Below are 72,089 nucleotides of genomic sequence, written 5' to 3'. Positions count from 1 at the left end.
TTCACTAGAATTTTATCCTAGATTGATGACCATCCTTCCTATCCTCCCCCTCCAACACACAAAACATTCTCAAGAATAGTTAGTAACAAAGTCAGTTAAAATATAGATGCTTGTAGATAGCAAATTACCCTCACAAATTAAGTGGCTCACTCTACTGTGTGCATTTTAAGGTTATATGAGAATAGTCAAAACATCCTAAAATGTTAATTCAGTAAATGTCAAGTGTTTCCCTCTATATGCAATAGTAGGAAAGCACTCCAGGGATAGATTATACCCAGAAGCCTTAAAGGTAATCCCTTAGAAGTTGCTGGTATGGGTTAAATTATGATCCCTTAATAATTCATGTGTTGAAGTCTTAACCTCCAGTATCTCAGAATATGACCTTACTTGGAAATAGGGTCATTGCAGTTAGAATTAGGTAAGATGAGATCATTACAGTAGGCCCTAATATGACTGGTATCCTTATAAAAAGGGGAAATTTGGACATAGAGATAGATATGCATAGAGGGAAGACAATGTGAACATATAGAGGGAGAAGACAATAATCTATGAGCCAAGAAGAGAGGCCTAGACCAGATCCTTCACTAATAGCCCTCAGAAGAACCCAACCCTGCTGACACCCTGATCCTGAATTTCTAGCCTCCAGAATTGTGACACCATACATTTCTGTTGTTCCAGCCACTCAGTTCATGGTACAACAGCTCTACCGAATTAGTATAGTTGCCTATTTGAAGTTTGAGACAAAACCCAAATACTTTAACATGTCACTTAAATAAACTTTACATTGAGTAATCAAAGATCATAAAATAGAGTCTACAGAAGTGACACCTGTTAAAACCTTTGGTGTATATGGTAGGTTTTTTAGTTTAACTAAAATCTCTAAACTGACTGAGAAATTCAGTTGAACAAAAGCTCAATTTCTTAACTAATCTGGTTTTATAATTCAAAATATATTTGCCAATCCCCTAAAAACCATACAGTAAGGATAGAGTGGTAAACAAAAATCAGCTGTGATCTCTGCTGTCATGAAGCTTATAGTCATGTTGAATATAATTCTGTGTGTGTCTGTGTGTGTGTGTGAATGTGTGTGTGTATGTATGCATGTATGGATTTTTAAATTGAAGTGACCAAGGCATGGAAAGGAACAGTATTGGAACCAAAACTTAAGTATTCACATACAAATTATTTCATTTAATTTTCACACAATTCTATGAGATATTTATTATTATCTACGTTTTACAGATGAAGAAGTTGAGGCACAGAGAAAGTAAGAAACTGAGTAGTGGAACTGAGATTCAAACCTGGATCTAACTGTAAAATTCTGTTTGTTCCATTAATTCACTCTTTAGAAAGAAAAGGAGAAAGAGAAAAGAAGAATGTATGCACCTACATAGTCCTTATGATGCTACATATGGATGTTTGGGATTACACTATCACTACATGTATACCTGAGGTAGCTATGAGGGAAAGTACTACATCTGGGAATTGGATTCAGCCCAAAGATATAATTAATATCTGAACAGTGTTCTTTTTTAAAAAAAACTTACTATCTAAAAACATTCTCACTTCTTAGCACCACATTTCTATCAATAACATACACAGATTCCATTATTTATCCAGACTTTTCATGTAGACCATATACCACTCATTAAGGTATTGATTATGTACACCTCTTCCCCTTCAAGTGTGAATAAAAGGCACTTTCCAAGATTGGTGTTGATGAATTAACAGGGTAGCCTCAGAAATTTGATTTGTCTACACCTGGAGATGAACTCTGTGACCAAGATAAACTAATATTGACTAAATTCACAAACAACAATCCAGAATGCTGAAAAATTGCTTGACAACAAAAATTACAACTCTCATAGTGGATGGAATGGTCATGTCAACATGATCAAAGTGTTCTCTCACCACTGAAAGTCCTACCAAACAAAACGGATTGCTTGAGGAGCAAGCAAGGAATGTTAGTGGGATGAAACTAATGACAAAAGCCGTGAAGGACCAATGTGTCCATTTCTGGAATAGGTATATTCCTGCTAAAGGGCCTAAAGTGCCTTAAGGCCCTGATACTCTCTCCCCTTTAGCAGTGCTAGGATGAGTATTGCTATATTACCAAGGCCTTTGCTATTCTCTTCATAAATACCTGTCTGCCATCACCCTTTCTCAAGTACCCATTCTTTCTTTAGATATGTGAATATATTTTGTTAGTTCTGCTCTAGCCTGGGACTCATTCTTTTTCTTTAGTTTGTCTTTGCCTATCTATGACACATATGCAGCATCATTCAAGAAGTCGTCTTCCACAGCAAACAATGAATATGAACAATTTCTTCTCTTAATTAATTCTTCAAATATATAACCACAAGATTAGTTTTGACTTTTTTTTTGTCCTGCACCCAATGATTAGACCTTGATTTTAGTTTTAACTCTTAGAGGATAAAACAATTTTCAAGTTACTGGAAGGTATCTTACTATTGCCTATACACATTCCCCCCTTTCTTTCATGGACTTTCTACAGCACCTCCTTATTTGCAGACACAAGTTCTCTCTTCAGTAGTTTTTGCCTTCTGTGTTTTTTTTCTGAAAACTCCCTGGCTATTTTTAAGAGTATATGATGTCACTTTAATAGAAATTTTAAAGCCCTTCAATGCTTGGAGATTTATTTTTCTAATGAACATTTCTATTTATGTGAGAGAGGAAGAAAAAAAAGACTTTCATATGGGAACTGATTTCAAGTTTAGAATAATACACGGTTAGTAAAAAGTAAAAATAAATATTAGTTATGAAATGATCAAATTTTTCCACTTTTTGCTCATATGTATATGAAGAGTATATTTTAATAACTATACATGTCTGTTCAAATTCAATATTGCTTTGTGAAATAGATGGATTTCCAGAAAGTTCATCGTAAAATGTAATGCTGAGGCAAGATGAGAGTAGAGTAGGGGGATCTCCTTTCATCTGGTCCCTTGAATTTAACCAGATAACTATCAAACCATTCTGAGCACCCATGAATTCACCCTGAGATATAAGAAAAAATATCTGGAACTCTACAAGTAGAAAAGCGACTGCTTTTTGCAAGGTAGGAGGTGTGGAGATGTGAATCTGAGGGGAGATATCAGAAGATAAATGGAGTGGAGAGGGAGCTTCCATAAGCTGGCTACCAGAAAGTGATATAGCCCTAGAGGGCAAAATCAGAACCCTTAGAAGTCTGCTCCAGTGAGAGATGTCCCTCTCTGAAAGGGGCTCAGGGGGCGAAAAGGGCAGAATTCTATGTGGGTCAGTGTGGTCTCAGGATCCCAGGAGTCACAGAACTAACAGGGGTGCCTGAACTGGTAGAGTGCCCAAGCAGTGGAGTGGGGAAACTGGTTACGGTCAGTGAGCATGGGAGGGGACTCTCAGGTTAGGTCGCCATAAACTGCCAGCCAGCTGACTGGGTGAGCTCTCTCTACCTGGACACCCAGCAGTAGACTGGAATGGGTGGACCACCTGCCATCCCCCAAGAGGGGCAGAACAGGTGTACCCTGGATCTGGCAACAGCTGTCAGGGTGGCAGCCCCATAAAGGACAGTAAGGTAACACTCAACCATTCCCCAGGAGCAACAGAGTGGGTACATAAATGAGCCTGCAAACACTCTCAGTGCCAGAGCAATACAAAGGGCAGTAATGCAGGACCCTCAGGCTCCCCCCAGGAGGATCACTGTGAGCACACATCTCAGGAGTATGTAGAGTTTGGCACACACAAAAGTGAAGACCATTTGTCCCAGACGGTTTACTGAAGAGGGGGGACCACAATCTTTCATCTCTGAGGCTGGAGATCAGGGTAGAGCCATTTTTATATTGATCTTCTAAGGAGGCATGGAAAGCCTTCGGGGAACAAAAGCCACACAGAGGACAAGCTTACACTGAGCCCAGTCCCCTGGCAAGGGGCAGTGCAACTCCACCCAGGCAAAGACACCTAAGAAGCAACACAGCCAGCCCCTCCCCCAGAAGACCAATTAGAAGAACAGGTGCACAACTAGTTTATGGATCCCACAAGAATGTAAAACTCCAGTGTTAGGGGAAAACAGTATATAAAACTTGAGGTTTTTTCTCATGATTTGTTTATCTTTCAGTCTAAAATTTTCCTTTTCTCTTTTTTCTTTTTTCCCATTGCAACTAGTTTTTTATATTATCAACTATTTGTTTTTAAGTCACTTTTTAACTTTGATTTTTTACATCTACATTTTATAGATATATGATTCATTTTTGGCCTTTTTTCACTCTATTAGATTTTATTTTTGTATAAATATGCATATATATATATATATATATATATATATATATATATATATATATTTTACTTTCTTTCCAATTTTGGGATTTAGTGTCTTCTAACACACAGAACAAAAGTCACCCAGGAACAAATGGATCACCCTGCTTTGTCTACCCTGTGAGATTATATTCTCTCCACCCCCCTTTTTTGGTTATGTTTTGTTTTTGTTTGCTTTTCTGTTTTGGTTTCTGACCTCTTCGGATTTGTCTAGTGTGTATTTTGCTTGAGTCGTGGTTCATATTTTTTATTCTGTTGACTCACTCATCCATTCTTCTCTGGGCAAAATGACTACAAGGAGGAATTCAGAAAAAAGGAAAGAAACAGAGGTACTGTTCCCTGCCACAGATCTAATCAATACAGATATAAGTAAGATCTCAGGATGGAATTCAGGATAACAATGATAAAGTTAATAGCTGGGCTTGAACAAAGCATAAAAGACACCAGAGACTCTCTTAGTGCAGAAATGAGATCTAATCATGCCAAACTTAAAAATGTTGTAACTGAGAGTCGAAATTGGTTGCTCTAACAGCTAGGGTGAATGAGGCAGAAGAGAAGTAAGTGATCAAGAAGATAGGCTGAAGGGAAGGAAGGAAGTTGAGGAAAAGAGAGAAAAACAACTAAGAGCCCATGAAGAAAGGCTTCAAGAAATTAATGAAGCAAGGAAACATACCAATGTCAGAATTATTGGGGTGGCTGAGGGTGAAGAGAGTGAGAGGGCCAGAAGGTATTTGAGCAAATAATAGCTGAGAATTTCCCTAATCTGGGGAAGGAAACAAGCATTCATCTCCAAGAGGTAGAGAGGACCCCTCCCAAAATCAATAAAAATAGAACAGAACCATGACATATAATAGTGAAGCTTGCAACTTTTAGAGAAAAAGAGAAAGATCCTGAAAATGGTTTGAGACAAGAGGCCCCTTACCTACAGAGGGAGGAACATCAGACTAACATCAGACCTACCCATAGAGACCTGGAAGGCCAGAAGGGGCTGGCATGATATGTTCGGGGTACTAAATGAGAAGAACATGCAGCCAAGAATACCTTATCCAACAAGGATGTCGTTCAGAATGGAAGAGAGAGAAAAAGCTTCCAGGACAGACAGAAACTGAAAGAATATGTGACCACCAATCCAGCCCTGCCAGAAATATTAAAGGGGATCCTGTAAGTGAAGAGAGAGCCCAAGACTAACATAGAGCAGAAAGAAACAGAGACAATCTACAGAAACAGGGACTTTACAGGCAATACAATGGCACTAAATTCGTATCTTCCAATAGTTACTCTGAATGTAAATGAGCTGAATGCTCCAATCAAAAGACACAGGATATCAGATTGGATAAAAAAGCAAGACCCATCCATATGCTGTCTACAAGAGACTCATTTTAGACCTAAAGTCACCTCCAGACTGAAGGTGAGGGGACAGAGAACTATTTATTATGCTAATGGGCCCCAAAAGAAAGCTGGGGTAGCAATCCTCATATCAGGCAAATTAGATTTTAAGCCAAAGACTGTAGTAAGAGATGAAGAGGGACACTATATCATACTTAAAGGGTCTATCCAATGAGAAGATCTAAAAATTGTCAACATTTATGCCCCCAAAATGGGAGCAGCCAATTATATCAACCAATTAATAACCAAAGTAAAGAAACACATTGATAATAATACATTCATAGGTGGGAACTTCAACACCCCACTCACAGCAATGGACAGATCATCTAAGCAGAAGATCAACAAGGAAACAAGGGCTTTGAATGACACACTGGGCCAGATGGACTTCACAGATATATACAGAACATTCCATCTTAAAACAACAGAATATTCATTTTTCTCCAGGGCATATGGAACTTTCTCCAGAATAGATCACATACTGGGTCAGAAAGCAGGTCTCAACTGATATGAAAAGACTGGGATTATTCCCAGCATATTTTCAGACCACAGTGCTTTGAAACTTGAAACTCTCAATCACAAGAGGAAATTTGGAAGGAACTCAAGCACTTGGAGGTTAGAGAGCATCCTACTAAAGAGTGAATGGGTCAACCAGGACACTAAAGAAGAATTTTAAAAATTCATGGAAACTAATGAGACTAAAAATACATCTGTTCAAAACCTTTGGGATACAGCAAAGGCTGTCCTAAGAGGGAAGTACATTGCAATACAAGCCTCTCTCAAAAAATTAGAAAAATCTCAAATACACATGCTAACCTTACACCTAAAGGAGCTGGAGAAAGAACAGCAAATAAAGCTTAAACCAAGCAGGAGAAGAGAAATAATAAAGATTAGAGCAGAAAGCAATGAAATAGAAACCAGAAGAACAGTAGAACAAATCAATGAAACTAGAAGCTGGTTCTTTGAAAGAATGAATAAGATCAATAAACCTATAGCCAGACTTATCCAAAAGAAAAGAGAAAGCACCTGAATTAATAAACTCATGAATGAAAGAGGAGAGATCATGACCAACACCAAGGAAATGCAAACAGTTTTAAGAACATATTATGACCAAGTATATGCCAACAAATTAGGCAATCTGGAAGAAATGGATGTATTCCTGGAAACTTATAAACTACCAAAACTGAAACAAGAAGAAATAGAAAATCTGAACAGATCTACAACCAGCAAGGATACTGAAGCAGTAATTAACCCCCCTCCCCCCCCCCATAAAACAAGAGTCCAGGGCCACATGGCTTCCAAGGGGAATTCTACCAATCATTTAAAGAAGAAATAATGCCTATTCTCCTGAAGCTGTTTCAAAAAATAGAAACAGAAGGAAAACTACCAAACTCATTCTATGAGGCCAGCACTACCTTGATCCCAAAACCAGACAAAGACCCCATCAAAAAGGAGAATTACAGACCAATATCCCTGATGGACATGGATGCCAAAATACTTGCCAAGATCCTAGCCAATAAGATCCAACAGTACATTAAAGAATTATTCACCAAGACCAACTGGGTTTCATTCATGGGCTGCAAGAGTGGTTCAACATTCACAGGTCAATCAACGTGATAGATCACGTCAATAAAAGAAAACTCAAGAACCATATGACCCTCTCAATTGATGTAGAAAAAGCACTTGACAAAATACATCATCCTTTCTTGATTAAAACTCTTCAAAGTGTAGGGATAGACTGAACATACCTTAATATCATAAAAGCCACCTATGAAAAGCCCACAGTGAATATCATTGTCAGTGGGGAAAAACAGAGCTTTTCCCCTGAGGTCAGGAATATGACAAGGGATGCCCACTCTCACCACTATTGTTAAACATAGTGTTAGAAGGCCTAGCCTCAGCAATCAGACAACAAAAAGAAATAAAAGGCATTCAAATTGGCAAAGAAGAAGTCAAACTCTCTCTCTTCACAGAAGACATGATACTTTACGTGGAAAACCCAAAAGACTCCACCCCAAAATTGTTGGAACACATACAGCAATTCAGCAACGTGGCAGGATACAAAATCAATGCACAGAAATCGGTTGCATTTCTATACACTAACACTGAGACAGGAGAAAGAGAAATTAAGGAATCGATCTCATTTATAATGGCACAAAATACCATAAGATTATCTAGGGATAGACCCAACTGAAGAAGTAAAGGATCTGTACTCTAAAAACTATAGAACACTTATGAAAGCAATTGAGAAAGACACAAAGAAATGGAAAAACATTCCATGATCATGGATTGGAAGAATAAATACTGCTAAACTGTCTATGCTACCCAGAACAATCCACACTTTCAATGCCATCCCTGTCAAAATACCACTGGAATTTTTCACAGAGCTGGAACAAACAATCCTAAAATTTGTATGGAACCAGAAAAGACCCCAAATAGCCAGGGGAATGTTGAAAAAGAAAACCAAAGCTTGGGGCATCACAATGTTGGACTTCATTCTATATTATAAAGATGTAATCATCAAGACAGCATGGTATTGGCACAAAAACAGATGCATAGATCAATGGAAGAGAATAGAGACCCCAGAAATGGACCCTCAACTCTATGGTCAACTAATCTTCAACAAATCAGGAAAGAATATCCAATGGAAAAAAGACTCTTCAATAAATGGTCCTGGGAAAATTGGAAGCCACATGCAGAAGAATGAAACTGGACCATATTCTTACACCACACACAAAGATAAACTCAAAATGGATGAAAGACCTAACATGAGACAGGAATCCATCAAAATCCTAGAGAACACAGACAGCAACCTCTTCGACCTCAGCTACATAACTTCTTGCTAGACACATCTCCAAAGACAAGGGAAACAAAAGCAAATATGAACATTGGGATTTCAAGATAAAAAGCTTCTGCACAGCAAAGGAAACAGTCAACAAAACTAAAGGCAACCTACGGAATGGGAGAAGACTTTTGCAAATGACATATCAGATCAAGGGCTAGTACCCAAGATCTATAAAGAACTTATCAAAGTCAACACCCAAAAAAACAAAGAATTCAGTCAAGAAATGAGAAGAAGACATGAACTGACATTTCTCCAGAGAAAACACACTAACCCACAATTAACTAAAATTAATAAGACAGGAAACAACAAATGTTGGGGAGGATGCAGAGAAAGGGGACTCTCTTACAGTCTTTTTGGGAATGCAAGGTGGTACAACCACTCTGGAAAACAGTATGGAGGTTCCTCAAGAAGTTAAAAATAGAGGGGCGCCTGGGTGGCACAGCGGTTAAGCGTCTGCCTTTGGCTCAGGGCGTGATCCCGGCGTTGTGGGATCGAGCCCCACATCAGGCTCCTCCACTATGAGCCTGCTTCTTCCTCTCCCATTCCCCCTGCTTGTGTTCCCTCTCTCGCTGGCTGTCTCTATCTCTGTCAAATAAATAAATAAAATCTTAAAAAAAAAAAAGAAGTTAAAAATAGAGCTACCCTACAGCACAGCAGTTGTACTACTAGGTTTTACCTCACATATACAAATGTAGTGATCTGTAGGGGCATATGCTTTATAGCAACAATGTTTATAGCAGCAATGTCCACAGTAGCCAAACTGTGGAAAGAGCTGAGATTTCCATAGACAGGTAAATAGATAAAGAAGATGTGGTATATATATATATATATATATATATATATATATATATATATATATATATAATGGAATATTACTCAGCCATCAGAAAGGATGAATATTTGAATATTTGCCATTACATTGATGTGGATGGAACTGGAGGGTATTATCCTGAGCAAAATAAGTCAATCAGAGAAAGACAATTATCACATGGTTTCACTCATATGTGGAATATAAGAAACAGTGCAAAGGATTATAAGGTACGGGAAGGAAGGGAAAGTCATCATAGAGAGAGATAAACCATAAGAGACTCCTAAGTATAGGAAACAAACTGAGGGTTGCTGGAGGGGAGGCAAGTGAGGGGATGGGGTAATTGGTTGATGGGCATTTGTGGCACACGTGATGTGATTACCACAGGGTGTTATATGCAAATGATAAATTATTGAACACTACATCTGAAACTAGTGATGTACTATATGTTGGCTAATTGAATTTAAATAAAAACTTGTAAATATATATATATGTATATTTATATTAACTATTGCATTTCTTCTTTAGTATATTTTTGTGTGTGTCCTTTGTAGAATTTTCAACTGGTTTTTGGTCTGTTGCTTAGTGTCCTGGAAGAACTCTTTATATATTACAGACAGAAAACTTGTGTGTCATATCTGTTGCAAATATTTTTCTTACTTTATCATTTTCTTTGATGTTTCATTTTTCTTTCTGTGTGGTTTCTAACTGCTATGTAGTCAAATTTATTGTTCTTGTTTTTTATGTTTTCTCCCTTTATAGTATAAAAGTTGTTTTCAACCAAAATTGCATAAACTGATTATTTTAATAAAGTGTGATAAACAATATAATAGAATGGTATGTTCCATACCAACAGCGTGGAGTTACAAAAAAGTGGTCAATTAAAATGAGGAAAAGGGGCCAGATCAACTTATTTTTGTCCTTTATACCCTAAGTGCCCAGAAAAGTGCCTGGCACACAATAGGCTACCAATATTCATTAAAGGATGAATAAATAAGTCATATTTTATTGTTCATACAATTTCAGTTTATGAAATAATGTAAACTATTTATACTTACAATCATTCTTTTTAGAACTAGGTAATGAGTAGAAGAGATCATACACTTTTGCATTATTCCTAATTTATCCCCTTCAAAGGATTCATGTCTGAATCCAACCAGGCTCTCAAGCAATCCTAGGAATATGCATCAGGCTTAGGGCTCATCAAGATGAAGTTGGAGACTGCCACACTTCTCCAAATCCTCTTCTCAAACCAAAATGATTTTTGTTTTTGTTTTGAAAGGAAAAGATTATCCTCCCTTCCCCTAGGTACACACACATGAACACACACATTTAAGTAAAAGGTGAAAGTTCCTCTGGCTTCCAACCCCCTTCAAAGAGGCTTGATGTATTCTTCCATTTTGTTGTATTTGTGATAGGCATGAATTTGTTTCAGACTGCTTGGGTACAATAAGTAGTATATTTTATTCCTTTTCCTTTTTAAATTAAATTTAACTTTGTTTTGTGCCCTCACATTTCTAGCTGATAGAGCATTTACTATTAGTTATTAATGGAGCTTCCTCCCCTTTCAGATCCTATAGGAATCTCAGAGCTTACTAAATCAGAGTAAAATGAGAGATGTGTCTAATCCTTAATATCTAGTGGTCACCATCATTACTGATTATTCTACTACCCAGTGATACCATTGAATTCTGGTTTTCTGCCTTCTGCCAGGTGCCAGTACTCTAGTGTGTATGGTAGGAAGCAGGATGGCAGACCTGCTTTTCAGCAATGTTTTCTCCATGTGTCCAATGACTAGCATTTACCTCAGGGCATCCTCACTGGTCCTCTCAAGGTCAGACCATGGATCTTTTTTTATTAGTCCCCAGCAGATACCTCCTCCCAACAGTAGTACTGCCATCTCCCTGACTGCATTCTCAAGAAACCTCTTCCTCTCCAGGAGTAATCACTCACCAGTTTGACAGCAAGTATAAATTTCTATCCACTTACCAACAAAGATTTTGATGGGTGTTATTGTTTGGATTTTTTTTTTAGTGGTTTTTTTTTTTTAAAGATTTTATTTTATTTATTTGACAGAAAGAGAGACAGCCAGCGAGAGAGGGAACACAAGCAGGGGGAGTGGGAGAGGAAGAAGCAGGCTCCCAGCAGAGGAACCTGATGTGGGGCTCGATCCCATAACGCGGGATCATGCCCCGAGCCAAAGGCAGACGCTCAACTGCTGTGCCACCCAGGCACCCCTTTTTTTAGTGGTTTTGATATGTGTGCTTTTTCTTTAGGAATGTCTTTCTTTAGGAATGTCCCCACTAGAAAGGAAAGAAAGAAAGAAAGAAAGAAAGAAAGAAAGAAAGAAAGAAAGAAAAAGAAATGAATAGGAAGGGGAGGAAAGGGAAGGGAAAGGAAGGGGGAAGGGAGAGAGTTAAAGAAGGTAGAAAAGATGAAAGGATAGAAGAATGAAGGGAAAGAAGAAAGAAACAGCTGTTAACTTTACTCTTCTATTTCCCATCCCCAAGAAAGAGATTGATACCTAGAAACAGGTTGGCTTTGGGCCAAGCAAGATAGATTTATGGCTCCAGGAGCTGTGCTCAATTTCAGAAAGATCCTTTTTTTTCTCTTCTTTGAGGGAAAGAACATGCATGCAGGAGAGGCAGAGGGAGAGGGAGAGAGAGAATCCCAACTAGGCTCCATGGTCAGTGTGGAGCCCAATGCAGGGCTCAATATTACCCTGAGATCACGACCTTCCCCAAAATCAAGAGTTTGAATGCCCAGCTGACTGAGCCACGCAGGCACCCCAATTTGAGAAAGATCTTAGGAAGACTGAAATAAAGAGCATCTTTAATAATTTTCATGTAACATTTTCAATATCTATTCAAAGAAAAGTGCTCAGAAGGTAGCAAAATATTTTCATCTACCCACCAGTTCCTCTGCATATAAAGCTCACTAATTTTGACAGGACATCACATCCATTTCTATCCTCCCTCACATTGGCAATGACCCAAATGCTTTTTGATTGATGAAAATAATAAGACAGTGTGACCTGCTAGGAGATTTTCAATCAAAGAAAAAAGAGCTTTAGTCACAAATGTCTGAAGTTTATCAAACACTAGAGTAGCAACGTAAGATTTTATTAGAGAAGATTTCCACTTAAAATGACAACATCAAGCTACTGTATTATTGGGAAACCATTACAAGTGAGGATGAAGCAAAGTATGGACTACTTTAGGAAAAGTGTATTTTAGAATCCTTTAGCAGTAAGTGGAAAAAGTTATAACTTCACAAAGCTTTTCTTTTCTGAAAATACTCAGAATATTGGTATAGTTTTGACCCCAAAGTATCAGTTCAATAATCACACTACCATTGAGATTGTCTACTGTTGATCCGTTGCACCAAAAGCTATGATTGGAAATGTTATAGGAAGTATTCCACCACTATAAAGGAGAAAATGGTCTGGTTTCAGGAAATTGAATCAATTACCTTATTTACCATGATTGTGTGAAAGGATTAAACATTATATATATATATATAGTCCTTATATTTCTGAAGGAGCTAAAAGAATGTCTACATACACACACACACACACACACACACACACACACACACACACGCACTTAAATACCTCTGAAGATGTACTTGCCAATAACCATACACAATCATAGCAATGTTCTTTTCTCTGTATGGGAGTGGGAACAAACCTCCTCAAGACCTATTCTTAAGGGCATCTAGTGACTCATAGATGAGCTCCCTTGCCCACTCTCTCACTAAATAATATGTTTTAGGAAGTTAATATTAGTAAGTTAATTCATTGCTCTGGATCTTCATCTCCTCATCTATAAAATGAGGATACTAATAATCTACCCTATGTATTAGTCCATGAAGCTTATGAAGAGCTGAAATGAGATGATGTATGTAACAATTATTCCCAAAATATAAAGCTACCATTTAGCCAGGAAGAGTACTAGGTGATAAGATATAAAAATGAACTCAACAAAATCACTGTTCTCATGGGTCTTATAATACAGGATGTTCAGTAAATTAACAGATCTATTTGCAGCACCTAATATTATGGTAGTCACTGTGCTAAGTGAGGGGTTATGAAGATGAAAGACAAGGTATTTACCCTCAAGAAGCACACAGTCAAAACAAGAGGCATACTTATAAACCAACAACTACAAAACCAACAACTACAACTACATGGCAGTAAATGCCATGATAGGAAAAAGTACAAAAGAGGAAAAGCTTACATGCATTTCTGTTCATTTCTAATGTACTCTGCCTATAATTAGAAGACACTAATGCTATGTCAGTGGTACTATCTTGGATATGCTCTTTTGATTTAAACAGTCATGTTCCCCATATGTGTGGTTGACTGAGAAAGAAATTAGCATACTTTCGCAATTATCCATTTTATAATTTAAAAAAAAAACCAGAAATCTTTATTAAAACAGGTTAAGCACCAACATTAGAGTAAAGCAAATAGTCATCCAAGGCAAGTTTTAAAAGGACATTAACTCCTAAGTATAATTTGTTATTTCTCTCACTAATGGTTTAGAGTCAGATCCACATTCTTTGCATGATAGTCCTCAAGACCAAAATATCTGCTTATTGTTGGAAAAACATTTAGAGTAGAATTGCTCTTATTAATTGTATAATTTAACTTACTTGAAATATTTAAGCAAAATAAATGTGAAATTCTCACCACAAACATAAGATTCACCAAAGGAATCTTCTATTCTAAACCCTTTAATGTGAGATATTGTTGTGCATGAGCTCTTTTTTTTTTTTAAATGAAGTATCAATGAAAGTAATATTTTTCATTTTAAAAATGAAGTTTTCCCAAGATAACATCCTATGGGAACTGGGAAATTTATTTTTAAAGGGTATAATTTTTTTTAATATGCTGCTATAATTCTAGGACAGCAGTCTCTGGGGAGAAAAAAAAAGACATTCAAGTGGTTGCCATCTGTATAGCCTCATTCCAAATGATAGAAGTAAGCTGGTTCAGAGGCTGAATGACAAATATTATGAATTTCAAACAAATCTAAACCTGCCATTCTTTTCAACTCTCATGCTCAAGGAATCATTTAAAACATTTGATAACCATGTCATTGAACATCTCGAGAGGTGGTTTAATTTCAGGGACTACGATTACCTGAGAAACACAGAATCATTTGCCTTGCAGTAGCTATTTAGATTTCAAGACCCCTTCATCACAGCCCTGAAACTTTATCTTACATCATCTCCCAACAAAAGCTGACTGTATTATGCTTGGAGCTGCAGTGAAAGCTGCAGCAGTACCATTACTGCAGGCTTGTTTTACTGACAGGTCTTGCAGATAGCATTAGTATGATAGGCTGTGGCATATACAGAAACTTTTGAAAAGAGAGGTTAAATTCTAGAGGGAACAGAGTTTTGGGAGCAAGTGATTTAGCAACAGGAAGAAATCAGCCAGCAAGGCAGCGAGATCAATTAGAGTAGATATTTATAGGCACTTAATATTTGAAGATGCTGATATTTAAAGAGAAAGGAAAAGGAATTCATCTTTTCTGTGTGCCACTAATTTATAAATATTTTGCATTTAAACATAAAATTGTTCACAGAAATTATATTCTTTTATTATCTTGCTTCTTTGAAGTATATTTCTTATTTGATTTATTTTCAATAATTGAACTATACTAGAGCACACCGTTTAAATGCTTCTTCAACTCCAAAGTAATTAAATCCATAATAGGCATGCATTATCAATAACTTTATCAATCAATGTCAGCATTTCAAATGTTTGAAATTGTGCAGTAATATCCAAGATAACGATTTCAGAAATATAGGGGAGGCATCATGATTCTTAATGTGTATTTTGACATTTATAAAATGTTAAGGAGAAAAAAATGAGAAAGAAAAAGAATGCTATTAAAGGCACACATGTCAATTTCATCAAGTGGTTCAAGATTAGCATTTTATTCAGGATGAGCTAATTTTATCATTATTTTATAATCCTTAGAACAATAGACTAGTCTCCATTTCAAATATGTTCAGATGACAGGTTTTCATATTTTTAAAGATTTATTTATTTATTTGAGAGAGAGAGAGAGAAAGAGTGAGTGGGGGGAGGGACAGAGGGAGAAGGAGAGAGAGAATCCTAAGCAGACTCCTCACTGAGTGCAGATCCTGACATGGGGCTCAATCCCATGACCCCAAGATCATGACCTAAGCCAAAATCAACAGTTGGTTGTCCAACTGACTGAGCCACCCAGGCACCCCTCAGGTAAGTTTTCTAATTTCAGGTTTCTCTGTTTAAAATTTACCTATCAGAAAAATGATATTTGTAACAATTACAAGTTTCATCTATTTTTACCTCACTTACCAGTAATAGCCTCAAAATATTTCCTTCAATAGCTTGATTGCTTCTTCTGACTTTAGTTATTAAATTGTTCTCTGGGATACGTAAGAATCATTAGATCATTGCCCTCAAAATTTGCATTCAATGGCAATGATTTCATTTCAAGCTTTGCAAGAAGTAAAACAGCAGTTATTTCATTAGAAATCCATTGAATATGACTTTATCAAAAATGATTTGTTTTGGGAGTAATTTTATTTTTTATTAGAAGCCTAATGAATACATTTTAAAGACCCAAAAGCATAAATCCCTTTCCAAATTCTCAAATACACTTGTAAGAAAAAAAGTCTTTTATGTTGAATTGTTTTCAACTATTAAATTCTTGTTTTAGAAAATTGTCTCTTCTGGCTTTTATATACAATTGCATATTATAAAGATGACATATACAGTCATCGTTGTATATATCTATGTATCATCTTTGTGTACATTGTGTTGGTATTATAAACTTGGGATGTCAAGGATATTTCCAGTCTTTAAGGTGTTTTGTTGATCTCTCGAATAATAAAGTGAAACAGGCTTATATTATTTTAACATCACTTCTTTTTTTATATTTCTGTACTCGGCTTAAATCATCCATCCAATAATCATTTCTGCTAAACATTGTAGATAACTCAAAAGAGTTTAAAAAGAAGATTAAAATATAGTCTTTGCCCTCAAAGACACACACACTTTCTAGGAAGTCAAGATACACATACCACTTAGGAGAAAAAAAAAATGATTAAGTGCCAACATGTATAATACAGCAGGAATTACTATAGAATTTTTAAAATGAGATTCATGTTGGCTGAAATGTATATAGAAGTTTTCAAAGAGATGATAGGACTTGAACTGGGTCTTAAGGGATATTGGATTCAGTTGAAATGGGGAGAGGAGAGTGTGTATGAGGAAGAGTAAAGAAACAAAAGAATAAACATGACTGAAGACAGTGAACGGATAATTTTTTACAGTAAGTGGAAAGGCCCTGATGGACAGCACAGAAAGATAAAATTGGAAATAAGTTGGGGTCCCATTTTGGAGAAATTCAAATAATAAAGTGGAGAATTTGGATTTGATATTATTTGGCTTGGGCTAGGCTCACAGTGGAAATGAAGTACAAAGAATGAATACAAAAGGCCTAGGGGAGGAAGAATCAACAGGGCTTTTACCAATTCATTCTAGCAAGCATTTGTTGAGTACTGTTTAGTTGTTGGAATACTATGGGGAGTGAAGAATCTAAGATGGTTTCAAAGCTTTGAGATCTCAAAACAGAGAAGTATTTTATTAACAGAAATTTTACTATACCATCTGATCCCTTTAAAAATAAGACCCTAGCCCTGAAAAGGTGCTTGAGCCATGTAAGGAGGATGGTGAAACAAATAAACCAAATTTGTGTAATTAGTTCCTAAAACGACCTTCAATTCCATTGTGCTTTCCCTTGTCTTTAAATCATTCAATTCCCAAACCTTTCTTCCTCCAGCTCCATTCCTGCATCTCTCTCCAATTAGAGTTCAGCTTATTACTGTCTTTCTAGATGTTGTTCCCTTTAGGAAGTTTGATTACCTTAGGGAAAGCCTAAAACATCTTTCCTTTTCTGGTTTGCACTGAGGAACACTGGCTTGGAGAAAAATTATGTAGTTTAGGACAGAAAACAATTGGGTAGAGGAAACATGATCAATTTGGCTATGATTCTATTGGTTTTGTAATGATAATGGAATTCACTATCATATTTATGATTGCTGAAAGACAGTTAGAAATATCAAACTGGAAATTAAGGAAGGACCCAAGTTTGGATTGCAGATTTCAGAGTCTGTACCAGTGGCAATTTAAGGTCTCCCAGAAACACTGAAGAGTGCTCCCTTTTCTTCCCCAGAATGGGCATTAGTGGCCAGGAGAGAAGTCTAAGGTATCATTCAAGAACAACTAGTATCAATGTGTTAAGTCTAATTAAGTCCTGGAAACAACTCTATGTGGTACAGAAAGCAAGACAGATTATATTTAATTTCACATTAGAATTTTTTCCTTATTTGATCAAAAACTTGATTCATACTAAAATTTATATACATAATTATCCCAGACTGATTTCTTCTAAGGTCCTACACACATTAACCAATGCTTATTTTCATGACTGTTCTAATTATTCTTAAAATTAGCTGATTCTGCTGTCTTTCCTATCAGCATGTGCAGTCTTGCTTTCCAAATAACTGTGATTAGAAAATTGCATATTTTAAAAGGAAAACCAGCTTGAGGAAATTCGGTCTATAACACACAGATCCCCTATTCAGCTAAAAATAAAGCAAATATGTAAAAGAAAGAATTGAAAAGCAAAAGGTATGTTTTTTTTTGAGGGATATGTTTTGAAACCATTGGTAACTGTGCCTAGAACAACAATAGACTGTGAAAAAAAATCTTCCTTTTTATTCTCTATATACCAATTTTCCACTGAACATACTACACTGTATTCAAGTTCTTTTTAAAAATCACTTTGTTATATATCATCAAGCAGAGCCATAAATATAAATCCCAGAGGATGGCAAAACATTCAGTAACTGTAAGGCATGGGTAGCAAATTAGAAACATAGAGGACTCTTATTCACTCCTTTGGATCATTGGGTGGTAGAATTGAAAGGAATTTGAAAACAAAAGCACTTAGGTTAGGCACCTTCATTTTAAAGAAGGAATTGCACCTCAGAAAGAATGTGAAAAGCTTGAGGTCATTTAACTAGTAAATGGTAGCGCTCAGTCTCAAATCAAGTTCTGACTTCCAGGTCAATGCGCATTCTACTGCACCACACTGCTTCTAGTAAGCCTCATACCTTGATTAAATGAATGAATCCCAAAGTAATTATTGACTTCCTGCTATGTGCTTACCAATGTGATATGTGTTGAAGGGGAAGCTAAAGTTAAAAAAAAAAAGGATTTTTAAATGTTAAGACATTGTCCCTGTTGCTAGGAGCTTTGAAATTTACATTAAGTCAACATTCAAGAAGTAGTTAACAAGTAGTATCAGAACTAATTTATAATCAAATGTTCAATGGCAGTAAGGTGTTGACTAGGGAAGAGAAATTGGAATTGGATAGGGCAGGAATAGAAAATCATCTACTATGTTCCAAAGCTACTAGACAAGCTCTGAGGAGCTATCATTTGACAAGGCCATGTGTCGCCACCAATATACCAAAAATAAAAAGTCATTCTATATTCACCTTCATCACAGGGAAAATATAGAAAAGTTGATGAGATTTAGAGTTAGATAAAGAATTTTAAATCCCTCCCCCCAAAATAAGCTGTATTCACTCCTACTGTGAAATTATTAAATTTCCTACCAAAGCATTAAAAAGTACTTTCCTTGACATTAAGATATTAGATCTCACTAACATATGATACATATTGTAGTTTTCTTTCTATGGAAAACAGCACATAACTACAGAAAAAATGCAGAGTAAGCTTGAACAGAAGTCCTTGTTGAGGTAGAAGCATTCAGTACCACAAATTGCTTTAAATTAATAGTCACTACAAAAGCTTAAGACAAAAACATTTACTTAGCAAATGATTTGAGGCAACCAAAAGAAAAAAAGGAAAAATGGGCAAGAAATATTACTCTTTGACATTACTATTTGAAATAAAATTAGTATACTGCGGATATTAAATCCACAAATGTATATAACCTGTTTCAGGAAAAAAATTACATCATCTATTGAGGAATTTTTAAAAGCATTTTTCATTGCCACTGAATCTGTTTTTAGTATAAGTATACCTCTTTTTTTGCTTTTTTTTTTTTTGGTATGTTTTGTTTACTTTTTTCCCCCCAGGGCCTATAAATATGCTGGCACATAGTAGGAACTCAATAAATATTTATTCAATTTTTCTAGGTCAGGCCTTTTTCTCTCTCTAAATGTATCAACATTTAATCTTGATTGCTGCTTAGACCACAAGGGCTACACAAAGAGACTCATGGCAATTGAAAACATTCTTTCAAAGTCATAGCATAAACAATGCTAAAATTAGATATAGTCCTGTGACAAAAAGCTATTTCTCTTCTTCCTGTGAAAAAATTAAGAATTAAAACTGGCAAGAACTTTCAGAGCCTCAGTGTGAGTGAGACTAACCCCCAAAAGAGAAAAAGAAAGAATTAAAAAGAAAGTCAGCATGACATAGAACAAGAAGATCAAGAACTAATTTTATCACTAACCACTACCCAAAAAGTGAATAAACAGAGCAAAATAGAGTAAATACTATTACCCAAGAACATAAAACTGAAATTGTATGAGGCTGCTGCCAGCAGCTATTCCTTATCTACTTGGCTTAAAACAAATTAGAGGCAAAGGAATTGAGTTAGGAGTGTTGGTTTGGGGGTCAGTTAAACCAGGATATGCCTTCCAGTACTGTACCTTAACAGATGTGAGACTTTCAGGGTCCCTGTGACATTAGAAACAATATCAATAAATAGCAGCTATCAATAAATATAGCCTTTTCAGCTTAAGTTATAATTAATATTTAGATTGTAGACAACCATGTTGTATTTAGTCCTAATAAGGCTATTTTTCTGCCTAAGACAAATACTCACAACATAGGTGCTATGAGCATGCCAGTAAAATCTTGTTAGAACATCTTTAAGCAAAACTTTTATCACACTAATAATATTCAAGTCAGTACAAACAAAAATCACTGAAAAGTCCAGTAAATTGTTCAAAAAATAAACATGAAAAAGTGCCAATTATTTGCCAAATGCTTTGTAAGGCACTGAGGGAACCACAATGAGTAAAGTTTAATCCTTGCCCTTAAGGAACTAATTGTTCAGTGGGAAAAGACTCTTAAGAACATTTATGCAAGGGTAATGAGGTGGTCCATTGTTTTAAACTCAATGTGTCATTTGGCAGAAGAAAACGTGGGATCAGGAATGGGTCTAACTAACCTTGGTCCCACTTCCCATGGTCCTGTTAACCATAAGTGAAGATGTCAAGTAGGTCACCACTAAAATGCAGGCCATCTAAACTCACTGAAAACAATCACATTTAGAAAGCAGATCAGAGCAGATAGATCCAAATAATAAAAACAATCACTTTTTTTAAATTTAGGTTTGTTTTATTTAAGTTTAATGTTAATTCCATGCTGTGTTTCAGTAAGAACAATACAGATTCTGTATCTGTGGCTCCAGTCAGATATCCAGTAGCACAAATTAGCTTCAAGTTACACATACTGAACAAAAAAGGTAGAGCGAACAAAGGAGGGAAGAGGGGGCCCGGGGGAAAGGGAAGGAGAAGAAACAAAGAATTGAACACACATGCAGGCTTTTCCATACCACCTTCAATGCTAACCTGCTTTAGAGGGAGAGTAAAAGTAGGCAAGAATGAGCAGCCACAGATTGTTGAACTGTTACCAGCACCATGCTTTTCAGCAACATTTCAGCTGAGTTTGAAACACTTTTTACAGCAAAACCATTACAACGCTCCAATCTTTAACCACTTCAAGCTAACATCCAATTAATTTTAAACATTGGTATAAAATTAGATTTAAACAATTAGAAAAAGGAAAAATGATACGACAATGCCTCTATAGTGTGATTAACCTCTCTCTTAGATGCTTGCATCACCTACAAGTATAATGGCTTTCAAATGTAATTTCCATTTCTAATGGTGATCTTGCCCCATCTGGCAGGAGACAATACAGTAATGCTGAAAAAGCCTCTATGCAGTCCTGTTAGTGTCTTAAAGAACCTAAAAGCTGGGACCAGTAAAAGCCACAGAAATTCACTCCTACCTTTAAGAACTTTTAAAAACTGTTAAAAACAAACAAACGAACAAATAAACCAGGCAGGAACCTAAATTCTGAGACCAAATGTAAAAGTCAGATTTGGTGGCTCTCAGTGACAATGGGGGAATTTCCAATGGGAGTGGGATGGAAAGGAATGGGGTAGTCAGAGATGGTTTCTCTTGTTAGCTTTTGTGTCTCACTGATTTTCATCTTCCACATCCTGCAGCGCTTCTTTATTCTGCTCTTCACCATCGCCCTGCATGTCTGAAGTCCATAATGTCAGATTATCGTGTAACAACTGCATGATAAGCGTAGAGTCCTCATAGCTTTCTTAACTCAGCGTATCCAGTTCTGCAACTGCGTCACCGAAAGCTGCTTTTGCCAACCTGCAGGCACGGTCGGGGGAATTAAGAATTTCATAGTAGAATACGGAAAAGTTGAGAGCAAGACCTAAGCAAATTGGATGCGTGGGTGGAAGTTCTGTCATTGCAATATCACTAGCAGCTTTATAAGCCACTAGGCTGTTCTGTGGAGAAAACAATCACTCTTTAAAAAATAAAACTTGGCTGTGCAGAAGCTTTTTATCTTGATGAAGTCCCAAAAGTTCATTTTTTCTTTTGTTTCCCTTGCCTTTGGAGACATGTCTTGCAAAAAGTTGCCGTGGCCAATGTCGAAAAGGTGAATGCCTATGTTCTCCTCTAGGATTTTGATGGATTCCTGTCTCACGTTTAGGTCTTTCATCCATTTTGAGTCTATTTTTGGGTATGGTGTAAGAGAATGGTCTAATTTCATTCTTTTGCATGTAGCTGTCCAATTTTCCCAGCACCATTTATTGAAAAGACAGTCTTTTTTCCTCTGGATATTTTTTCCTGCTTTGTCAAAGATTAGTTGCCCGAAGAGCCGAGGGTCCATTTCTGGGTTCTCTCTTCTGTTCCATTGGTCTATGTGTCTGTTTTTGTGCCAGTACCATGCTGTCTTTGTGATCACAGCTTTGTAGTACAGCTTGAAATCTGGCAATGTGATGCCCCCAGCTTTGTTTTTCCTTTTCAACAATTCCTTGGCGATTCGTGGTCTTTTCTGGTTCCACACAAATTTAAGTGCTATTTGTTCCAGTTCTTTGAAAAATGTCATTGGTATTTTGATCGGGATGGCATTGAAAGTGTAGATTGCTCTGGATAGCATAGAAATTTTAACTATGTTTCTTCTTCCAATCCATGAGCATGGAATATTTTTCCACCTTTTTCTGTCTTCTCCAATGTCTTTCAAGAGTGATTTGCAGTTTCTAGAATATAGATCTTTTATGTCTCTGGTTAAGTTAATTCCGAGATAACAGATGATTTTTGGTGCTATTGTAAATGGAATGGATTCCCTAATTTCTCTTTCTTCAGTCTCATTGTTCGTGTATAGAAATGCAACTGATTTCTGAGCATTGATTTTGTATCCTGCCACATGACTGAGTTGCTCTATAACTTCTAGTAGTTTGGGGGTGGATTCTTTCGGGTTTTCCATATAGAGTATCATGTCATCTGCGAAGAGAGACAGTTTGACTTCTTCTTTGCCCATTTGGATACCTTTTATCCCTTTTTGTGGTCTGATTGCTGTTGCAAGGACTTCTAGTACTATGTTGAATAATAATGGCGACAGTGGGCATCCTTGTTGTGTTCCTGATCCTAAGGGAAAGGCTTTCAGCTTTTCCCCATTGGGAATGATATTTGCTGTGGGCTTTTCATAGATGGTTTTCTTGAAATTGAGGAATGTACCCTCTATCCCTACACTCTGAAGGGTTGTAATCAGGAAAGGACGCTATATTTTGTCAAATGCTTTTTCTGAATCTATTGAGAGGATCAAATGGTTCTTGACTTTTTCTTGTTGATATAACCTATCACACTGATAGATTTGCGAATGTTGAACCACCCTTGCATCCCAGGGATAAATCCCACTTGGTCATGATGGATAATCCTTTTAATGTACTGTTGGATCCTATTAGCTAGGATCTTGTTGAGAATTTTGGTGTCTATATTCATCAGGAATATCGGTCTGTAATTCTCTTTTTTGATGGGGTCTTTGCCTGGTTTGGGGATCAAGGTAATATTGGCCTCATAGAATGAGTTTGGTAGTTTTTCTTCTGTTTCTATTTTTTGAAACAGCTTCGGGAGAATAGGTATTATTTCTTCTTTGAATGTTTGGTAGAACTCCCTGGGGAATCCATCAGGCCCTGGAGTCTTGTTTTTTGGAAGGTTTTTAATCACTGCTTCAATCTCTTCACAGTTAATTGGTCTGTTTAAAAAATCAATTTCTTCCTGTTTAAATCTTGGTAGTTTTTAGGTTTCCAGGAAGGCATCCATTTCTTCCAGGTTGTTTAATTTATTGGCATAAAGCTGTTGATAGAAGTTTCTAATGATCCTTCCTATTTCATTGGTGTTGGTTGTGACCTCTTCCTTTTCATCCTTTTCATTCATAATTTTATTAATTTGGGTCCTTTCTCTATTCTTTTGAATATGTCTGGCTTATCAATCTTATTTATTCTTTCAAGGAACCAGCTTCTAGTTCTGTTGATCTGCTCTACTGTGCTCCTGGTTTCTAATTCATTGATCTCTGCTCTAATCTTGATCACCTGCCTTCTCGTGCGTGGGTTACGCCTGTTCTTCTGTTCCAGCTCCAGCTTCTTGAGGTGAGAATATAAAAACTGCATTTTAGATTTTTCTATTCTTTTGAGTGAGACTTGGATGGCTATGTATTTCCCCTTAGGACTGCCTTTGCAGTGTCCCATAGGTTTTGGACCATTGTGTTTTCATTCTTGTTGGTCTCCATAAATTGTTTAAATTGATTTTCGATTTCCTGGTTTACCGAATCATTCTTGAGCAGGATGGTTCTTAGTTTCCAAGTGTTTTAGTTAAGAGCTAACATAAAATTAACATATTATAGAGTATACAATTTACAAAGCACTTTATGTAATCTTCTTTGATCCTCATAAACCCATGAGTTGAGCGCAATTATTTGTCACATTTTAGAGGTAAGGAAACTGAGGTTTCAAAAAGTGAAGTGAGGAGATTGAATCAATATGAGACATTGGGAAATAAGAACAGATGCTCTCAAGGATTGGAAAAAGAAATGCCCAAAAGCTAGAAGTCAGATGGGAAAGGAAGCAAGGAAGGAAGGAAGGAAGGAAGGAAGGAAGGAAGGAAGGAAGGAAAGAAAGAAGGAAGGAAAGAAGGAAAGGGAGGAAGGAAGGGGAGGGAGGAAGGAAGGCAGGGGAGGGAGGAAGGAAGGAAAGAAGGAATAAAAGGGGGAAGGAAGGAAGGGGAAGGAAGAAAGAAAGAGAAAGAATGAAAAAAAGAAAGAAAAAGAGAGAGAAAGAGAAAGAAAGAAAGGACAAGCTACAGTCCAAAGGTGCACAAGGGGGCTCCTGAAAACTGAGCAGAGTTTCAGAAATTTTTTTTCCAGAGGTTTATCAATCTTATTAATTCTTTCGAAGAACCAGCTTCTAGTTTTGTTTATCTGTTCTACTGTTTTTCTGGTTTCTATTTCATTGATTTCTGCTCTAATTATTATTTCTCTTCTCCTGCTTGGTTTAGGCTTTATTTACTGTTCATTCTCCAGCTCCTTTAGCTTTAAGGTTAGCCTGTGCATTTGGGATTTTTCTACTTTTTCAAGAGAGGGTTGGATGGCTATGTATTTCCCCCTTAGGACCACCTTTGCAGTATCCCATAGGTTTTGGACCAAGGTGTTTTCATTCTCATTAGTTTCCATGCATTGTTTACATTCTTCTCTAATTTTCTGGTTGACCCAATCACTCTTTAGCAGGATGCTCTTTAGCTTCTAAGTTTTTGAATTCCTTCTTGTGGTTGAGTTCCAGTTTCAAAGCATTGTGGTCTGATTACATGCAGGGAATAATCTCAATTTTTTGGTATTGGTTGAGACCTAATTTGTGACCCAGTAGGTGTTCTATTCTAGAAAACATTCCATGTGCACTCAAGAAGGATGAATAGTCTGTTGTTTTGGGATGGAACGTTCTGTATACATCTGTGAGGTCCATCTGCTTCAATGTGTCATTCATAGCTATTGTTTCCTTGTTGATCTTCTGCTTAGATGATCCATCCATCGCTGTGAGTGATGTGTTAAGGTTTTCTACTATTAATGTATTATTATCAATATGTTTCTTTATTTTGGTTATTAATTGGTTTATATAATTGGCTGCTCCCATATTGGGGGGCATAGATATTTATAATTGTTAGATCTTCTTGTTGATAGACCCTTTAAGTATAATACTGTGTCCCTCTACATCTCTTATTATGTCTTTGGTTTAAAATCTAATTTGTGTGATATGAGGATTGCTACCCCAGTTTTCTTTTGATGTCCATTAGCATGGTAAATTGTTCTTCCTCCCTTCACTTTCAATCTGGATGTGTCTTTAGATTCAACATGAGTCTCTTGTAGACAGCATATGGATGGGTCTTGCTTTTTTATCCAATCTGAAACCCTGTGTCTTTTCATGGAAGTATTCAGCCTGCTTACATTTAGAGTAAGTATTGAAAGATATGAATTAAGGGCTATTGTATTGCCTATAAAGTCCCTGTTTCTATAGATTTTCTGTTTCTTTCTGGTCTATGTGACTCTTGGCATCTCTCTTAGTTCATAGAATCCCCTTTCATATTTCTTAGAGGGCTGGCTTGATGGTCACATATTCTTTCAGTTTCTGCCTGTCCTGAACGCTCTTTATCTTTCCATCCATCTGAATGACAGCCTTGCTGGATAATGTATTCTTGGCTGCATGTTCTTTTCATTTAGTACCCTGAATATGTCTTGCCAGCCCTTTCTGGCTTGCCAGGTTTCTCTGGACAGGTCTGATGTTATCCTGATGTTCCTCCCTCCATGTGTAAGGAGCCTCCTCTCCCTGCCTATTCTCAGGATTGTTTCCTTGTCTGTAAAATTTGCAAGTTTCACTATTGTATGTTCGTGTGTTGATCCATTTTTATTGATTTTGGGAGGGGTCCCCTCTACCTCTTGGAAAAGAATGCTTGTTTCCTTCCCCAGATTAGGGAAGTTCTCAGCTATGATTTGCGCAAATATACCTTCTAGCCCTCTGTCTCTCACTTTACCCCCTCGGGGATGCCAATAATTCTGACATAGGAACATTTCATGGCATCATTAATCTCTGCAATCCTTTTTTCATGTGCTACTAGCAACCTATCTCCGTTTTCTGCCACTTCCTTCTTTTCATTACCTTAACTTCCAGATCACTAATTCTCTCTTCTGCCTCATTTATCCTGGCTGTTAGAGTATCCAGTTTAGACTGCATCTCATTCATAGCATTTTTTAGTTTTGCCTAATTAGATCTCTTTTCTGCTCTTAGACATTCTATATTGTCACTAATGCTTTTTTAAAGCTTAGCTATTGACTTCATGATTGCTATCCTAAATTCTCTCTCTGACATCTTGCTTATACCCATATCTGTTAATTCTGTGGCAGATGAAATTTTCTCTGCTTCTTTTCTTTTTTGAGAATTCCTCCTCCTAGTCATTCTGTCAAGGGATGGTTGAGTGAATGAGGAGAGTCCAAAATATCAACCACGACCCAAGCAAGATGCATCCTCATCCCTGGTTGTTAGGAGCCCTGGGGCCATTTTCCTGGTCAGCTGAGTGCTCTTCCTAGAGAAGAGTCAAGTTGCAGTGCAGAGCACAAGCATGCAAAGATGAGCACCAGGGACCAATGACTTCAGCGGGCCTTAAAAGTGCACACATCTTATGACCCAGCAACTCTTTCTCACCAAATCTGGAGAAATAACCATACTCAAATATATCCTACAGTATTCTATATAGCAGAAAAAAGGAAATAAGCTAAATGTCCATCATCTGGGAAATGGATAAAGAACATATTGCCATCCATACTTCTGAATACTATGCAACAGTTAAATAGAATTAGGTAGATCTCCATGAAGCAATAACTAGGACAGATTGCTAAACAACCAAATCACATTACAGAATATACATTCTTATATAAAACACACACACAAACATAAAAAACAGAGGCTCATATTTTTACCTCTCACCAGCTTGAACACACCTGATACTTAACTTCATTACTATTTTTCTGATTTGTATAATTTGAATAGATTGCAGGAAGGGTTAAGTGGATTAATACTTGTGAAGTTCTTAAAGCAATGCCTGGTACAAAGTAATTGCACTCAATATTAGCTATTATTAGTCTTAGTTCAATTCAACAAATGTTCATTAAATAGACACCATTTATCAGGCACTCCATTAGTCATTGGTAATACGGAGATAACTAAGAATCAGTTCTCATCACTGAAAAAGCTTACACAATGTGGAACAAGTAGCTACATATGCCCACATTGGCAATACAATGATAAACACTTTGAAGGAATAATTGTAGGGTGCTCTGAGCATACAAGGGAGGCTCACTCAGCACAGAATTGGGGAGGAAGGGGTGTAAAAGTGGGACACTTTGGAAATGGAAAATTCTAGTAACAACTTTCTCTTCATTTCCTTTCCTCATTAAAGGAGAGAAAGTCCTTGGTAAATTATTTATGCCCTTCCAAACCTAAAAATGACCTATGAAAATTTATGTTGGCACAAGGTTTTCTGATTACCACTCAAGCTTGGCAACTGAGAGTAACCATTATGAGATATAACAGGGTTGTTTCACAGGACAAATTGGGAAACAACTATGAACTGTGTTGCAAACCTCGTGGGGTATCTACTTTATTCCACAGAGTGCCAGTCTTTCATAACATAGTTTCCACATTCGGAGACCATTTTATGGTAAGTTTCCAAAGATTGTGTTTTGCAACAAATATCTAAATCCCCTGCCAAAGACTTAAGATTGTATAAACTTAAACATGAATCAGCACCACATTTCTATTTTAAAAAAGACATGACAATGGCTTGTGTTAACTAGAGTATATTATCTAGGAACTATTAGGCAATTTTCTATTTATAGGTCACAATATTACAAGATTCAGACTAAATATTCAGGAAAGGGATAAAAAATCTGATGTTGCTTAAAAGAGCAGCCTATAAATCTGCAGTGAGTTAAAGGAATAAGGAATGCTTTCCAACTAATTCAGTAAGAACTATACAAACAAAACTAAGAGATTTCCTGCCTATAGAGCTCATGGTCTAGTCAGAAAAACAGAGCACACACACAGAAATTAGAATGATATCAAGTCTTTTACATAATGAACTTTAAGTAAAAGCTTGAACAAGTGGGAAACCTATCCAATGAGGTAAAATATCTATCGGTAAAAGATCTATACTCTGAAAACTATAAAACACTGATGACAGAAATTGAAGACAACACAAAGAAATGGAAAAACATTCCATGTTCATGGATTAGAAGAACAAATATTGTTAAAATGTCTATACTACCCAAAGCAATCTACACATCTAATACAATCCCTACCAAAATACCAACAGATTTTTTCACAGAGCTAAGACAAACAATCCTAAAATTTGGATGGAACCACAAAAGACCCCAAATTGCCAAACGTCTTGTAAAAGAAAAACAAAGCTGGAGGCATCACAATTCTGGGCTTTAAGTTATATTACAAATCTGTAGTGATCAAGACAATATAGTACTGGCACAAAAACAGACACAGAGATCAATGGAACAGAATAGAAAACCCAGAAATGGACCCACAACTATATGGTTAACTAATCTTTAATAAGGCAGGAAAGAATATCCAAAGGAAAAAAGAAAGCCTCTTCAACAAATGGTGTTGGGAAAACTGGACAACAACATGCAGAAGATTTTAGCTAGATTTTTAATAAAGTTTATACATCCTTTATGAAAAATTTGTAACGGTTTCTCATTGTCAACAGGATAAATCTGTTTTTCTCACCTTATCCCACACACTGTATCTCAAAGTTAATCCACTGGTCCAGCTAAAATGGCTTAAGTTGTATGCCTCAGTTTTCCCATCTGAAATACTTTCTGCAAATCCTAGGCACGGGTAGCCATATTAATCCCATCTCTTCCAGTGAATTTTCACAGCTACAGCACCTAATGTCCTCTTCCCTCACAGAATACTCTTACCACTTATTTACAGTTTACAGTCTGATATCTCTTGGCAAGGTCCACCTCTACTAGAAGAGCTTGGTCATAAATGAGGAAATTTTACAAAACAGATCAGAACAGAAACATGCAAAGTCACTTACATAGACAGAATGACTCACAGGCCTCCAACACTTGACTACATCCTAATTGAATTGGTGTGTGTCTCAAGGATTGAGCAAAAAAGGGATAACAAATCTCAAAAGCTAGAGCTGGTTTTATACAAACAGTATCTTCTGAGGAGAGAGCGTTGGGTGCTGGACTTAAATATTTCTATTCCCTAAGGCAAAGCATACTTCATGTGAAGAGAGTGCAGGTACTTCCAGCCAATAGAAGTCATATACAACCTCACTAGTGCCAGCATGCCCTTCCCACTGAACAAAAAACTCCGGTGGTGGATGCCTTATGATCTGCATTTTTTAAAGTTAATTTTTTTTCCAGAATAACTTATATAGTGTACAAATAACCCCCTTTAGAGGCATAGTTCTATGAGTTTTGACAAACGCAAGGATGTATAACCACAACCACAATCAAGATATAGAATATATGATTTAACTTCTTATGTAGATTTGTTGACTAGGGGAAAAATGTGTTGTTCATGGAGACATGCTTGGAAAAATTATTTTTCAGTAAAAAATAATACTGTCATATTAGCTTGACTAGAATAAGTCCATTCTTAATATACTGACAAACTCGTGAAAGTAAGAGATACAAAATTGTCATCTCAGACCAAACTACATCAACACAATGTATCAGATCATAATTACAAAAAGTTACCTTAAAGAGACAGACTATATCACAGACCTGCAAGTCTTGTTGACTATAACCTGACTACAAATTTTGCATTAACCTAGTGTGTAAAACAAAACAGGGGCTGGTTTAGTTACACATTTTTTAGACAAGTGTTACTCAAACTATGATACTTAAACTGGTACCCATATGCAAACTGTTTGTTATGGGGCCATGATAAGAGAAGTACCAAAATTAAGAGGTAAGCAATTAGAAACTTTTATTGCAATTTGACAGATTAATTTTATATTGATTTAATCTACTACTAAAAAATTCGGGCTTGTATTTTGTATGTCTTGGTTACATTTTTCTACTGATTTATTTTTATTGTATTTTAAGGGTATCAGTTCATTATAGATTGGATTGCGGGGGGGAGTGTCTTTCCTCACATAGGTTAAGAAGCACTATTCTAGTGCATGCTTCTACCACTTCCTGCTTGTACCTACTAAATCTTGACCACTCAGTTAGCCCTTAATCATTTACTACCTTAGTCATGGATTAGCAATCTTTTTCCATGAGGGGTCAGAAATCGTTTTGGCCTTGCAAGCCATACAGTTTCAGTCACCATTCTTCTACTCTGTTGTTGTAAGCCAAAAGTAGCCATAGACAATATGCAAATAAATGAGTTTGGCTGTATCCCAATAAAACTTTATTATGAAAACTGGAAACAGGCTGATTTGATCCATGGGCTGAAGTTTGTCAATCCCTGCCTTATATTATCATTTAATTTTGTTATATTAAATTGCAAACTCTTCATCAAGATCAGAACTGGGGCCTATCTTTTTTTTTTTTTCATATCAAGCAGTGACTTCAAATTCCAATAACTACCCTTAGAATGAATGAAGAAACAGTGAGTAACAAAACTGGAAGGATGGGAGAGAGTATTCCAGATAGTGGGGACAGGAAAAGCAGAGGCATAGGGTTAGGAATACAAGTGAAGATAATTTAACCAAAGCCAAGAAGACTGAGAATAATTTCAGTGCTTCCATCAATGATATAAAGCATTGTTTAAAAAAAAAAATTCCTGGTCTATTTCTTTTCTATCTTCACTGAAGATAGAAAATAGGAAACAAGTTGTCATTTTCCCAAAAAGGTTTTAGATGGCACATAAACAAGAACTTCTAGTAAACTTTAGATTGGGTTACTAAAGAAACTTGCTCAGCAAGAGAAATCTCTCAAAGTAATATTAATACAAATTGTCCTGAACTATTTGAAAAAATTAGTGTGGGTGTCCAAGAAATGTCCTGGACAATTCCTCAAGATTGCTTTCATTTTCAAGCCTGTAAATTCAGCAGATGACCCATTTCCCACCCCCCACCCCCAGAGTCTCCATGCCTCTAAAATAGAAGTTCTAAAAAGGAAGCATAATATTTTGTTTAAAGGTTATTGAGATTTCAAATTATATTATATTATATTATATTATATTATATTATATTATATTATATATACTAATTATATATTTTTGTGCCCAGTAAAGGCATACTGTCTAAAATAAAGATTTTCAGAAAATTACTTGCTATAATGGATGACTAAGATTTAATCTAAATTTGATGGTTTTAGCCTTCAGTCATATAAATTTCCATTTGAGCATTAATACTTAAAGAGTTAGAGGAAGAATAGGTTATAAATATTGTGGAGGTGGAATATGAAGAATGTTAAATAAGTGAATTTCCAGTCTTCATCATACTAGCAAAACTGTTATGTAAAGCCACATTCATTTAGTCAATATTTAATGAGTACCAGTTGTGTGCCAAGAATTATGATGCACAGAATGAACCAAACATAACCCCTGCCTTCAAGGAGCTTATTTATAATCTAGGGAGAGTGCAAAACATGATGAATAATATACTACAACAGATGAGTCATATTTTACTGCAATTTGACAGACTATATTGTGTTTTCCAAGAGCTATCAAATGTGTCTTTCAAAAATTACTCAAGTAACTTTATTTACACATTTTACTGTTACTATATCTCCCCATGGTAGAAGAGCTGTTGTCTTTCCCACAGAAAAAAAAGAGCCTTTCTTGGAATCAACAGAAAGTTAATTAGGTTAATATGATTGCCTAAAAAGCATGGTTAGTGAAAGAAAAGTAGCAGAGAGCAAAATGAAAAAGTTTCAGACCTAAGAAACACATTCTAACATGTTCTGATCTATACTAATGTAGAATCAGTCCACAGTTATTTAAAAAATCGTTTAAAATTTATAAAAGTCACACTACTCATTGCAAAATTCTTGGGAGTTGAAATATTTACAAATGTAAAGAGAGTGTTCTGAAAAACCTATCTGCAGCTTCCTTAATTAAATCAATTGTACATTGATTTACACATTAAAGCTAAAATGTAAGGTACATAAAGTCACTCCTTTTGGATACTTAATGGTTTTATTAACCATGAAAATTGCCATTAAAATAAGCTTTTAAAGGCCAATCTAATATGACAATTTTGATTTTTTTGACCACATATTGTATCATGCTCTGTTTTCACGAATAGGAGCACTTTGGTCTGATCCTTACATAGAAATGCTGAATGCAAATGTGGTTAATCTAGTGTAGTGTACATTTGCAAATGCCAGATCTCTGGATCTAACTCAGAATCACTGAGATTTTCTGTCTGACTTATTGCTTGTCATGTGAGAAGCCCAGAAGCCAGGCATAGTACATTTTTTGCATATCCCCACTCAAGAGCTAGTCTATTACTTGACTTCTCACCTACACCACAGGGCCTGAACTGATTCAACAACAGCCTCCCCGCCTTGTCTCTGTGTTTTGGTACTCACAATCTCAATCGTGCCCAGATTACATTTTTCTCTGGTTAATGATTTTTGCTTTTGTCCATGTCCCTATTATATTAATCCCATCACCTGGGCCTTAATCATGACCACATTGTATTCTTTTCTGCCTTGTCTTCCCTGATACTTTGATTCTAGAAAATTACTGCTTTTCCCTAACCTAAACCTCAGTGTTTGAGTTACATATGTTCCAATTTCTGCCTTATGGTATACTGGTCAGAATCTTAATGATAAAGTTTATACCCATTTGTTTATTTAACTGTGCAAAGCACTCTCTTAGGTTATGTGATACAGAAATGAATGAGATAAAATCCTTGTCTTCAAGGAGCTTGCAGTCTAGTGAAGTATACAGAGAAATTAATCAACAATTGTAATAAAATATGTTATAAAAGTATTATGTTAAAGGAGTCGTGCAAACATGAAGGATATTAAAGATGGCTTCCTGGAGGAGGTGATAACTTAAGCTATTTTGAAGGCCAGATAGGAGTTAGCAAGGCAGAAAAAATGGATAAATAAGAGGGCATAAAGAGTATTGCAAGAGGAGAGAACAATATATGTAAGCAAGAGACAGCATGGCAGATTAGATGGACTACAAGTAGTTTAGTATGACTGAAACATATTTGCAGTGAAGTGGTGAAATGTGAGGCTGGTTAGAGCCATATCATGAAAAGCCTTATTGAACTATATTCTGTCTAGTGAGCAATAGGGACATACTGAAGGGGATTAACCAGAAGAGTGTTTCCGATTACTCTCCATGGTTATGGAAGATGGATTAGAAATGGGTGAAAGAGGGTGAACAGAGAGGGGACTTACAATAATCCTAATAATATGTAAAGATGGACTAAAATTAGATGGTTGCAAAAGGAATGGAAAGGAGAGGATGAAAGTAAGAACAAGAGATTCGGTATTTGGTCATACAGAACCTGATAAATCATTTGGTACAGGATTTGAAAAGTCTAAACAAACCCCGTGATTACACATTTGAGGTATTAAGAGAAGAAATAATTTGTAGTTAAAAGTTTGATGCAGAAGACAATGACTTGTTTAATGAAGCTGAGTGTGCAGTGCACATAAGCATCCAAATGGAGATAATCCACAGGTAGGTAAAAAGTCCCTGTGTAGCTCCAGATAAAAGTTATAGTTATGATAGATATGAGGGTTATCTGCATAGAAGCAATAGCTTATAAGAATGAGTATATAAAGAAAATCTGGAAAGGTTTTCAAAGGAAAAATGAAATTCTAGATTAGGCTAGAGTTTCCAGTAGGTTTTGCATTGTTGATATACAACATGTACAGTGTCAGAAAAAAAGTCATTATCTTACCTCTTCCTTTCTAAAAAGTTTCAATTTATTCTTCTTAAAGTACTTCCTCTTACCCAGTTTAACGTGACACTCTTCACAAGTGCCCTTTGAGTTGGATAGGTGAAGTATTATCCCCTTTATAAGAACTTCTTGGTAATCTTAGCACCTCTGTCCCTTCCCCAGGGCACACTCCCAATCCCAGCTAAACACAAAGAACTTTGCCCTACTGGCACCCATGCTCTAGCATGGCACTCAATTCATAGGTGGAAGGGCCAGAGCACTAAGAGTTCAAATGTTGCCAAAGGCCACACAGCAAACTAGCATAAGAAGAAAATGACACAGAAAGACCACAGGACTGTTGACTTCTGGTCTAGGGCTGCTTGCACTACATTTTATTTTTTTATTTAAATTCAATTAGCCAACATATTAGTCTCTTATGGTTTATCTCTATGATGACTTTCCCTTCCTTCCCGTACCTTATAATCCTTTGCACTGTTTCTTATATTCCACATATGAGTGAAACCATGTGATAATTGTCTTTCTCTGATTGACTTATTTTGCTCAGGATAATACCCTCCAGTTCCATCCACATCGATGTAATGGCAAATATTCAAATATTCATCCTTTCTGATGGCTGAGTAATATTCCATTATATATATACCACATCTTCTTTATCTATTTACCTGTCTATGGAAATCTCAGCTCTTTCCACAGTTTGGCTACTGTGGACATTGCTGCTATAAACATTGTTGCTATAAAGCATATGCCCCTACAGATCACTACATTTGTATATGTGAGGTAAAACCTAGTAGTACAACTGCTGTGCTGTAGGGTAGCTCTATTTTTAACTTCTTTTTTTTTTTTAAGATTTTATTTATTTATTTGACAGAGATAGAGACAGCCAGCGAGAGAGGGAACACAAGCAGGGGGAATGGGAGAGGAAGAAGCAGGCTCATAGTGGAGGAGCCTGATGTGGGGCTCGATCCCACAACGCCGGGATCACGCCCTGAGCCAAAGGCAGACGCTTAATCGCTGTGCCACCCAGGCGCCCCTCTATTTTTAACTTCTTGAGGAACCTCCATACTGTTTTCCAGAGTGGTTGTACCACCTTGCATTCCCAAAAAGACTGTAAGAGAGTCCCCTTTCTCTGCATCCTCCCCAACATTTGTTGTTTCCTGTCTTATTAATTTTAGTTAATTGTGGGTTAGTGTGTTTTCTCTGGAGAAATGTCAGTTCATGTCTTCTTCTCATTTCTTGACTGAATTCTTTGTTTTTTTGGGTGTTGACTTTGATAAGTTCTTTATAGATCTTGGGTACTAGCCCTTGATCTGATATGTCATTTGCAAAAGTCTTCTCCCATTCCATAGGTTGCCTTTAGTTTTGTTGACTGTTTCCTTTGCTGTGCAGAAGCTTTTTATCTTGAAATCCCAATGTTCATATTTGCTTTTGTTTCCCTTGTCTTTGGAGATGTGTCTAGCAAGAAGTTATGTAGCTGAGGTCGAAGAGGTTGCTGTCTGTGTTCTCTAGGATTTTGATGGATTCCTGTCTCATGTTAGGTCTTTCATCCATTTTGAGTTTATCTTTGTGTGTGGTGTAAGAATATGGTCCAGTTTCATTCTTCTGCATGTGGCTTCCAATTTTCCCAGGACCATTTATTGAAGAGTCTTTTTTCCATTGGATATTCTTTCCTGATTTGTTGAAGATTAGTTGACCATAGAGTTGAGGGTCCATTTCTGGGGTCTCTATTCTCTTCCATTGATCTATGCATCTGTTTTTGTGCCAATACCATGCTGTCTTGATGATTACATCTTTATAATATAGAATGAAGTCCAACATTGTGATGCCCCAAGCTTTGGTTTTCTTTTTCAACATTCCCCTGGCTATTTGGGGTCTTTTCTGGTTCCATACAAATTTTAGGATTGTTTGTTCCAGCTCTGTGAAAAATTCCAGTGGTATTTTGACAGGGATGGCATTGAAAGTGTGGATTGTTCTGGGTAGCATAGACAGTTTAGCAGTATTTATTCTTCCAATCCATGATCATGGAATGTTTTTCCATTTCTTTGTGTCTTTCTCAATTGCTTTCATAAGTGTTCTATAGTTTTTAGAGTACAGATCCTTTACTTCTTCAGTTGGGTCTATCCCTAGATAATCTTATGGTATTTTGTGCCATTATAAATGAGATCGATTCCTTAATTTCTCTTTCTCCTGTCTCAGTGTTAGTGTATAGAAATGCAACCGATTTCTGTGCATTGATTTTGTATCCTGCCACGTTGCTGAATTGCTGTATGTGTTCCAACAATTTTGGGGTGGAGTCTTTTGGGTTTTCCACGTAAAGTATCATGTCTTCTGTGAAGAGAGAGAGTTTGACTTCTTCTTTGCCAATTTGAATGCCTTTTATTTCTTTTTGTTGTCTGATTGCTGAGGCTAGGCCTTCTAACACTATGTTTAACAATAGTGGTGAGAGTGGGCATCCCTTGTCATATTCCTGACCTCAGGGGAAAAGCTCTGTTTTTCCCCACTGACAATGATATTCACTGTGGGCTTTTCATAGGTGGCTTTTATGATATTAAGGTATGTTCAGTCTATCCCTACACTTTGAAGAGTTTTAATCAAGAAAGGATGATGTATTTTGTCAAGTGCTTTTTCTACATCAATTGAGAGGGTCATATGGTTCTTGAGTTTTCTTTTATTGACGTGATCTATCACGTTGATTGACCTGTGAATGTTGAACCACTCTTGCAGCCCATGAATGAAACCCAGTTGGTCTTGGTGAATAATTCTTTAATGTACTGTTGGATCTTATTGGCTAGGATCTTGGCAAGTATTTTGGCATCCATGTCCATCAGGGATATTGGTCTGTAATTCTCCTTTTTGATGGGGTCTTTGTCTGGTTTTGGGATCAAGGTAGTGCTGGCCTCATAGAATGAGTTTGGTAGTTTTCCTTCTGTTTCTATTTTTTGAAACAGCTTCAGGAGAATAGGCATTATTTCTTCTTTAAATGATTGGTAGAATTCCCCTTGGAAGCCATGTGGCCCTGGACTCTTGTTTTATGGGGGGGGGGGAGGGGGGTTAATTACTGCTTCAGTATCCTTGCTGGTTGTAGATCTGTTCAGATTTTCTATTTCTTCTTGTTTCAGTTTTGGTAGTTTATAAGTTTCCAGGAATACATCCATTTCTTCCAGATTGCCTAATTTGTTGGCATATACTTGGTCATAATATGTTCTTAAAACTGTTTGCATTTCCTTGGTGTTGGTCATGATCTCTCCTCTTTCATTCATGAGTTTATTAATTCAGGTGCTTTCTCTTTTCTTTTGGATAAGTCTGGCTATAGGTTTATTGATCTTATTCATTCTTTCAAAGAACCAGCTTCTAGTTTCATTGATTTGTTCTACTGTTCTTCTGGTTTCTATTTCATTGCTTTCTGCTCTAATCTTTATTATTTCTCTTCTCCTGCTTGGTTTAAGCTTTATTTGCTGTTCTTTCTCCAGCTCCTTTAGGTGTAAGGTTAGCATGTGTATTTGAGATTTTTCTAATTTTTTGAGAGAGGCTTGTATTGCAATGTACTTCCCTCTTAGGACAGCCTTTGCTGTATCCCAAAGGTTTTGAACAGATGTATTTTTAGTCTCATTAGTTTCCATGAATTTTTAAAATTCTTCTTTAGTGTCCTGGTTGACCCATTCACTCTTTAGTAGGATGCTCTCTAACCTCCAAGTGCTTGAGTTCCTTCCAAATTTCCTCTTGTGATTGAGAGTTTCAAGTTTCAAAGCACTGTGGTCTGAAAATATGCTGGGAATAATCCCAGTCTTTTCATATCAGTTGAGACCTGCTTTCTGACCCAGTATGTGATCTATTCTGGAGAAAGTTCCATATGCCCTGGAGAAAAATGAATATTCTGTTGTTTTAAGATGGAATGTTCTGTATATATCTGTGAAGTCCATCTGGCCCAGTGTGTCATTCAAAGCCCTTGTTTCCTTGTTGATCTTCTGCTTAGATGATCTGTCCATTGCTGTGAGTGGGGTGTTGAAGTTCCCACCTATGAATGTATTATTATCAATGTGTTTCTTTACTTTGGTTATTAATTGGTTGATATAATTGGCTGCTCCCATTTTGGGGGCATAAATGTTGACAATTTTTAGATCTTCTCATTGGATAGACCCTTTAAGTATGATATAGTGTCCCTCTTCATCTCTTACTACAGTCTTTGGCTTAAAATCTAATTTGCCTGATATGAGGATTGCTACCCCAGCTTTCTTTTGGGGCCCATTAGCATAATAAATAGTTCTCTGTCCCCTCACCTTCAGTCTGGAGGTGACTTTAGGTCTAAAATGAGTCTCTTGTAGACAGCATATGGATGGGTCTTGCTTTTTTATCCAATCTGATATCCTGTGTCTTTTGATTGGAGCATTCAGCTCATTTACATTCAGAGTAACTATTGGAAGATACGAATTTAGTGCCATTGTATTGCCTGTAAAGTCCCTGTTTCTGTAGATTGTCTCTGTTTCTTTCTGCTCTATGTTAGTCTTGGGCTCTCTCTTCACTTACAGGATCCCCTTTAATATTTCTGGCAGGGCTGGATTGGTGGTCACATATTCTTTCAGTTTCTGTCTGTCCTGGAAGCTTTTTCTCTCTCTTCCATTCTGAACGACATCCTTGTTGGATAAGGTATTCTTGGCTGCATGTTCTTCTCATTTAGTACCCCGAACATATCATGCCAGCCCCTTCTGGCCTTCCAGGTCTCTATGGGTAGGTCTGATGTTAGTCTGATGTTCCTCCCTCTGTAGGTAAGGGGCCTCTTGTCTCAAACCATTTTCAGGATCTTTCTCTTTTTCTCTAAAAGTTGCAAGCTTCACTATTATATGTCATGGTTCTGTTCTATTTTTATTGATTTTGGGAGGGGTCCTCTCTACCTCTTGGAGATGAATGCTTGTTTCCTTCCCCAGATTAGGGAAATTCTCAGCTATTATTTGCTCAAATACCTTCTGGCCCTCTCACTCTCTTCACCCTCAGCCACCCCAATAATTTTGATGTTGTTTCATTTTTATGGCATCACCAATTCTCAAAGTCTCGTCCCATGGTCTATTAGTTGTTTTTCTCTCTTTTCCTCACCTCCTTCATTTCTGTTAACTTGTCTTTTATGTCACTCCCCTCTTCTCTGTCAGTTACCCTAGCTGTTAGTGCATCCAATTTAGACTGCATATCAGCTAGAGTGTTTTTAATTTTGGCTGCTTAGATCTCATTTATGCACTAAGAGATTCCCCGGATGGCTTTTTTTTTTTTTTTTGCAATTCCAGCGAGTTACTATGTAATTATCATCCTGAAGTCCAGCTCTGATATTTCACTAATAATTATATGAGTTAGATCTGGTGCGAAGGTATTACCTCTGGTTCTGTGTTTTGTTGTGAATTCCTTCTTGCAGTCATTTTGCCCAGAGAAGAATGGATGAGTGAGTGAGCAGAATAAAAAATATGATCCATGACCCAAGGAAAATACACACTAGAGAAATCTGAGGAGGTTAGAAACCAAAAAAAAAAAAAAAAAGGAAAAAGCAAAAGAAAAAAAAGAGGAGGTGGTGGGGGAGAAGAGAGAATATAATCTCATAGGTGGACAAAAGTGAGTATATAATCTTATAGGGTGGACAGTGTGATCCAGTTGATCCTGAATGTATTTTGGTCTCTGTGTTAGAAGACCCTAATCACAAAATAAGGAAACAAAACTTATATATAAAAAATAAATTGAATAGAGTGAAAGGATGCCAAAAATGAAAAATGTATCTATAAAATGCAAATGTAATGTAATGAAAGTTAAATATACACTTAAAAACAAAGAGTTGATAAAATAAAAAACTAGATGAAAAGGGATGGAAATTTTTAAACTGGAAGATGAACGAATCATGAGGAAAAAACCCTCAAATTCTGTATACTATTTTCCACTAGTGGTGGAGTTTTATACTCTTGTGTGGTCTGTAAACTTGCTGTGCACCTGTTCTTCCAGTTGGTCTTCAGGGGGAGGGGCCTGCTGGGCAGTTTCTCAGGTGCCTTTGCCTAGGTGGAGTTGTACCACCTTTTGCCATGAGGCAGCACCCAGTATAAACTAGTCCTCTGTGTGGATTTTGTTTCCTAAAGGCTTTCCACACCTCTTTAGAGGATCAAAATAAAAATGGCTACATGATCTCCAGCCCTAGATTTGAAGGACCGTGGTCCCCTCTCTTCTGCAAACCCTCAGGGATAAATGGTCTTTACTTTGGTGTATGCCAAACTCTGCAGACTCCTACAATTCTCACCCACACCAATCCTCCCAGGGGATGGAGAGGGTCCCACGTTACTGCAATTTGTAGGGCCCTGGAATGGAGTGAGGTCGCTGAATGGTGCTTGCACCTGCTCTGTCCCTCCCTCCACAGTTTATCTTCTGATATATCCCCTCACATTCATTTCTCTACACCTCCTACCTTTCAGACAGTGGTTGCTTTTCTACTTGTAGAGTTCCAGATATTCTTTTCTTAACATCTCAGGTTGAATTCATGGGTGTTCAGAATGATTTGATAGTTATCTAGCTAAATTCAAGGGACCAGATGAAACTAAGTCCCTTACTCTTCCAACATCTTCCCTAGAAACTGTCTTTAACAGTTAATATATTTAAATGTTTAAGCTCATTAGAAATCAAGAAAATGTAAATTAAACCAAGAAGATACCATCTATGGTTATCAAATTAGCAAAGACTAAAAATTTAAAATCTCCAATTCTAATTCAACACAGAGCTTCTCAACCTTGGCATTTTTGACATTTTGGGGAGGATAATTCTTTGATGTGGGGGGCAGTCCTGTGTATTGTAGGCTGTTTAGTAGCATTCCTGGCCTCTACCCACTAGATGCCAGTAGCATTCCTTTCCTGTTGTGTTAACCAAACATGTTTCTAGGCATTGCTAAAAATCCTGTAAGAGGAAAAATTATTCTGAATTGAGAACCACTCGGCATTCTTGCAATTCATGATGGCTCTTACTTTCAGATATTTGCATATTCTTACTCCTGTGCATTACCTTTACTACTTTTATCATCCTTCCTGTTGCTCCTGGGGCTTTTGAGAAACTTTACATGACTCTTCAAAATGGGTTCTCATAGCACCCTGCATTTACCCTTATCTCATCACTTTTTACACTGCATTAGATTTAATTATTTGCCAGTATTTTTGTCACATTTTTATTGAAATTTCAGTTAGTTAATATACAGTGTAATGTTAGTTTCAGGTGTAGAATTTAGTGATTCATCACTTACATACAACACCCAGTGATCATCACAAGAGCCCTCCTTAATTCCCATCACCCATTTAACCTATCCCCCCATCCACTTCCTCTCCAATAATCCTGTTTGCTCTCTGTAATTAAGAGTCTCTTTCTTCATTTGTCCCTCCTTTCTTTTTTTCCCTATGTTTATTGTTTTGTTTCTTAAATTACACATATGAGCAAAATCATATTTTCTTTGTCTTTGAATTGTTTGCTTAGTATAATACTCTCTAGCTCCATCCATGTCATTGCAAATGGCAAGATTTCATTCATTTTGATGGGTGGGATATATATATATATTCTTTATATTCTAATTCTTTATACATCACTAATTCTTTATACATCAGTCAATGGACATTTGGGCCCTTTCCACAGTTTAGCTATTGTTGATAATGCTGCTGTACACACCAGGGTGCATGTATCCTTTTAAAAGAGTATTTTTGTATCTTTTGGGCAAATACCTAGTAGTACAATTGCTGAATCATAGGATAGTTCTATTTTTAACTTTCTGAGGAAAATCCATATTGTTTTCCAGAGTGGCTGCTCCAGTTTGCATTCCCACCAACAGTGTAAGAGGCTTCCCTTTTCTTCACATCCTCCCCAACACCTCTTGTTTCCTGTTGTTATTTTTACCCATTTGACTGGTTTGAGGTGATATCTCATTGTAGTTTTGATTTGTATTTACCTGATGATGACTGATGTTGAGTATCTTTTCATATGTCTGTTGGCAGTCTGTATGTCTTCTTGGGAAAAATGTCTATTCATGTCTTCTTTCCATTTTTTACCTGGATTATTTGTTTTTTGGGTGTTGAATTTGTTAAGTTCTTTATAGATTTTGAATACTAACCCTTTATCAGATATACCATTTGCAAATATTTTCTCCCATTCCATAGGCTGCCTTTTAGTTTTGTTGATTGTTTCCTTCACTGTGCAGGAGTCTTTTCTTGATGAAGCCCCAATAAATTATTTTTGTTTTTGTTTCTCTTGCCTCAGTTTCATTCCTTTGCATGTTGCTGTCCACTTTTCCCGACAGCATGTATTGAAGAGACCATCCATTTTCCTTTGAATATTTTCTCCTGCTTTGTTGAAGATTAATTAACCATATAATTTTGAGTACATTACTTTCTTTTCTATTCTGTTCCATTGATTTATGTGTCTGTATTTGTACCAGTATGATACTGTCTTGATCAGTAGAGCCTTGAATATAACTTGAAGTCCAGAACTGTGAAGTCTCTAGCTTTGCTTTTCTTTTTCAAGACAGTTTTGGCTATTTGGTGTCTTTTGTGGTTCCATATAATTTTAAGATTGATTGTACTACCTTGGTGAAAATAACCGGTATTTTGATGGGGATTGCATTATATGTGAAGATTAAATTGGGTATTATGGAAATTTTAAAATGATAAGGACAGATACTACATTTGAATTTAGCCAAAAGGCCGAGAAGTGATAAACTGGGTAGTATAGACATTTTAACAATGTTTGTTCTTACAATCCATGAGCATGGAATGTTTTCCATTTCATTGTGTCCTCTTCAATTTCTTTTATAAGTGTTCTGTAGTTTTCAGAATATATATCATTTACCTCTTTAGTTAGGTTTATTCCTAGATATTTTTAAAAATATTTTCTTATGTTAGTCACCATACAGTACATCATTAGTTTTTGATGTAGTGTTCCATGATTTATTGTTTGCATATAACACCGAGTGCTCCTTGCAATACGTGCCCTCCTTAATCACCAGCCTAGCCCAATCCCCCACCCCCCTCCCCTCTGAAATCCTCAGTTTGTTTCCCAGAGTCTGTACTCTCTCATGGCTCATTCCCTCTTCTGTTTACCCCCCCATTCTTCCCTTCCTTCTCCTACCGATCTCTCTGCTATTCCTTATGTTCCACAAATAAGTGAAACCATATGATAAGTGTCTTTCTCTGCTTGACTTAATTCACTTAACATAATCTCCTCCAGTCCCGTCCATGTTGCTGCAAATGTTAGGTAATCGTTCTTTCTGATGGCTGAGTAATATTCCATTGTATGTATGGACCACATCTTTTTTATCCATTCACCTGTTGAAGGACATCTTGGCTTCTTCCACAGTTTGGTTATTGTGGACACTGGTGCTATGAACTTTGGGGTGCATATGGCCCTTCTCTACATTACATCTATATCTTTGGGGTAAATACCCAGTAGAGCAATTGTTGGGTCCTAGGGTAGCTCTATTTTTAACTTTTTGAGGGACCTGCACATTGTTTTCCAAAGTGGCTGTAACAACTTGCATTCCCACCAACAGTGTAAGAGGGTTCCCCTTTCTCCACATCCTCTCCAACATGTGTTGTTTCTTGCCTTGTCAATTTTTGCCATTCTAATTGGTACAAGGTGGTATCTCAAGGTGGTTTTAATTTGAATGTCCCTGATGGCTAATGATGTTGAACATTTCTTCATGTGTCTGTTAGCCATTTGTATGTCTTCATTGGAAAAGTGTCTGTTCATATCTTCTGCCCATTTTTTGATATGATTATTTGTTTCTCATGCATTGAGTTTGAGAAGTTCTTGTAGATCTTGGATACTAATCTTTTATCTGTAGTGTCATTTGCAAATATCTTCTCCCATTCCGTGGGCTGCCTCTTAGTTTTTTTTAACTGTTTCCTTGGCTGTGCAGAAGCTTTTTATCTGGATAAAGTCCCATAAGTTCATTTTCGCTTTTGTTTCTCTTGCCTTGGAGATGTGTCATGAAAGAAGTTGCTGTGGCCGATGTAAAAGAGGTTGCAGCCTATGTTCTTCTGTATGATTTTGATGGATTCCTGTCTCACATTGAGGTTTTTCATCCATTTGGAGTTTATCTTTGTGTATGGTGTGAGAGAGTGGTCAAGTTTCATTTTTTTGCATATAGCTTTCCAATTTTCCCAGCACGATTTATTGAAGAGACTGTCTTTTTTCCACTGGTGGTTTTTTCCTGCTTTGGCAAAGATTAGCTGCCCACAGAGCCGAGGATCCATTCTGGAGTCTCTATTCTGTTCCATTGGTCTCTGTGTCTGTTTTTGTATCACCATCATGCTGTCTTGGTGATCACAGCTTTGTAGTATAGCTTGAAATCCGGCAACGTGTTGCCCCCAGCTGTGTTTTTCCTTTTCAACATTTCCTTGGTGATTTGGGGACTTTTCTGGTTTCACACAAGTTTAAGGGCTGTTTGTTCCAGCTCTTTGAAAAATGTCATTGGTATTTTGATCAGGATGGCAGAGAAAGTGTAGACTGCTCCGGGTAGCATAGACATTTTAACTATGTTTCTTCTTCTGATCCATGAGCATGGAATATTTTTCCATCTTTTTGTGTCTTCTTCAGAGTCTTTCAACAATGAGCTGTAGTTTCTAGAATATAGATCCTTTACGTCTCTGGTTAAGTTAATTCCGAAATATCGTGTGATTTTTGGTGCTATTGTAAATGGAATGGATTTCCTAATTTCTCTTTCTTCAGTCTCATTGTTCGTGTATAGAAATGCAACTGATTTCTGAGCATTGATTTTGTATCCTGCCACATTAATGAATTGCTTTATAACTTCTATTAGTTTGGGGGTGGATTCTTTTGGGTTTTCCATATAGAGTATCATGTCATCTGTGAAGAGAGACAGTTTGACTTCTTCTTTACCGATTTGGATACCTATTATCCCTTTTTGTGGTCTGATTGCTGTTGCAAGGACTTCTAGTACTATGTTGAATAATAATGGTGACAGTGGGCATCCTTGTCGTGTTCCTGATCTTAAGGGAAAGGCTTCCAGCTTTTCCCCATTGAGAATGATATTTGCAGTAGGCTTGTTACAGATGATTTTTATGAACTTGAGGAAGGTACCCTCTATCCCTACACTCTGAAGTGTTTTAATCAGGAAAGGATGCTGCATTTTGTCAAATGCTTTTTCTGCATCAATTGAGAGGATCATATGGTTCTTGACTCTTTTCTTGTTGATGTGCTCTATCACACTGATTGATTTGCGAATCTTGAACCACCCTTGCATCCCAGGGATGAATCCCACTTGTTTGTGATGGATAAGTATTTTAATTTACATTTGGATCCTATTAGCTAGGATCTTGTTGAGAATTTTGGCGTCCATATTCATCAGGGATATTGGTCTGTAATTCTCCTTTTTGGGTCTTTGCCTGGTTTTGGGATCAAGGTAATGCTGGCCTCATAGAATGATTGATAGTTTTCCTTCTGTTTCTATTTTTTGAAACAGCTTTAGGAGAATAGGCATTATTTCTTCTTTGAATGTTTGGTAGAATTCCCCGGGGAATCTGTCAGGCCCTGGACTCTTGTTTTTGGGAAGGTTTTTGATCACTGCTTCAATCTCTTCATAATTAATCAGTCTCTTTAAATAATCAATTTCTTCCTGCTTCAGTCTTGGTAGTTTATAGGTTTCCAGGAATGCATCCATTTCTTCCAGGTTGTTTAATTTATTGGCATTTAGTTGTCGATAATAGTTTCTAATGATCCTTCTTATTTCTTTAGTGTTGGTCGTGATCTCTCCCCTTTCATTCATAATTTTATTAATTTGGGTCCTTTCTCTCTTCTTCTGGTTAAGTCTGGCCAGTAGCCTATCTATTTTTTTCATTCTTTCAAAGAACCAGCTTCTAGTTTTGTTGATCTTCTCTACTGTGCTTCTGGTTTCTAATTCATTGATCTATACTCTAATCTTGATCAACTGCCTTCTCGTGCATGGGTTAGGCCTGTTCTTCTGTTCCAGCTCCAGCTTCTTGAGGTGAGAATATAAAAAGTACATTTTAGATTTTTCTGGTCTTTTGAGTAAGGCTTGGATGGCTATGTATTTTCCCCTTAGGACTGCCTTTGCAGTGTCCCATAGGTTTTGGACCTATGTATTTTCATTCTCATTGGTCTCCATAAATTGTTTAAATTGATTTTTGATTTCCTGGTTTACCCAATCATTCTTGAGCAGGATGGTTCTTAGTTTACAAGTGTTTGAGTTTCTTCCAAATTTTTCCTTGTGATTGAGTTCCAATTTCAAAGCATTGTATTCTGAGAATATGCAGGGAATAATTTCAGTCTTTTGATATCGGTTGAGACCTGTTTTGTGACCCAGAGCATGGTCTATTCTGGAGAAAGTTCCCTGTGCATTCGAAAAGAATGAGTATTCTGTTGTTCGGGGGTGTAGTGTTCTGTACATATCTATGAGGTCCATCTGGTCTAGTATGGCATTCGAAGCTCTTTTTTCCTTGTTGATTTTCTGCTTAGGTGATCTGTCTGTTGCTGATAGTGGAGTGTTGAGGTCCACTACTATTAGCGTATTATTATCTATACATCTCTTTATTCTGGTTAAGAGTTGGCTTGTGTATATAGCTGCTCCCCTGTTGGGGGCATAGATATTTATAATTGTCATATCCACTTGTTGGATACATCCTTTAAGAATAATATAGTGCCCTTCTGTATCTCTAACTACAGTCTTTAGTGTAAAATCTAATCTGTCTGATGTGAGAATTGCCACCCCAGCTTTCTTTTGAGGTCCATTGGCATGAAAGATGGTTTTCCATCCCTTTACATTCAGTCTGGATGTATCTTTAGGTTCAAGATGAGTCTCTTGTAGACAGCAAATGAATGGGTCATGTCTTTTTATCCAATCTGCAACCCTGTGGCATTTTATGGGACCATTTAGGCCATTCACTTTAAGAGTGATTAGTGAGAGATATGATTTTAATGATGTCATGTTGCCTGTGAAGTCTTTGTTTCTATAGATTGTAAATTTCTGTTCTATATCACTCTTGGGGCCTTTTTACTTTTATTGAACCACCCTTAATATCTACTGTAGTGCTGGATTCGTGGTTACAAATTCGGTCAGTTTCTTCTGATCCTGGAAGGTCCTAATCTCTTCATCAATTCTGAATTGATAGCCTTGCTGGATAAAGGATCCTTTGCTGCATTTTATTCTGGGATAGAGCTTTGAAAATATGCTGCCACCTCTTCCTATCCTGCCATGTCCATGTAGACAGGTCTGACGTTATTCTGATATTTTTTCCTGTGTACGTGAGAAATCTTTTTGCCCTGGCCACTTTCAATACTGTATCCTTGGATCTAATATTTGCGAATTACGCTATGACGTGATGTGGTGTACATTTGTTGAGGTCGACCTTGGGAGGGGTCCTCTCTGCCTCTTGGATACAAATGTTTTTTTCCTTTGCTAGATTAAGGAAGTTTTCAGCTACAATTTGTTCAAATATCTCTTCTAGACTTCTTTCTTTCTCCACCCCCTTGGGGATGGTGATGATTCTGACATTGGAATGTTTCATTGAGTCAGTAATCTCCCATAATCTACATTCTTGAGATTGGATTTTTTTGAGCCAAGTTTCTGTTTTAACTTTCTCTTCTACCATCCCATCCTTCAATTCACGAATTCATTCTTCTGCCTCATTTACCCTGGCCATCAGAGCATCTAGTTCTGACTGCATTTGATTCACAGCTTTTTAAATTTCTGCCAGATTTGCTCTCATTTCTGCCCTTAGAGATTCTATATTCTCATTAATATTTTCGTTACTATTTTTTTCAAGCCTACACATCATCTTAACCATTGTTACTCTGAACTCCATTTCTGACAATTTGGTTATATCCATATCCATCAGTTCTGTGGCAGAGGCCACAGACCCATTTTCTTTTCTTTGCTTAGGGAGATTTCTCCTCCTCGTCATTCTGATGTGGAGAGGTTGCAGGGTTGCCTAGAGCCCAAATTATTGACCAGGACCCAGGCAGTGTGCACTTGTTTTATAGGGACCTTAGGGATGTGGGCTTCTTGGATTTTTCAGCCTGCATTCTGGGGGAGGGGCCTGCTGTGCTGATATTCAGGCAACCCTGTTTGGGTAGAGTTGCCCTGTCTACTGTGAGGGGGAATGGGGATGGGCCCAATGTGAGCTGGTATTTCCAGGCGTTTGTTCTCTGTCGGCTTTCCCTGGCGGTTTTCTGTGACTCTTCTGAGAGTCAGAGCAGCAATGGCCGTATCCTAGCCTCCTTCTCAGAACAGAGAGATCGCCATCAGCTTTCCACTGAGCTCTCTTGGCCTCTTTAACTCTTTTTCTGTAGGTGCTGCCAAAAACCTTGTGGTGTCCCGGGTTGTTCGCCCCACAGCTGCTTTCTCAGCCCTCACTTACAAGGCCGGCACATCTCTGTCCTTTGTGCTTCTAACACCGCCAGCTGCCCCCGGTTCCCATGCACGCACTCCTGAGCTCCCTGTTTCAGTGTGGTTCACTCCTGCTCCGGAGCTCTGGTTTTCAGTCTGGACGCACGCCCGCTCCCGAGCTCCCGGTATCAGACCGGCTCCAGTGAGAGCTCCGGAGCTCTGGTTTTCAGTATGGTTGCGCGCGTTCCCGGCTCACGGTCTCAGTCTGCTCTCTTGCGGGTGCCGTTCTGGTCTGCGAGTCCGCCCACTCCCCAGTGTAGGTGGCTACCGCTTCCCAGTGCCTGAACACAGTGGCTCCCTCCCCCTTCCGTTTATCTTCCGATATATGTGCACGGATTCATGGCTCTCTGCTTTGTACCTCAATATTCCGCACTGGAGATGTTCGTTTGTAGATATCCAGATGTATCTTCCTGCATCTCAGGCTGATCCGTGGGTTTTCATGATGGTCTGGTACATATGCAGCTCGACTCAGGGGACCAGCTGAAAAAGGGGTCCCCTACTCCTCCACCATCTTTTTTTCTCTCCCTGACTGCAACGTTTTCATTCTCATTTGTTTGCACATAATTTTTTATTTCTTCTTTAATTTCCTGGTTGACCTGTTCATTCTTTAGTATCATGTTATTTAAATTCCATGTATATGTGGTCTTTCCAAATTTTTTTTGTGGTTGACTTCAGGTTTCATAGAGTTGTGTTCAGAAAAGATGCTTGGCATAATCCCAATCTTTTTGTACTTTTCGAGGTCTGATTTGTGACCTAGTGTGTGATCTATTCTGGAAAATGTCCCATGTGCACTTTCAAGTGTGTGTGTATTCTGCTGCTTTAGGATGAATTGCCTGAATACATCTGTGAAGTTCATCTGGTCCAGTGTGTTATTCAAAGCCATTATTTTTTCCTTGTTGATTTTCTGCTTAGATGATCTGTCCATTGATTTATTTGGGATGTTAAAGTCCCCTACTGTTATTGTATTATTATCAAGTAGTTCCTGTATGTTTGTTATTGTTTTATATATTTGTGTGCTCCCAAGTTGGAGGTTTAAATATTTGCAGTTGTTATATATTCTTGTTGGATAGACCCTTTATTATGATATAGTGCCCTCTTCGTCTCTTGTTACAGTCTATGGTTTAAGAATTTAGTTTGATATATGTATTACGATTCTGGTTTTCTTTTTACAACCATTTGCATGATAAATGTTTCTCCATCTACTCACTTTCAATCTGCAGGTGTTTTTAGATCTAAAATGAGTCCCTTGTAGGCAGCACATAGATGGGTCTTGTGTTTTTATCCATTCTGACACCCTATGTGTCTTGATTGGCGTGTTTAGGCCATTTACATTCGTAGTAATTACTGACAGAAATGTCTTAAGTGCCATTTTGTTACTTTATTTGTCATTGTTTCTGGAGACTTTCTCTGTTTCTTTTGTCAAACTTGGTCTTCCCTTCCCACTCACAGAGTCCCCTTTAATATTTCTTGCAGGACTGAATTAGTATTTATGAACTTCTTTAGTCATTGTTTCTGGGAAACATTTTATCTCCCTCGTATTCTGCATCATAGTCTTGCTGGATAGGGAACTCTTGGCTGCATATTTTTCCCTTTGAGCATTGTTGAATATATCATGCTACTCTCTTCTGGTTGCCAAGTTTCTTTTGAGATAAGTGTCGCTAGCCTTTTTTGTCTTTCTTTATAAATTAGGGATTTCTTTTGTCTTGCCGTTTTTGGGATTTTTTTCTTCATCACTATATTTTGTAAATTTAACTACAATATGTTTTGGTGTTGGTCTGCTTTTGCTGATTTTGATGGCAGTTTTCTGTGCCTCCTGGATTTGGATGTCAGTTTCCTTCCTCAGATTAGGAAATTTTTCAGCTATTATTTTCTCAAATAAACCTTCTGCCCTTCTGCCCCTTTTTCTCTTCTTTTTCTGACAGTCCTATGATATGAATTTTATTATATTTGATGGAGTCACTGAGATCCCTAACTCTATTCTTGTGATCCATCATTCTTCTTTCTCTCTTTTTTCAGTTTCATTATTTTCCATAATTCTATCTTTTATATCACTATTCATTCCTTTGCTTCTTCCATTTTGTGTTCATTACATCCAATCAGTTTCAAATCTCAGTTATTGCATTTTTCATTTCTGACTGATTTTTTTTTAGCATTTTTATCTTTGTGGTAAGGATCTCTCTGATGTCTTCCATGCTTTTCTCAAGCTTAGCCAGTATCTTCATGATTGTTTTTTAAATTCTCCATCAGTTATGTTACTTATGTCTGTTTTGCTTAAATTTCTGGCTGTGACCTTTCTTGTTTTTTCTTTTGGGATGATTTCCTTCATCTTGGTATTTTGTCTAGGCCTCTGTATTCTGTGTATTAGAAAATCCTGTTATGTTTCTTTCTCCTGAAAGTCATGGCTTGATAAAGAAGAGGTCATATAGCATCCAGGGCCTGGTGCTTCAGATGGTGTCTCTGGTGTGTGCTGTGTGCACTCGATGTTGTGTTTTGGCTGTTCTATCCCTAGGTCAGTCATATGCAGAGTTTCTCCTTGCCTGCAGTGGGGAATGTTTGGACCTTGGGTGGTTTGGTCTGCTTTTAAATGAGACATGATGTCACTTCCACTATAACTGAAGCCTTTCAGAATGCTGTGGTCAGTAAACGTGGTACATGTGTGGGTTTCTGCTGGTCTTCCAGGGATGGGGCCTGATGTACTTGTCCTTAGGCACACTTGCTTGAGAAAAGCAGTATTAGCAGAAGCAGAATCAGCAGAGTGCAGGTTGGTGATACTTGGTGTAAACAGGTTAGGCAGCCAGTGTTGACATTGTGCTCTTTACTGAAGTTGGTATATGATGAATGGTTGGGTGGGAAATGATGCCAGCCAGCTCCTTTGTACCCAGAGAAGGGACTCTGTGCTTCTGCTCTCAGGGAAGTACTCCCAGGAGAGAGAATAATTTCCTTTCATGTATTCCAGGCATTTCTCAGACTGCTGTTTTCACACTGTCTGTCTCTTTGTTGCTTGCCTGCCTGGAGCAGTATAGTGTACTTTGGCTGTATCTCAGCCATGCCTGCTGACTTTTAAAACTCCAAACTTTACACCTTGGTGTGGCAGGGACCTATGCTGGTCTTCTGGGAGATAGTCTTACCATGCTGCAACTGATGCAGTTTTGATTGAGAAGGGCAGTTGCACCAGAGCACAGGGGTGTGGGATTTGGCGCAAGGCCAGCTAAACAGCCAGCGTCTTATTTAGCTGCCCTCAGCATGTATGTCCATGTTTATCCTGAGGGGCAGGGGAGGAAAATGGCCTCTGTTCCAGCTCTTTTGTCTCCAGAGAGGTGACTCTGAGAATGCCTCCCTTCACAGATGCACTCCAAGAAGAGCGAACAATCTCCCCCTTTGTACTTCAGGCAATCCTCAGATCATACCGTCTGCCCAGAGTTCCTTGCTGGCCTTCTCTCCAGGAGTAGGGCAGCACCCTCAGATCTTTATCCCAGCCAAGCCTGCCAACCTCTGAAACTCCAGTCTTTGAGCTCCACTGGTTGTAAAAACTCAAGAAAAGCAGCCCCTCTCATTTTCCCAGCCAATGACTTTGGGGAAGTATTCTCCTTTTATATTCTCCTGTACACTCCCCTCTCTCTCACCTTTCTTCATGACCAGGGCTCCCTCCCCACCACAGTACCCCGATCCCTTTCTCCCCCAAACACAGCTCCTCACTTCCTAACTTCCTTGACGTGGCCTCTTCTCTTCCTCTAGTTGCACAGTTTGTTCCCTCAGTCCTCAGGGTGATTTCTTGGGTTTTTAGAATTAGTTGATAGTTATCTAGCTGTGTTCAAGGGATGAGGCAAGCCTAGGGTCCTCCTATTATGCTGCCTTCTTAGTTCCCCTATATGCCAGTGTTTTCTTATACAGTGTGAATTCTACAGACATGCTTTATGACTTTGATGAACCCTAGCAATTTTTGCTTTCATGGATTTATTTCTTCATAAAAATACTAGAAAATTATATTTTATGGCCACATTGATATTAATACAGTCAAGTCAGGATTATATTTTTTTCTTCTCATTTTAAAAGATATTAAAACATGGACCCTTAAAGAATATTGTGGGCCTAGGCACTGTGTTTACCATGCCTAATGAGTATGTTGGCCCTGGCTTCAAAGAGACAGGGACAGTGCCTGTCTTGGCCACCACTGTATGCTCAATATCAAGTATTGAGTAGATGTTTAATAATAGTTCTTGAATAAATAGATTAAAATTTTGCTAAACAAGAAGTATTTTTAAAAATTTGAGCCACAAAAGACTTTAAAATAATTTTAACTGAGTCAAGATATACTTATTTCATTAAATTTCTTCATTGTTATTTGTACTTTAGTTTTGATGTACTTGAAAAATATTCTACATTCTCTCATCATATTTATTATTTAAATATTACTGATATGATTTTAAAAAATAGATCCTTGACCACTTAGCCTTCTACTTCATTCTGGTATCCAATACTTGTGATCAAACTGAAGATATAGCTTCATGGTATATATCATAACATTTCATTGTTTTCTTCCAGTAATTTCCTACTGGGTTTCTTTTATTTTGGAAAATAAGGACACAATAGGTAAATTTGCAGGTCTAGCAGGATGTGTAAGAGTTCACTGACAATTTAGAGTCAGTTTTCCTTTGCTGGTACTTAAGATTATGATTTGGACAATGTTTTGAGTTTGCAATTTTGCCGCTTTGCCTAAGGAGTCATCAAGCACTGCTGTATTGATCTATGCTAACCGCATAGTTAGAAGTCCTTGCCTTCAAGGAGTTCAAAGATTAGTGCTATCCTTAAAACAATTTCTTTTCTGGGATTAAGATCTATGATTATATTAGTAACAAAAAAGCTATATGGTAATTAGGGAATAAGAGCAAAATAATTGGTAGTCTTGGGAGAAGAGTCCATCTTAATCATGTTTGAGCTAAGCAAACTACTCCTGTTCTACTCCATAGTACACCTTTCTTTTTTGTGTGTGTTTGTTTCAAATTTTTATTTAAATTGCAGTTGTTTAACACATAGTGTAATATTGGTGTCAGGACTAAAATTTAATGATTCATCACTTACGTAAAACACCCAGTGCTCATCACAACACCTGCTCTCCTTAATACCCATCATCCATTTATCCTGTCCCCTGCCCACCACCCCTCCATCAACCCTCAGTATGTTATAGAATATTTATATCCTTCTGCTCCTTTAGGCACTGTTCAAAATGTTATTTTCTACAACTAAGACTCATGACATTATTCTTCTTGAATTAAATATTTTATCCTTTTGTATCATGTTGCAATTCTCATGAAACCAGATATTATTCACTTATAACATTTTAGGTTGCATGATTCAAGATGACATGGCCAAAAGCTCTTTTGTTTCATGAATAACATTTCTCCATTTGTAGGATGCATAATCTCTGAGCAGGTTTCCCAACATATATTATCCAGCTAAAGAATGTATATTATTGTTTGATTCCACAAAAGATGTAGCTTAATTTGGTTTCAAATTGGAGTCAAGTCTCACCTCAGTTAAGCCTCCCTTAATGCTTGTTGGTCAGAATCAATCGCTTCTTTCCCTGAGCTCTTCCAATGCAGCATTTCTGTCTCTATTTAGTACTTACTTATTCTGCTTTGGTTATTTGCCTAGTTTTCTTATCTTTTTTAGGAGAAAGTAGGAATCACTCTACTCATCTTTGTGCTCCCCTAAGCACCTAGCATATACCTTGCACATAGTAGGTCTCTGCATTAAGAATAATTTCAATGAATTTGTAATGTCCATGATATCCTCAGGCCTTCATGCATGTTTTTAGAAGGTATACATATTAACAGTGTATATGTGTGAGTGTATTTGATGAAACTCTTAATGTGAAATCTGCTTAGATTTTTTTTTTCAAATTGGATTTTCATCAGCCTGACAGCTTTTAGTGTTTGCAACCTTATCACTACCAGCAGTAAATTTCTTTGAAAATGCCAAGTGAGGGTCATCAAGCTAATGGGTTTTTCCACTATGATATTCTAGGAAATTATGCCATCCAACTTGCCAGAAGTTGCTTCAAGGTCAAACACTGAAATATATAAGTAGAGTACAAGAGTGCCTAGAAGATTCTTTTTTGAAAGACTTTCCTGTTTGTGTGTCTGTATTTCCAATTATGATTACATATTTCTACTGTCCAATATTAAGATGTCCTTTACCACTTTTCAAATTTACAATTAGGATCCAGCATTTATTTGAATTCTCAGCTCACTGGATATTTCAGATAATGTGACCCTGTTAGCAAGCATTTCTTTGACTCTAAGGAACAAGGAATAAAATCAGGAAGATGAAATAGTAACACTTCATCTGGAAATGGCTTTCTATAGAGCAAGTCAACTCTGATCAAGAATTAGAATATTATCACACAGGTCCACTGAATGGGCTGAACAACCTCTCTTCTCACTTATTAATGTGTAATGTTTGGAAGATATTGGATATCTTGATAGACAATAAGAACATAGAGCTCCCCCTCAGTCAGACTTTCTGAAAACATTATTCCTCCCTGGCCACTTCTTGTCCAGTTATTCACTCAAGACAGGTCTTCAATCACCTGGCCAATTATAAAACACAACACTTGCTCCCTGGTTACTCTCTGGTTTCCTGTTTACTTTGACACATCTCTAATCATTGGATTCATTAAAATAAAAAATACCATCCTGAAAAGGCATTAAGTATATGACAGGGGCCCCAGCTTGAGCCTAAGCTGTGCTCAGGTATATTTCAAAATGCCCCAATAGACAGTGTGTATATATTCCTTGAAGGCAGGGACCATCTCTCTTATATTTTCTGAGCTGCACTTCTGTCTTCATTGTTCCTTTTGAGCTGCTGGTTTGACATTTTTCCTGTTTGATTTTTTAATTTCACATCTGATTTTGGCTTGGTTTGATTCCACCTGCCCTCCTTGACCATGTCAGTGACACTTAAGGGAATCAAGGACGAGTGCTATATAGAAGGGTGGGAGGATAGAGGGCTGCAAAATGGGGGAAAAAGATCAGCAGGTTTCAGACATATGATGATAAGGGAATTGAGAAATAAGGGGGCCATATTTTGGGATGAGATTTCACCTCTCCAGTCACCAACCTTCACCCCAGGAATCCTTAGATTTTAGGAAAGGTATTGGACTTCTCATTGTGTAAGTAATGTGATTTACATAATTTTACAGTTGGATATTATGTGAAACCATGATTTCAGAAGACTGGAGGACTTGGCAACATTTGGGTATTGCAGCAATGTGATATATGTGTGTGTGTGTGTGTGTGTGTGTGTGTGTATATATATATATATATATATATATATATACAGCTATCTTTGTTAAAAATCCTGGGTTGGATTTTTAACCTGCATGAAGAGCAAGATCAAAGAGGATGGCAGGGAAATCTTCCTTTACCTCTGTGCCAAGGGAGTATATGAGAATTTTAACTCAAGGTGTAACAGTGGATATGATTCAGGAAAATACCAGAGAAGACTCTAATTGAGCTCCTATAAAGAAATAAGTTCTTTAATTCAATGTCATTTTTTATTAACCACAAAGAACATGTCAAAGCAATGTGCCAATAAAGTAGATTTCTATTATGCCTACCTTGAAGTGCTTTTTGTAATGAAGTCATTGGCAAGCTCTATTTTTAAAGGCAAGCAAGAGAAAAATAGTAAAACTCAAATTTCTACATTTCTATTGATCACAGAATGGAAATGTTATTTATTGTCTCTTTATCTGTCAAGAAATGGGAATATATAGATTAAAAAATGTTAAAACTTTGATTTAGTTTTCTTCTCTTCCTCTCCAGTAGTTCTCTGAGTATTTTAAATGGTAAAAAGACTAAAAAACTTGTCCTTTGATATCTGGTGTCTGGACACTGTTTGATTAGAATCATAGCAAACCTTTTGATTTTGAGGAAGTAAAACAGAATATTATGTCAATGCTAGGATAAAGTATACAATGCAAATAAGAAAATGTTAAATAGTCTTCAGACACTAATACTTTGAATTTGTAATAAGTTTTCATTAAACACATTTCTTGGGTTAAGTGATAAATTATAAGAAATAGATTTGATTGTGACCTGTAACATGTTCAACAACAAAATAAATATGCTTATAAAATTAAATGGTTTAATTCTGTATAATTTCTCAGTATGTTACATTTATATGTATTTCTGTGTAGGAAGAAGTGTTACAGCAAAACACAATGTTAGTAAACTAAATATGAGAAATCCTAAAACTTTTATGTCAATATATTCTTTATTTTCAAAGTGAAAGGGATGCTGCACCTCTTACTTGGTAAGTTTTGGTCCTTGCTTCTTGTTTTATGTGTGGGGGATCGGTTATAATAAAGCTTGCTTTGGGAACTGGAAGAAACAAAGATGCCTGAGTATATACTGTTAAGTCATTACATTTTTTTTCTCAGCTAGTTTTTTTTTTCTGTATAATTGAAGTATAATTAACATACAATGTTATATTAGTTTCAGGTGTACAATATAATGATGCAACATTTCTATACATTATTAAGTGCTCATCACAATTATATTCTTAACCCCCTTTATCTTTTTTAGGCATTTCCTCACCCACTTCCCTTCTGGTAACCACTAGTTTGTTCTCTGTATTTAAGGGTCTGGGGTTTTTTATTTATCTCTTTTTTTCTTTGTATGTTCATTTGTTTTGTTTCTTAAATTCCATATATAAGTAAAATCATATGATATTTGTCTATCTCTGACTTATTTCACTTAGCATTATATCCCATAGGTCCATCCATATTTTTGCAAATGGCAAGATCTCATTATTTTTCATGGCTGATTAATAATCCATTATTCTATTATATATGTTCCATTATCTATTCATCTATCAATGGACAGCTGTGTTTCTTCCATATCTTGGCTATTGTAAATAAGGCTCCAATAAACATAGGGGTGCATATATCTTTTTGAATTAGTAGTTTCATTTCCTCTGAGTAAATACCCAGTAGTGGAATTACTGGATCATATTGTAATTTTCTTTTTAATTTTTTGAGGAAACTCCACACTGTTTTCCACAGTTGCACCAATTTGCATTCCCAACAGTGCACAAAGGTTCCTTTTCCACATCCTTGCCAAAATTTATATTTCTTGTCTTTTTGATTCTAGCCGTTCTGACAGGTGTAAGGTGATATCTTTTATTTTTTATTTATTTATTTTATGATATGGTATTATTTGATATGATATGATATTATTTATTTTTTGTAGGGCGATAGCTAATTGTGATTTTGATTTGTATTTCCCTGATGATTAGTGATGTTGAGCATCTTTTCATGTGGTTGTTAGCCATCTGCATGTATTCTTCAGAAGAATGTCTATTCAGGTCTTCTGCCCAATTTTTAAATCGATTATTTGAGGGGGTTTTGGTGTTGAGTTGTATAAGTTCTTTATACGCTTTGGATATAATCCTCTCAATGGATATATAATTTGCAGAGATGTCTCCCATTCATTAGGTTGTCTTTTTGCTTTGTGGATGGTTTCTTTCACTGTGCAAAAGCTTTTTATGTTGGTGTAGACTCAATAGTTTAATTTTCCTTTTGTTTCCTTTAACTGAGGAGACACACCTAGAAAAATATTTGTATTATTTATGTTAAAGAAATTACTGCCTATATTTTCTTCTAGAAGTTTTATGGTTTCAGATCTCACATTTAGGTCTTTAAACTATTTTGAGTTTATTTTTGTGTATGATATAATAAAGTAGTCCATTTTCATTCTTTGCATGTATCTGTCCAGTTTTCCCAGCACCAAGTTGAAGAGACTGTCTTTTCCCCATTGTATATTTTTGCCTTCTTCATCATAGTCATAAATTAGTTGACCATATAAATGTGGATTTATTTCTGAAATTTTTATTCTGTTCTATTGGTCTATGTGTCTAGTTTTCTGCTTTCACCATACTGTTATGATTACTACAGCTTTGTAGAGTATTTTTATTTCTGAGATAGTGATATATCCAGCTTCTTTTTTTTTTTTTTCTTAACATGGCTTTGGTTATTCGGGGTCTTTTGTGGTTCCATACAAATTTTAGTATTACTTATTCTAGTTCTGTGAAAAATGTTGTTTGTATTTTCATAGGGATTGAATTAAATCTTTAGACTGCTTTGTGTAGTATGGACATTTTACCAATATTGGTTCTTCCACTCCATGAGCATGGAATATCTTTCCATTTGTTTGTGTCATCTTCAATTTCTTTCATCAGTGTTTTAAATCTTTCAGAGTACAGGTCTTTCAGCTCCTTGGTTAACTTTATTCCTCGGTATTTTATTATTTTTGGTGCAGTTATCAATGTGATTATTTTCTTAATTTCTCTTTCTTCTACTTCATTATTAGTGTATAGAAATGAAAAAACTATCTGTATATTAATTTTGTATCCTGTGACTTAACTGCATTCATTTATCAGTTCTAGTAGTGTCTTGGTGGGGTCTTTTGGGTTTTCTGTATATAGTAACATGTCATCTGCGAATAGTGAGAGTTTTACATCTTCCTCACCAATCTGGATGTCTTTTATTCTTTTTTCTTGTCTGATTGCTGTAGCTAGGACTTCTAGTCCTATGTTGAATAAAGATGGTGAGAGTGGACATTCTTGTCTTCATGATCTGAGGGGAAAAGCTCTTGGTTTTTCCCCATAGAGGATGATGATAGCTATGGGGTTTTCATATATGGCTTTTATTATGTTGAGTATGTTCCTTCTTAGCCTACTTTGTTAAGGGTTTCTATCATGAATGGATGTTGTATTTTTTCAAATGCTTTTTCTGCATCTAATAAAATTATCATCTGATTTTTACCTTTTCTCTTATTAATATGATGTGTCACATTGATTGATTTGCAAATATTGAACCACCTTTGTATCCCTGGAATAAATCCCACTTGATTATGGTGAATGATTTTTTAAAATGTATTATTAGAATTGGTTTGCTAATATTTTGTTGAGGATTTTTGCATCTATTTTCATCAGAGATATTGGCCTGTGGTTTCCTTTTTCTTTCTTTCTTTCTTTCTTTCTTTCTTTCTTTCTTTCTTTCTTTCTTGTGCCTTTATCTGATTTTAGTATTAGGGTAATGTTGGCCTTGTAAAATGAATTAGAAAGCTCTCCCTCCTCTTATATTTTTTGGAGTAATTTGAGAAGAATGGCTTTTAACTCTTCTTTAAATGTTGGGTAGAATTTCTCTTTGAAGACAAGTGGCCCTGGTGTTTTGTTTGTTGGGAATTTTTTGATTACTGATTTAATTTCATGGTTGGTAATCTATCTCTTCAAATTTTCTATTTTTTCCTGATTCAGTTTGGAAGGTTATATGTTTCTAGGAATTTATTCATTTCTTCTAGCTTGTCTGAACTCTTTTTCATATAATTTTTCATAATATTCTCTTATAATCTTTTGTGTTTCTTTTTTATTGTTGTTGTTAAATTCAATTAGCCAACATATAGACTATCATTAGTTTCAGATGTAGAGTTCAGTAATTCATCAGTTGCATATACTACCCAGTGCTCATCACATCATGTGCCCTCATTAATGCCCATCACCTAGTTACCCCATCACCCCACACATCTCCCCTCCAGCAACCCTGTTTCTTTCCCATAGTTAAGAGTCTCTCACGGTTTTTCTCCCTCTCTGATGTCTTCCTATTCAGGTTTTCCCTCCCTTCCCCCACAATCCTCTGTGCAGTTTCTTATATTCCTCATGTGGGTAAAACCATATCATAATGGTCTTTCTCTGATTGACTTATTTCACTTAGTTTCACCTGCATAAATGTAAATGGTAAGATTTCATCCTTTCTGCTGGCTGAATAATATTCTATTCATTAGAATAAAATAATATTCTATTCTAAAATAATATATTACTCTAATACAGCACATCTTTATCCATTCATCTGTTGATGGACATCTCGGCTCTTTCCACAGTTTGGTTATTGTGGACATTGCTGCTATAAACATTGGGGTACCTGTGCCCTTTCAGAACACTACATTTGTGTCTTTGGGGTAAATCCCTAGTAGTGTAATTTCTGGGTTGTAGAGTAGCTCCATTTTTAGCTACTTGAGGAACCTCTATACTGTTTTCCAGAGTGGCTGTACCAGCTTGCATTCCCACCAACAGTGTAAGAGGGTTCCCCTTTCTCCACATCATTGACAACATCTGTTGTTTCCTGACTTGTTAATTTTAGCCATTCTGACTGGTGTGAGGTGGTATCTCATTGTGGTTTTGATTTATATTTCCCAGATGCCGAATGATGCTGAACATTTTTTGATGTGTCTGTTGGCCATTTGTATGTCTTTGAAGCAATGTATGTTCATGTCTTCTCCCCATTTCTTGACTGGATTCTTTGTTTTTTGGGTGTTGAATTTGAGAAGTTCTTTATAGATCTTGAATACTAACCCTTTATCTGAAATACCATTTGCAAATATCTTCTTCCACCCATAGATTGCCTTTAGTTTTTTTGACTGTTTCCTTTGCTGTGCAGAAGCTTTTTATCTTGATGAAGTCCCAATAGTTCATTTTTGCCCTTGCTTCCCTTGCCTTTGGCGATGTGTCTAGGAAGAAGTTGCTTTGGCTGAGGTCGAAGAGATTGCTGTCTTTCTCGTCAAGGATTTTGATGGATTCCTGTCTCACATTTAAGTCTTCCATCCATTTTGAGTTTATTTTTGTGTATGGTGTAAGGAAATAGTCCAGTTTCATTCTTCTGCATGTGGTGTCCAATTTTCCCAACACCAGTTGGGGAAGAGACTGTCTTTTTTCCGTGGGATATTCTTTCCTGCTTTGTCAAAGATTAGTCGACCATAGACTTGAGGGTCCATTTCTGGGTTCTCTATTCTGTTCCATTGGTCTATGTGTCTGTTTTGGGGCCAACACCATGCTGTCTTGATGCTTACATCTTTGTAATATAGCACGAAGTCCAGCATTGTGATGCCACCAGCTTTGGTTTTCTATTTCAACATTCTCCTAGCTATTCGGAGTCTTTTCTAGTTACATACAAATTTTAGGATTGTTTGTTCCAGCTCTATGAAAAATGTCAATGGTATTTTGATAGGGATTGCATTGAATGCATAGATTGCTCTGGGTAGCATAGACATTTTAATATTTATTCTTTCAGTCCATGAGCATGGAATATTTTTCCATTTCTTTGTGTCTTTCTCAATTTCTTTCATAAGTATTGTGTAGTTTTTAGAATACAGATCCTTTATCTCTTTGGTTGGGTATATCCTTACTGTCTTATGCTTTTTGGTACAATTATAAATGGAATGATTCCTTAATTTCTCTGTCTTCTGTCTTGTTGTTAGTGTATAAAAATGCAACTGATTTCTGTGCATTGATTTTATATACTGCCATGTTGCTGAATTGCTGTATGAGCTCTGGCAATTTGGGGGTGGAGTCTTTTCTGTTTTCCACATAAAGTATCATGTCTTCTGTAAAGAGAGAGAGTTTGACTTTTTCTTTCCCAATTTGAATGCCTTTTATTTCTTTTTGTTGTCTGATTGCTGAGGCTAGGACTTTCAGTATTATGTTGAATGATTGTGTTGAGAGTGAACTGACCTTAAGGGAAAAGTTCTGTTTTTCCCCATTGAAAGTGACATTTGGTGTGGGCTTTTCATGGATGGCTTTTATGATATTGAGGTATGTTCCCTATATCTCCACACTGTGGAGAGTTTTAATAAAGAAAGGATGCTATATTTTGTTAAATGCTTTTTCTGTATTAATTGAGAGGATCATATGTTTCTTGTCTTTTCTTTTGTTAATGTAATGTATCACGTTGATTGATTTGTGGATGTTGAAGCTCCCTTGCAACCTGGGAATAAATCCCACTGGTTGCTGTTAATAATCCATTTAATATATTGTTGGATCTTATTGGCTAGAATCTTGGCAAGAATTTTGGCATCCATGTTCATCAGGGATATTGGCATTTAATTCTCTTTTTTGATGGGGTCTTTGTCTGGTTTTGAGATCAATGTACTGCTGGCCTCATAGAAAGAGTTTGGAAGTTTTCCTTCCATTTCTATTTTTTGAAACAGCTTCAGAAGAACAGATATTAGTTCTTCTCTAGATATTTGGTAGAACTCCCCTGGGAAGCCATCTGGTCCTGGACTCTGCATTGTTGGGAATATTTTTAAAGATGTTATATATATATATATATATATATATATATATATATATATATATATATATATATAACTTTCTTTACAATTTTGGGATCTATTGTCTTCTAACAAATAGACCAAAATACACCCAGGACAAAGAGTATCACCCTGTTTTGTCCACCTGTTAGATTATATTCTCTCTTCTTTCCCTTTTCTTTCTTTTTTGGTTTCTGATCTCTTCCCATTTGTCTAGTGTATACCTTGCTGGGATTGTGGTTGATATTTTTAATTTTGTTCTCTCATTCATCTATTCTTCTCTGAACAAAAGTACTAGGAAAAATTCACACCAAAAGAAAGGACAGGAGGTTGTACTAACTGCCATAGATTTAATTGATAGAGATAAGTAAGATGTTGGATGTAAAATTTAAAAAAACGATTATAAAGATACTAGCAGGACTTGAAAAAAGCATAAAAGACACTGAAGAATCCCTTAGTGCAGATATAAAAGTACTAAAATCTAATTAGGCCAAAATTAAAAATGTTTTAACTGAGATGCAGTCTAAACTGGACACTCTAATGGACAGGGTAAATGAGGCAGAAGATAGAATCAGTGACATAGAAGACAAAATTATGGAAAGATAAGAAGATGAGCAAAAGATAGAAAAACAACTACTGGATCATGAGCAGAGGCTTCGAGAAATCAGTGATATGATAAAGCAAAACATATGTTTCCTGCCGTATGTTCCTTGTGCACTTGAAAAGAATGCGTATTCTGTTATTTTAGGATGGAATGTTCTGTATATTTCTGTTATATCCATCTGGTCTAATGTGTCATTCAAAGCCACTGTTTTCTTCTTGGTTTTCTGTCTGGATGATCTATCCATTGATGTAAGTGGGGTGTTAAAGTCCTCTACTATTACTGTATTACTGTGAATTTCTTCCAATATGTCTGTTATGTTAATTGTTGCTTTGTGTATTTGAGTGTTCCCATGTTTCATGCGTAGATATTTACAAATATCATGAAACGCTTTTCATAGATGATTTTTATGAGATTGAAGAATGTACCCTCTATCCCTACACTCTGAAGGGTTGTAATCAGGAAAGGATGCTATATCTTCTTGTTAGATTGTTCCCTTTATCTCTATGTAGAGTTCCACTTTGTCTCTTATTACAGTCTTTGTTTTAAAGTCTATTTTGTTCTTTTTTTTTTAAGTTTTTATTTAAATACTAGTTAGTTAACATACAGAGCAATATTGGTTTCAGGTTTAGAATTTAGTGATTCATCACTTACATATAGCACCCAGTGCCCATCACAAGTGCCCACCTTAATACCCATCACCTATTTAATCCATCACCCCACCCACCTCCCCTACAGTAACCTTCAATGTGTTTTTTTTAATGTTATTTTATTATATGTTAGTCATCATACAGTACATCCCTGGTTTCTGATGTAAAGCTCGATGCTTCATTAGTTGCGTATAACACACAGTGCACCATGCAACACATGCCCTCCTCACTACCCATCACCAGTCCATCCCATTCCCCCACCCCCCGCCCCTCTGAAGCCCTCAGTTTGTTTCCCAGAGTCCATAGTCTCTCATGCTTCATTCTCCCTTCTGATTACCCCCCTTTCTTTATCCCTATCTTCCCCTACTGATCTTCTTGTTCTTATGTTCCATAGATGAGAGATATCATATGATAATTGTCTTTCTCTGCTTGACTTATTTCACTTAGCATTATCTCCTCCAGTGCTGTCCATGTTGCAGCAAATGTTGAGAACTCGTTCTTTCTGATAGCTGAGTAATATTCCATTGTATATATGGACCACATCTTCTTAATCCAGTCATCTGTTGAAGGGCATCTCGGTTCCTTCCACGATTTGGCTATTGTGGACATTGCTGCTATGAACATTGGGGTGCATATGGCCCTTCTCTTCACTACATCTGTATCTTTGGGGTAAATACCCAGTAGTGCAATGGCTGGGTCATAGCGTAGCTCAATTTTTATCTTTTTAAGGGACCTCCACACTGTTTTCCAGAGTGGCTATACCAACTTGCATTCCCATCAACAATGTAGGAGGGGTCCCCTTTCTCCACATCCTCTCCAGCAATTGTTGTTTCATGCCTTGTCAATTTTTGCCATTCTCACTGGTGTAAGGTGATATCTTAGTGTGGTTTTGATTTGAATTTCCCTGATGGCTAATGATTTTGAACATTTTTTCATGTGTCTGTTAACCATTTGTATGTCATCATTGCAAAAGTGTCTGTTCATATCTTCTGCCCATTTTATGATTTATTTGTTTCTCGCGTATTGAGTTTGAGAAGTTCTTTGTAGATCTTGGATACCAGTCTTTTATCTGTAGCGTTATTTGCAAATATCTTCTCCCATTCCATGGGCTGCCTCTTCATTTTTTTGACTGTTTCCTTGGCTCTGCAGAAGCTTTTTATCTTGATGAACTCTCACAATTTCATTTTATCTTCTGTTTCTCTTGCCTTTGGAGATGTATCATGAAAAAGGTTGCTTTGGCTGATGTTGTAGAGGTTGCTGCCTATGTTCTCCTCTAGAATTTTGATGGATTCCTGTCTCACATCGAGGTCTTTCATCCATTTGGAGTTTTTCTTTGTGTATGGTGTGAGAGAGTGGTCATGTTTCATTCTTTTGCATGTAGCTGTCCAATTTTCCCAGCACCATTTATTGAAGAGACTGTCTTTTTTCCATCGGATGTTTTTTCCTGCTTTATCATAGATTAGTTACCCAAAGAACCGAGGGTCCATTTCTGGGTTCTCTATTCTGTTCCATTGGTCTATGTGTCTGTTTTTGTGCCAGTACCATGCTGTCTTGGTGATCACAGCTTTGTAGTACAGCTTGAAAACCGGCATTGTGATGCCCCAGCTTTGTTTTTCCTTTTCAACACTTCCTTAGTGATTCGAGGCCTTTTCTCTTTCCATACAAATTTAAGGACTATTTGTTCCAGTTCTTTGAAAAATGTCCTCGGTATTTTGATCGGGATAGCATTGAAAGTGTAGATTGCTCTGGGTAGCATGGACATTTTAACTATGTTAATTCTTCCAATCCATGAGCATGGAATATTTTTCCATCTTTTTGTGTCTTCCTCAATGTCTTTCAAGAGTGATTTATAGTTTCTAGAATATAGGTCCTTTACATCTCTGGTTAAGTTAATTCCAAGGTAACGTATGGTTTTTGGTGCTATGTAAATGGGATGAATTCCCTAATTTCTCTTTTTTCAGTCTCATTGTCTGTGTATAGAAATGCAACTGATTTCTGAGCATTGATTTTGTATCCCAACACATTACTGAATTGCTCTATAACTTCTAACAGTTTGGGAGTGGCTTCTTTTGGGTTTTCCATATAGAGTATCATGTCATCTGCAAGGAGAGACATTTTGACTTCTTCTTTGCTGAGTTGGATACTTTTTGTCCCTTTTTGTGGTCTGATTGCTGTTGCAAGGACTTCTAGTACTATGTTGAATAATAGTGGCGAGAGTGGGCATCCTTGTCGTGTTCCTGATCTTAAGGGAAACGCTTCCAGCTTTTCCCCATTGAGAATGATATTTGCTGTAAGCTTTTCATAGATGATTTTTATGAGATTGAAGAATGTACCCTCTATCCCTACACTCTGAAGGGTTGTAATCAGGAAAGGATGCTGTATTTTGTCAAATGCTTTTTCTGCATCAATTGAGAGGATCATATGGTTCCTGAGTCTTTTCTTGTTGATATGATGTATCACGATGATAGATTTGTGAATGCTGAACCACGCTTGCATCCCAGGGATGAATCCCACTTGGTCATGATGGATAATCCTTTTAATGTACTGTTGGATTCTATTAGCCAGCATCTTGTTGAGGATTTTGACGTCCATGTTCATTAGGAAAATCGGTCTGTAATTCTCCTTTTTGATGGGGTCTTTGCCTGGTTTGGGGATCAAGGTAATACTGGCCTCATAGAATGAATTTGGTAGTTTTCTTTCTGTTTCTATTTTTTGAAATAGCATTAGGAGAATAGGTATCATTTCTTCTTTGAACGTTTGGTAGAATTCCCCAGGAAAACCGTCTGGGCCTGGAGTTTTGTTATTTGGAAGGTTTTTAATCACTGCTTCAATCTCTTCATAATTAATTGGTCTGTTTAAAAAATCAATTTCTTCCTGTTTCAGTCTGGGTAGTTTATAGGTTTCCAGGAAGGCCTCCATCTCATCCAGATTGCTTAATTTATTGGCATAATGCTGTTGATTAACGTTTCTAATAATCCTTCCAATTTCATTGATGTTGGTTGTGACCTCTCCCTTTTCATTCAAATTTTATTAATTTGGGTCCTTTCTCTATTTTTTTGGATAAGTTTTGCCAGCAGTCTGTCAATTTTATTGATTCTCGCAAAGAACCAGCTTCTAGTTCTGTTGATCTACTCTACTGTACTCCTGGTTTCTAATTCACTGATTTCTGGTCTAATCGTGGTCAGCTGCTTCCTCGTGCGTGGATTAGGCCTGTCCCTCTGTTGCTGCTCTAGCTTCTTGAGGTGAGAATATAAAAACTGTATTTTAATTTTTCTTTTCTTTTGAGTGAGGCTTGTGTGGCTGTGTATTTCCCTCTTAGGACTGCCTTTGCAGTATCCCATAGGTTTTGGACCATTGTGTTCTCATTCTCGTTGGTCTCCATAAATTTTTTAAATTGATTTTTGATTTCCTGGTTTATCGAGTCATTCCTGAGCAGGATGGTTCTTAGTCTTCAAGAGTTTGAGTTTCTTCCAAATTTTTCCTTGTGGTTGAGTTCCAATTTCAGAGCGTTGTGGTCTGAGAATATGCAGTGAATGATTTCAGTCTTTTGGTATCGGTTGAGACCTGTTTTGTGACCCAGAACATGGTCTATTCTTGAGAATGTTCCATGGGCATTAGAATAGAATGAGTATTCTTTGGTTTTGGGGTGTAGTGTTCTATATATATGTATGAAGTCCAACTTGTCGAGTATGGCATTCAAAGCTCTTGTTTCTTTGCTGATTTCTTGCTTAGGTGATCTGTCTATTGCTGATAGTGGAGTGTTGAGGTCTCCTACTATTAGTGTATTTTTATCTCTATGTCTCTTTATTGTGGCTAAGAGTTGGCTTGTGTATCTTCCTGCTCCCTTGTTGGGGGCATAGCTATTTATAATTGTCATACCCACTTGTTGGATACATCCTTTAATAATAATTTAGTGCCCTTCTGTGTCTCTAACTATAGTCTTTAGTTTAAAATCCTATCTGTCTGCTATGAGAATTGCTACCCCAGCTTTCTTTTGAGGTCCATTGGCGTGAAGGATGGTATTCCATCCCTTTACTTTCAGTCTGGATGTATGTTTAGGTTCAAAATGAGTGTCTTGTAGACAGCAAATGGATGGGTCATGTCTTTTTATCCAATCTGCAACCCTGTGGCATTTTATGAGAGCATTTAGGCCATTTACATTGAGACTGATTATTGAGAGATATCATTTTTATGATGCCATGTTGCCAGTAAAGTCTTTGTTTCTATAGATTGTGACTTGCTGTTCTGTATCACTCTTGGGGCCTTTTTACTTTTATAGAACCCCCCGTAATATCTCCTGTAGGGTTGGTTTCATGGTTACAAAATTGGTCAATGACTGGCGATTCTGGAAGGTCTTTATTTCTCCATCAATTCTGAATGACAGCCTTGCTGGATAAAGGATCCTTGGCTGCATGTTTTTCTCTGAAAGAGCTTTAAAAATGCCCCCCAACCCTTTCTCTCATTTCAGGTCTTTGTAGACAGGCCTGACATAATTCTGATACCTTTGCCTTGGTACGTGAGAAATTTTTTTGCCCTGGCCGCTTTCAATACTGTATCCTTGGATCTAATATTTTTTTTTTATTAATAATGATTTTTTATTATATTATGTTTCCTTGGATCTAATATTTGCGAAATGCACTATGACGTGACGTGGTGTAGGTTTGTCGTGGTTGAGCTTGGGAGGGGTCCTCTCTGCCTCTTTGACACGAATGTTTATTTCCTTTGCTAGATTAGGGAAGTTTTCAGCTACAATTTTTTCAAATATGTCTTTAGCACCTCTGTTTTTCTCCACACGCTCGGGGATGCCGATGATTCTGACATTGGAACGTTTCACTGAGTCAGTAATCTCCTGTAACCTACATTCCTGAGTGTGGATTTTTTTTGAGTCCAGATTCTATTTTACTTTTTCTTCTACTAACCCATCCTCCAATTCACTGATACGTTCTTCTGCCTCACTCACCCTGGCCGTCAGAGCCTCTAGTTTTGACTGCATTTGGCTTATAGAATTTTTAATTCTGCCAGATTCGCTCTCATTTCCGCCCTTAGAGATTTGATATTCTCATTAATATTTTCGTTAATACTTTTTTTCAATTCTACACATCATCTTGACCATTGTTACTCTGAATTCCATTTCTAATAATTTGGTTATATCCACATCCATTAGTTCTGTGGCAGAGGCCAAAGACTCATTGTCTTTTCTTTGCTGGGAGGGATTTCTCCTTCTCGTCACTCTGATGAGGAGAGGTTGTGGGGTTGTCCAGAGCCCAAATTATTGACCAGGACCCAGGCCGTGCACCCTTGTTTTATAGGGAGCTTAGGGATGTGGGCTTCTTCTTTTTTTTTTTTTTAAAGATTTTATCTATTCATGTGACAGAGAGACAGCCAGCGAGAGAGGGAACACAAGCAGCGGAGTGGGAGAGGAAGAAGCAGGCACCCAGCAAAGAAGTCCGATGCGGGACTCGATTCGGAAACTCCAGGATCACGCCCTGAGCCAAAGACAGACGCTTAAGGACTGCACCACCCAGGCGCCCCAGAATGTGGGCTTCTTGATTTTTCAGCCTGCCTTCTGGGGGAGGGGCCTGCCACGCCGATTCTCAGGCAACCCTGTTTGGGTAGAGTCTCCGCGTCCCCTGCGAGGAGGGATGGGGATGGGCACACTGTGAGCCGGTATTTCCAGGCTTTTGTTCTCTGGCGGCTTTCCCTGGCGGTTTGCTGTGCCTCTTCTGATAGTCAGAGCAGCAGCGGCCGAATCTCAGCCTCTGTCTCAGAACCGCAGGAGTGCAGACCATTCTCCACTGATGTTCTGGCCACTTTAAGTCCGTTATTGTTGGTGCTGCTCAATCCTGCAGCATCCGGGGATGTGCGCCCCACACCTGGCGTCCCAGCCCTTACTTCCAGGGCTGTTGCGTCTCTGTCCTTTGTGTTTGTAACACCGCCAGCTGCCCCCGCGCTCCCAGAGCTCCCCATCTCAGTCTGGTTCCAGTGAGCACACCAGAGTTCTGTGAGAAGTCTGGTCTCGCGCATTCCCAGCTCAAGGTCTCAGTCTGCTGTCTCGTGGGTGCCGTCAGCGAGTCCGCCCAGTCCCCCGTGCAGGTGGCTACCGCTTCCCGGCGCCCGAATGTGGCGGCTCCCTCCCCCTTCCGTCTATCTTCCCATATCTGTGCGTGGTTTCATGGCTCCCCGCTTCGTACCTCAATGCTCAGCGCTGGAGATGTTCATTTGTAGAGATCCAGATGTATCTTACTGCGTCTCAGGCTGATTCCGTGGATATTCAGGCTAGTCTGGTACCTATCCAGCTCGACTCAGGGGACCAGCTGAAAAAGGGGTCCCCTGCTACTCGGCCATCTTAACTCCTCCCCTCAAGTCTATTTTGTTCTATATAAGTTTTGCTATTTCATCTCTCTCCTTTTATTTGCATGGTAAATTTTTTCCGTCCCTTCACTTTTGATCTGAATGTATCTTTAGGTCTGAAGTGATTGTCATGTAGGCAGCATAAATGGGTCTTGCTTTTTTTCTCCATTCAGTCACACTTGTCTTTTGATTGAGGTATTTAGTCCATTTACATTTAAAATAATTATTGATAGGTATGTACTCATTGCCATTTTGTTCCTTGTTTTATGGTTGTTTTTGTTTTTGTATTTCTTCTCTGTTACTTTCTTCTCTTGCTCACTTCTCTTTTGGTTTGATGGTTTTCTTTTGTGTTTGATTGGATTTCTTTCTCTTTATTTTTTGTGTACCTATTACAGGTTTTTGATATGTAATTACCAATAGGTTTATTAATTACATCTTATGCATATAGCAGTCTATATGTTTTGCTTAAATGTTTGCTTAAGTTTGAACCCAATCTAAAAGCACTAAATTTTTACTCTCCTCCCCCACATTTCATATATATGATATCAGTTTATATCCTCTTATTTTGTGAATCCCTTGACTGTTTTTTGTGGATATTACTTATTTTACTGTTTTTGTGCTTTAACCTCCATATTGTTTTTAATAAGTGATTAATCTACTACCTTTAGTATATTTTTGCATTTACATGTGAATATTTTCCTTTCATAATTATCTCACTCCTGGTTACGGCTTTTTCTTTCTGCTCAAATAATTTTTCTTTAAAATCTCTTGTAAGGCTGGCTTAGTGGTAGTGAACCCCTTTAACTTTTGTTTATCTGGGAAACTCATTATTTCTCTTTCCATTCTTGCTGGATAGAATATTCTTGGTTGCAGGTTTTCCCCTTCATCACTTCAAATATATCATGTCTTTTGGCCTACAACGTTTTTGCTGAAAAGTCAGCTGATAGCTTATAGTATTTCCCTGTATGTAATGTTTTTATTTCTCTTGATGCTTTTAAAATTCCCCCTTTATTGGTACTTTTTTTGCCAGTTTATTATGTGTTTTTATGTGGACCTCCTTGGGTTAATTTTGTTGGGAACTCTCTGTGCTTCCTTGTTCTAGATGTCTGTTTCCTTCCCCAGATTAGGGACGTTTTTAGCTATTATTTCTTCAAATAAATTTTCTTTCCCTTCTCTTTCTCTTCCCTTCATGGAATCCCTATAATGCCAATGTTATCATGCTTGTTAATGTTGCTGAGTTCTCTTAACCTATTCTTATTTTTTATTATTCTTTTATCTTTTTTGCAGTTCAGCTTCATTGCTTTCTATTGCCCTGTCTTCCAGGTTGCTGATCCATTCTTCTGCCCCCTCTAATATGCTATTCATTCCTTCTGGTATATTTTTAAAATTTCAATTGTTGGTTTTTTCATCTCTGGCTGGTTCTTCTTTATATTTTCTATTTCTTTATTGAGGGTCTCATTGAGATCCTCCACTCTTCTTAAGTCAGTGAGTATCTTT

This window comes from Ursus arctos, chromosome X, assembly GCF_023065955.2.
Source record: "Ursus arctos isolate Adak ecotype North America chromosome X, UrsArc2.0, whole genome shotgun sequence".
Classification (NCBI taxonomy): Eukaryota; Metazoa; Chordata; class Mammalia; order Carnivora; family Ursidae; genus Ursus; species Ursus arctos.
This window is presented reverse-complemented; position numbering follows the sequence as displayed.